Genomic DNA, 72089 nt, shown 5'->3' with positions numbered 1-72089 from the left:
GAAACACTTCAACTAGCACTTCTTTCCTTATCTTTTGCATTCAAAAAAAAAAACAAAAAAAAACCTTTGACACTTTTTCATTGTAACTTTGAACAAATGTTTTAAACTCATGGTATATTAAGTACAGTATGTAACCTAGTGAACCAGCATTAATGAATTCAATGTTAGAGATTTGAGCACTTATGTATGTCGCTCTGGATAAGAGCGTCTGCCAAATGCTGTAAATGTAAATGTAAATGTAAATGCAATTACAAGTAATTGCAAGTTTGTGTTGGTGCAATTAGTTGAACAAAAGTTCAACTCCTAAAGATGATCTTTTGAGTTCTTTTTTTTCTTTTTTTCTGAGACTTCTTTAAAACAGTACCATGAAACAAAATATGATTCATTTCAAACTGAACACAATGCGCAAAAGTTTCCTTTAGTTAGTCGTGCCTTGTCTTGTCTCTGAAGGCTGAAACTGTAAACACTACAAGGCCACCGATCGATTCAGAAGGGCACACAAAAATCTCTAAGTGCAATTTTCCATGTAAAGTTAAGCATTGTTTCAGTGGCTGAAATGTCTCAGATGGAATAATGTACCTAATTATATTCAGCACCAGTAACACCCTCAACAACCCCAAAGCTTTGTACGGTTCTCGTGGTTGATTTTTTTCCAGCCCTTTACATCCTTTCTCTTTTTTCCTCTGTCCTGCCATGCCTGGAGGAACAGTGAGATGTGAGCCTCAACGTGTCTGACTGATTACTGTAATTCATACACTTTAATTAGCTGCACAAACCATTAGACACAATTAGACTATTACAGAACACTCTGTGGCAGAAGCCAGCCAAAGCCTAAGGAGAATGTTTATCAGTTAACAGGACAAAAAGAAGGAGAAAAAAATAATAATACAATATAATGGGAAAGACAGAACGCCGAAGAAGGTTTGGAGGAGATTCGCTAAAGCGTGAAAATATAGGAGTCTCAATGAGACGCCACGGTATTCACATAGGTGTGTAATTTGAATGTCATGTGAAATGTAAACAATTGGATATTAGAATGAATGTCTTTCACTTCAGTCCACAGAAATGGAGCCTGTATTCAATAATGTCAGTACCTCTGTCTACTATTTCCACACTAGAGCATGACTCATTATACAACTAGTGAGAAAACGTTGTCAGATAGTCAGTTGGTCATTTTCATACTTGAAGCATATTTTCAACAAGACATCGGGACATCAAGAATATTTGAATAGATGAGTTAAGTTATGATTAACAACAGCAAAGATCCTGCCAAAGTACACTTCCACGTTTAGTCTTCCGGTGCTCCTCCAGCATCGGAAGACTAAACGTGGAACTTCATTGAGAAGTTGTTTCTCCATCTAGAAAGAAGATGAAGGATTTAAAAAGTATATTACGAGTTATATCAACAGCACAGAGGGTAAGAATTCTCAAATTAATGGCAGTGGTGGCTCAAGTGGTTAAGGCTCTGGGTTGTTGATTGGGGTTCAAGCCCCAGCACTGCCAAGCTGCCACTGTTAGGCCCTGGAACAAGGCAATTAACCCTCTCTGCTCCAGGGGTGCTGTTTCATAGCTGCCCCTGTGCTCCAACCCCAACCTCATCAGTTGGGATATGTGAAGAAAAGAGTTCCACTGTGCTCTAATGTATATGTGGCAAAAATAAATAAATAAAAAAAATCAATGCACCCCATTCCTTTCATTAACAAGCTAGCTAGCTTTGTTGTTGACGGTTTATGATTCGGTTTGGTTTTGCACTGCTGAAAGCCTTTAAACTACCTGAGTAGGGTTGGATAGTGATGGGATGCACTTTTTTGCCCTGCACAGGTCATAGTAACATTCAGTATACTGCAGTTCAACTATAGTTTTCTTTTATACCGCAGACCTGATTGGTCAGAAGCTGTGCTTTATTTTTGTATAACAGAACAGGTAGTTAATGCTCTAATGAAAATGGTGATATTTAGTTCATCCAGAACTGGGTTTGCTCTAGGGTCATGCTTACAGTCATTGTCATGTCATTCCGTCGTGTAGAAATACTTGCAATGTATACCTTCAAGGAGTCATGATTGTTTCTAAAGCCAGCTAATAATAGTGAGTATATACTGTATATGTTGTGTGTCCTTCACTGACGACAACAACAACCCTTTCCTTAGCACCAGGAAACTTAAAACTGGAAGAAATCTGACAAAATGAACCAATCATATTATTTGGCATACATTCGTCATCACCAAACTCTTCTAAGACTGGGGAAACAAAAAAAAAATCACACACAAATGTGAAAAAACCTTTAAAAAAATGATTAGCCAACACAAATATCTGTTTACCTTTAGCCAGAAGATAAACCATAATGTTTTAAATGTTTCTCAGACCAAAGCATCATGCTGTCCTCCTCAATCTCACTCTGTTTCTCAACAATGGCATTTTCCATGGCATTCTTCTCTTCAATTTCCAGCTTCCGGTCATGACTTCAAGTTGAACAACGTGCCGCATTGTGGACTTGGTGTTAGACCACTCTGGCTTTGCTTAAATGTGAGTGGAAGGGGTTGAAGCACAGGGCATTACACCAGCCCAGTGTCACTAATAAGCTCTGCCATGCAGGAGAGAGAAACCTTCTGTGTGCTCAGTGCAGCATTCAGGAATCTGAGCCTGAAGTGAACGCTCCAGTGCACTTATAAATTTTAAAAACCAATCCAGACCTTTAAAGGGCAGGACCTAGCCTTCTGTAAAGGGAAGATTTTTCCACGTTTGATTTTGTGTTGTCAGAGCCGTTCAGCTCGGGCATCAATTGGAAGTGGAAAAAGTCGCTTCATTTAGAAACTGCAGAATGGAGAGTGTTATGACAATGTGATCCGTCAACCTGGTCAAATTTCTTTGAAGCATTCATGGTCGTGATCCCATTTAATTCTTGATTTATTTTAGAATAACTAAGGGATTATTATTATTGTTGTTGTTGTTGTTGTTGTTGTTGTTAATAATAATTATAATAATAATAATAATATTTATTATTATTAGTAGTAGTAGTAGTAGTATTAGTATTAGTATTAGTATTATTATAACACATTTCGAAAATAAATACAGTAAATTCAAACACATTACAAATTTATTTCAAGACACACAACATTGTGTTATGAAAAAAATTGTACACTGTATAATATTGATAACAACAAACCTCTAATTTTAATTGTTTCTGTCATTTCAGCTTTGTTTTGTTTTTTATTTTAAACATGAGCCTCATACTGTTGCACAATTTTCTAAATATTTCAGCATGACAGTTTAGTCTCTGGGCAGCATTCTAGTTTTGGCTGGTGATTACAGACAATGCAATCTGCCACTTGAACATGTCAGTCCCCATCAGCATCAGGAAAGCTGAGCTGTTAGCCTGTCTGGACTGGAACTTTCCAGCCTGGTTTTACTGGCAATGAGAAACTATTGAGAATCTGTATGGTGCTTCTCTAAGGTTTTGCTAGGCTGCACTTGCTGAACAAGCAGGAGCTCTGGGAGCTTCATCACACACAGAGTGAACCATGTCAGACCCTTTTGGCCTCAACACATCTGGCCTCCATTCGCAGTTCTGTGCGTCTCCGTCAAGCCACTAGTGCACTTTATTTCTTGCCCTGAAGGAGGAGTTTAATAACAGAACTGAGAAGTTAAGGCCTGCAATATATTGCCCTTGATTATATGGACTTAAAGGTGATGACAAGTGAAAGAAATCGCAGATGCTCGCTTTCTCTCATACCAATGAGTATAAAAAGAAAAGCTTAGAACACTTTTTAAGTCATAAAAAAAATGTCATGTATATATTTTACAAAATCATTTTAAACCCCTTTATTAATCAAAATGAATTTTAACAAGTGATATATAAATAGATTATTGCATCCAGATTTACAATACCAGTATTTTTAATCCTTTCTATAAGTCCAGTATTTATAATGCATTATGAATGCATTCATAACATCTTATATAGCATATATTATACCATTGAATGTCTAAGATTTTTGTGTTTTAGCGCAATATTCATAATTATTTCATTTTAATTATATATTACACAAATATTATTTTTATTATATCTTTTTTTTCTAACACTGAAGAAATGACACTGTGCTACAGTGTAAAGTAGTAAGTTTACAGCTTTTATAACAGTGTCAATTTTTGTCCCCTCAAAATAACTGCCATTAATGTCTAAACCGCTGGCCACAAAAGTAAGTACACCCCTAAGTAAAATGTCCAAAATGGGCCCAATTAGCCATTTTCTCTCCCCGGTGTCATGTGACTCGTTAGTGATACAAGGTCTCAGGTGTGAATGGGGAGCAGGTGTGTAAAATTTGGTGTTATCGCTCTCACTCTCTCATACTGTACACTGGAAGTTCAACATGGCACCTCAAGGCAAATAACTCTCTGAGGATCTGACAAAAATGAATTGTTGCTCTACATAAAGGTGGCATAGGGTATAAGAAGATTGCCAAGACCCTGAAACTGAGCTGCAGCAGGGTGGCCAAGACCATACAGTGGTTTAACAGGACAGGTTCCAGTCAGAATGTGTGTTGAGATATTTTCATGGGACAGCAAATTTACACTGTTATACAAGCTGTACACTCATTAATTTATGTTGTAGCAATGTGTCATCTCTTCAGTGTTGCCACATGAAAAGATATAATAGAATATTTACAAAAATGTGAGCGATGTACTCACTATGAAATACCGTATATCTATATAGCTAGCAATATAAATAAACACTAGTTATAAATGCAGAATAACACTTTACAAAGCTCGAGCATATGCAATTCTAATATCAGGTTACATAATGCATTATAATATTTATTATTTATTTTTTTTATGAGTTCATAAGCATAATCTTGCTTATAACAGATAAAGAATGAGTGTGCTATAATTTCTTTTGATCCAGAATTATTGCAAACACAGTTATAACTATTAATAGCACATAAATAATGCATTATGATAAGCCTACAAATACAAATAACCCACAGTTAGAAAAACATGAATAACGCTTTATAAAGCATGTGCATTTGTCTACATGTCAGGTGAAAGTTATAGACACATTATATCTGTTCGCAAGCAAGTGCTTATGGTTTTGTAATGCCAGAGCCTTAGTGTTATAGTGCATTATAACATTATTGTCTAACAACATGCTTATAAACAGTTATAACGTGTTATAAATACCAATCTTCATTGGTAATTGGCAATCTTCAAAGCTTCATATAATCATCCTATACATGATAGGCTATGATATATGTATTGAACTATTCTAATGACATTTCTAATGTGAATGAACATCTAATGTACTGTAGTATATTGCCATAAATATGTAAAGAACATTAATAAATCTCAATAAAGCATAATTAGAAGAGTATACTGCATGTCTTCATAATGTAATGTTAAATAAGGTGTTAAAATATCTGTTCAGAAGAACACTGTGGACAATAAGAGCCATGTGTTATATACTGTACCTGCCTTATAATGCATCACAACATTGACATTTACATTGCATGCTTATGAGCAGATATTATGAATGTAAACTGAATGAAACTATATGCTTATGCTTTATCTAAATAATTACATATAAATGACTTATATATAAGTAACATTATTTCTAATAATAAGTTATATCATTACTCCTCATACTTGTTAATAATAAGGAATCATACATTAATTCATTCATTCATTTTCTACCGCTTATCCGAACTACAGTACCTCGGGTCTTCTCAGGCGTCATCGGGCATCAAGGCAGAATACACCCTGGATGGAGTGCCAACCCATCACAGGGCACACAGACACTCTTATTCACTCATGCAATCATACACTACGGACAATTTTCCAGAGATGCCAATCAACCTAAAATGCATGTCTTTGGACCGGGGGAGGAAACCGGAGTACCCGGAGGAAACCCCCGAGGCACGGGGAGAACATGCAAACTCCACACACACAAGGCGGAGGCGGGAATCGAACCCCCAACCGTGAAGGTGTGAGGCAAACGTGCTAACCACTAAGACACCGTGCCCCCTGGAATCTTACATATATAACATATAAAACACACTATAAAGACATCTCTCTTATTCTATGAATATCACTATAATCATCGTATCCTATAGCTTTTACTGATTGAACCGAGTCTTTATTGACAGTTTGCATGTCTAAGAAATAAATAAAACAATCAGTTATAATATGTTACATGATGCATTACAATATATGTACCGAACATCTTTACTACAGTACATGAACTGGTGGAGTATCCATGTGAGTTATAATGTCTTATAATGAGTTATAAAAGTACATGTATGCTTATGTACAGTAACTATAACATTGTACCGTATATGGACCTACACCAGGCATAATAAGGTGTTACAGTATGTATCTTATTTTGCAATGAATAAATGATGCATTTGCAGATATCCCAGCTATATCCTAGGCTTTAGTTTTTTTTTTTGTTTCACAAGCCTGTATTAATCGCTATTTGCACCTTGACCGTATTCCTGGTTCATCTTCAGTAGTTTGAGTGGGAGAAGTCTATAACGTAGAGTCGTTTCACTCTAACAGGCTGGCAGTTACAGATCTACCAAGATCCAAGTGGGCGCCTTGGCAGCAGAGCTCGTCAGAGCGACTCCTACAGATGAACATGACTCCACCTTACCCTGTTCTCACTTGGCTACATTGCAATTGTCTGCTTCACTAGAGCCTGTCGCCATGTGGGAAAGGTCTGCTTGTTGATGGACAGAAAGCCTTGAGCATCGGGCCGGTCCGTTATGCTGAAATCCACAGATCCGCCGCACACAGTTTATCTCGACTTATAACACCAGCCGCCGCTTACGGCCCAAGTTTGGCCTTTAATGCCCTAATCTTCACTCTCTGCTCTACTACTGCTACTTATGCCAAGGAAAGAAAAAGCCTGAAATACATGGGAGATGTTTCTGATGTGGCTCAGAGGAACAAAGTTTTTCGAGTTGGCGGTATTAATTCTCAGTGCAGGGGAGGTCATGACAATGGCTGGTTAAAACTCTGAATGTACTGAGTTCAAAAGCAGCTTTAAACATTAAATGGTTTTAGAGGGAAAGGAAAAAAAAAGCAAAACTTGCTCCATTTACTGACATTTTACTGCTACGATTTTACCAAAAGTACTGGCCAGTCATTGACATTTTAGGTTCAGAACAGACCATCATTTTACACTGTATAAAAAGGTCTATCGACTCATGGACTTGAGCGTTGCAGTTTGACAAAATATTCCTCTGTGGATATTCAAATTTAGGTCTGTAGATTTGCGAGTCAGGGTTGCCAGGGGAACGGGGCAATATTTTAGAGTTAAGTTAGTGGTTATGCAAAAAAAAAAAAAAAAAAAAAAAAAATTAAGAAATTGTTTTAAACCAAATAATCATACAAAGGACAGTGGAAGTACAAACAGACAAGACCATTTGGAAGAATGTGAAGAATGGCTGTAACAGTTGATGATAAAAAACATTTTTTGCAGATACTGCAAATTAGAAATGTATGCACACTACAGTGACCTTTCTTCCATGCAAAGAACTGAGTAAAAGAAAATAAATAAATTTTCCTTTTTTTTTTCTTCCAAAGGCCAGTCTTTTTGGACTAGTTTCAGGTGTGTGTATGTATGTGTGTGTGTGTGTGTGTGTGTGTGTGTGTGTGTGTGTGTGTGTGTGTGTGTGTGTGTGTATTATATATATATATATATAGTTGGGCCAAATATATTTCTGACACCTGACAAAGCACGATGTGAACTTGTTATTTTTATCCCCTTCACTTTACCAACACCCCGTCTTCTGCCCCGAAGCAGATAAACAAAGCCAAAACTTTTACTAACTCACGGAAAGTAGTTTAGCTCTGGGCACTGTCTCACATTGCTCTGAGCAATCAGGTTAAGCTGGTAAACACACCGGCATACCACTCGTACTGCTCAATGAGGTGCTCACTGAGGTCTGACTTTCTTAGCTGATGCACAGGAAGGAGTTCGGATTGTATGCGTTATGGCTTCTAAAACACACTTTTAACAGAAAAAAAAAAACTGATAATAATAAACAACAAAAAAAATGTTTTAAAAATGGCTTGAAAAATCCACCCGAATAATTTCCACATTTATTTAGTTATTTGAAATTTTAAATGTTGGTCTATTAATAATTTGGCTCTTATCGACTAATGACCGATGACCAGCAGCACTTTAATCTTTTATCTTGTCAGGTTAAAATCTGTACACTCTTCTCAAACAGTTCAGCTTATAAAGCTTTAGTTTCCTGCTAAAACTGTGCAATTGTCTTGTAGATGGTTTACTAGATGAGACGAGTCTCAGGACAATACATTAGTATACAGCAGCTAGTATACGTTGCATTCTGAAACCTTGCCTTCAACATTTGGCCTCTACACTACATCTACAATGGTTTTTTTTCATTAATATGACAATGAACATTTCTAGGAAAGCTTGCTTTTTTGTTTCTGATCTTATTTATATTTGAGAAATCCTTTTCTCCAACTAAACAACATTGAAACTGACCAGTCAATGTCCTCACGTGATGCCAATGAGGCAGAAATATGTTAACAAATGCAAAAGAACTGCTAAAAGAACTGCTAAACACAAAATTTCCCTATAAACATATGCAATGCCCTTCATGGTCATTTTGTCTTTTCTTACAAGGTCATTAATCGTATATAAACCCCCTAAACCTCATTTTTTTCATGAAGTGAGGAATTGATGGAAAGTGAACTGAGGAATTAAGGAAACTCAAGGCAAAACAAAAAACAAAAAACACAAGGTCCTCTTGGCAACCTCGGCATTTGCAGTTTTATGGAGGACAGGTTCATGATCTCAGAAATGTCCTGTTTACTAGACGCTGCCTCTGCGGTCAAGCGAAGGACAGATGCTACTGGAGAGGGGGATAATTGGTCATGAGCTGTCTGAAATGTGTAATTAGATGAGATGAGATACTCCCAGATTCTTTCTGCTTTCATTCTTGTTCCTTTCCAGCAGCTGATCTGAGCTTCTTAGCATCAGCTTTGATCTTCAGTGAAGTTCTCTGAGCACCTTTCAGATGAGATCAATTTGCTGTTACACACATCACTCTTAACGCTTTCTCTCCCCTGGCGATTTACTCTTGATTGGAACAAGTTTTCTTGCATGCAAATGACTGCAACTGGTGCTTAATTTGTAAATCATGAAGTCCCTGAACACCAAAGAAGTAATGATCCAGAGAATCAGTAAAAGAGGTAATATGTTGCAAAACGTATGGACGACTGCAGTGCGTCGAGCACCTCGCAAAATATAGGACGGTTCCATGCTGCTATATATAGCTAGAGCCTATAGCTTCAGGACGGTGCTGATGGTACAGTGAGTGATGGCAGACGTAACGTGTTGCTAGCAGGAGGCGCTTGCGAAAACTGTGGGAGGCCAGAACATTACATGGTAATTATTCAAAACAAACAAGAGAGGTGCAATACGCTTTACAGTGTGCTACGCTCTACAAAACAATATATTAAACATCACAGCTTTGTCCAAAATAATAGAACTTACAAAACTACATTATTGACCTTGAACAGCACAACCAACTGACTGACTGGTCTGATTAATGAAGTGATGGCTGGTTCAAAGGAAAAAGGTTGATAAAGGAAACCGGAGGTTTAAAGTTGAGTGGAATGAGATAAATGCATTCATTCCTGTTCCTCGAGTTTAAAACCGTTGGCTCTAAAATGTCACTAAGCAGAAGCGGTTATGTGAAGTACGAGAAAATCCACCTTGGATGGTTAAGCATTAAAAGAAATTTTAAGCGATTATTCACTCACGATTTTATCCAGATCCATTGTAAACAAAGAATTGTTTTTAACTGTATCTTTTGCACATTTCAGCTGAATACGTGTCTTATATTGATAGATACTGTATAAATAACTTATAACACTGTTTACAGTAACAATGCCTCATTAGATTAGACACTTCAAATGGATTGACTACAGTAGAAGGTATAAATTTTGCATTCTAAAAATAAAATACAGCTAGAAAAACACATCTTATTCACCGAATTCCTATAGACTGATTGTCTACAATAGACTGTCTAAATACAGCATCAGTATATATAGTATAATATACTATAGATTGGTTTAGAGAAGGGGGGCACGGTGGCTAAGTGGTTAGCACGTTCGCCTCACACCTCCAGGGTTGGGGGTTCGATTCCCACCTCCGCCTTGTGTGTGTGGAGTTTGCATGTTCTCCCCGTGCCTCGGGGGTTTCCTCCGGGTACTCCGGTTTCCTCCCCCGGTCCAATGGCATGCATGGTAGGTTGATTGGCATCTCTGGAAAATTGTCCGTAGTGTTGTAATTGCGTGAGTGAATGAGAGTGTGTTTGTGCCCTGCGATGGGTTGGCACTCTGTCCAGGGTATATCCTGCCTCAATGCCCCATCATGCCCGTGAACCGAGGTAGTTTGGATAAGCGGTAGAAAATGAATGAATGAATGAATGAATGAATGAATGAATGAATGAATGAATGAATGAATGTACACGTAATCTGAATGCTGATCCACTGAATTGTGACAATATCACACAGAATGATTAGAAATACAAATAATTAATGAGTGTAGCTTCCTTTCTGTTATACAATCCAACTTAAGTTCATTAGGTACAACTGGCTGGTCAGTTAACATAAAACAGGCACTAAATAATAATTTGCTGAAACCCATCCCCTACAGTACCTAAGCCTGGCTTGCAGCCAGACAGGGCATCCCCTTACCTTTCAAACACTAGTGAGAGAGAGAGTACTGAGGACATTAGGCTGATTACTGCTCATTACATAAGAAGCCAAGGATGTGCGAGAGAACCAGAGCCGAAGCGATGGCATTAATACAGCAGGGTTTTGTGGAGGGGTGCTCAGGGGGAGACCTCGAGGAGCTAACGACTTTCTGCTGCGACACTTACAGTAGGTGTCTTTCACAGTCCTTGTAAAAGGGCATTTGCAGTTCTCCTCTTATCCATTGGAAAAGTAAAGTTAATGCATGTCAGAAACATGATTTTTTATAGAGCTCGGAAAGTGCGTCGATGATGGAGCTGATGGGCTTTTGTTCCAGTTAACAAGCTCATTCTTTGGCTACGTCTATCAAAGAGCCGTGCCAGACGTCGTCGTTAACTGCTCTGACCACCCGTGTGTTCACTAACAATGCAATCAGACAGCTCTGTCTAGTCTCTCGTGTGTTCCCTGAACACATGGATACTACTGTAGCATGCTTCTTTACCCATCTGTTCTTTTACGTAGAATCTCACACAAACTCCTGTGAGGGATTTTATGAGATCTTATATGGCTGAAGTTGTAAGAAGTGCTATGACTATAGAGCTATAACCCAGCCATTAACCCTAAACTACATAAATTATCAGAATTTTTTTGGATGATGACCTAATCACCTGAGATGCAGGATATCAAACCAAAAATCCCAACTATTGGTATCATTGGTGTCACTGATCATGACTTTATTTATGTCACACAAGATTCAGTGGGATGTAATGGCTTTGATACACTGCAGTGTTATGCACCTGACACAGAGTGATTCATTAAAGCATTATTAATTAAATATGTAAATGTATGGTATGGTACACCTTTTATTTATTTATTTATTTATTTATTTATTTATTTATTTATTTATTTATTTATTTATTTATTTTAATCACTTTTAATCTTTAAATAAGAAACCTTTAAAATCAGTCTGTGAATCGTACACTCATGTATAGGTTTGTATTTCATAATAATAATAATAATAATAATAATAATAATAATAATAATAATAATAATAATAATAATATGAAAAAGAAGAAGAAGAAGAAGAAGAAGAAGAAGAAGAAGAAGAAGAAGAAGAAGAGATATTTTTTAAATAAATAACACTATAAAAAATAAGGGAATGGTCAGAAAATTTTGGGACCTTAAAATGAGATCGCTGCAGTCTTAAGCACTATTCAGACGGGACTAGTTTAACGTGGGGACGTGGGGGTGAAGTAATTATTACCAGAGCTTCTGGGTGATTTTAATCCCGTCCGAATGTGCCATCTCGGTAATCATTCCGGACAATGTCAGTAAAGATTAGGCGACTTTTACCTTCTGTAAAAAGGTCCGGAAAAATTACCTGAGGTAATACTAATCCCGTCCGAATAGACCCGCTGTAAATATGTACGATAAAATTCCGTCATTTCCTGTTTAAAAGTAGTTTTTGGCGCGTTTTGCAAGCATGGAGGCGGTGGAAACAGGAAGCAACGTCATACGCACATGACGACAAGGAGGTTACTGTGGTGCGTAAAGCGAGTTACCCCTCCCCCTTCTGCTAGTTTTACTGAGATGTCTTGTCCCGTGCGAATTGGCCAATTAATATTACAGACGTCCTGAGGTAAAATTGCATTACTCCACGTCCCCACGTAAAACTAGTCCCATCCGAATAGTGCTTTAAACTCCATCCATTGTTGATTGCGGATACAAATTACAACACATATAATAAAGCAATAAAGAGGCCACACCACAACTCCACTTCTCTCTAGCTTTTCTCAGCATATATGTCCTGCCAGGGAACAATCCAATCTTTGACTAGTCAGCCTTTATTTATGTCCAGAATTTGTTGTGCTTCAACAAAGGGGTAAAACTATCTGAAGAGGCAGATAGGGAGAAAAGCAAACATATTAAATCAATTCAGAGAGGTGGTGTAATGAACTGTTGTTTCAAAAGCCTATTAAAATCTATTCTCATTACCAAAAACGCAAGAAAAAAAAGATACAGGTGAGAGGTCATTTGATTACAAGTCTTTTTGATGCAAGGAAGTGCCCTGAACAAGGGACCAGCTGTCAATCAAGAGTATGTTTGCTTTGGTTCCTGGTCAGTTCATCAGCTACAGCCCTGACCTTATGCCAATTGTAAGATGAGATCTGTTTTTGAAGAGACAGCCGGTCTATTGAGATGCAGAAAGCATATACAGCCTTTGTAAAAAATAGAGAATTATTAAGTGGCAACACCACCGCAACCACATATAATTGATCTGTCGGACTTGATATGGGTATCATTACCCAAAAAAAAAAAAAAAAAAGAAAAGCTACAGACTTGGTTCAATGGTCTTAAAATAATGTTTATACAGCGTTATGGATCAACTGAGTCCAAACTCATGAAATGGCAGAAGTTATATGCTCAGCTGGGAGCTATGTTAAGAGAAAATGACATTCTTGGTAATAATTCCATGGTGCACTTGCAGAATATTTTGCTGGCTACATCATGTCCCTTGATGTTTTGTACATAGAGGAGACGGTTGCGGAATCCTAATATGCTGTTTCAAGACAAACAACTCTGCTAATGAACGTTAATTATTCATATCTCCAAATTGCAGTACAAGTCTGTAAGTGCCTCTCCACTAAATCATTGACACCCCAGAATACAAAACCTACTTTGCCTTTGTGATTGCTTACAAGGAGGAAGGAACTATTTTTCCCAAAGCGAGTCGAGAGCCAGTGGCTCCATTCTGCTTGACCAGCCATCTGTAATGTAACGTACGGTGACTGATTGCCCCCGTGAAGCTGCGCTAAAGGAGTCAGCCCTTTCAGATTTTCTATTTGTTACCGTTGACGCAAAAAGCTCAGCGGAGTAACAAAAAATCCGCCAATGCACTGATTGACATTTCCTAAAGTGGTATTTGAACATACATGAGCTTTCAATGTTATATAGGGCTTTCACTACATTGTCTCTCCTGCTGACATTCCCTTGTATCCTGCAGGGCTGGTAACACTATTCTGCTGCCATTCTTTGTTAAGGTATAATGCTAGGATGCTGGGAAAAACGGAAGTGCTGACTATAAATACGGATCATGAAAGTGGAAATTGTTTTCTCTGCAATTCGCCCTGGCCAACCCACCAGTCTACGTTTGTCAGTTATAGCATTTCACAGACAGAACATCATGTAGATTAGCAGTCATGGACAACTCAATATTCCTTTCGACTTTCAGTGGGATGGAAATTGCTTTTGCTGTACATTAGTGAATTATTGTAGTGCTACAAGTTGTATTTGTTTATTCATCCTAATAGCCATGTTCAACCTAAAGTTGGTGTGGACTTATTATTATTATTATTATTATTATTATTATTATTATTATTATTATTATTATTATTATTATTTATTTATTTATTTATTTATTTATTTATTTTTCCTCATAATAACATGCTGTTAAATTCTGGCTCTGGCAGTTCCTCAACCTCAGCTGCTTCACTTGAGTTTAGATTAACTGGTCAGAATTTTAGTCAACTCAAATCCCTAGCAAACCAAACTTCCTGCATGAAATCTACACACTTTTTTTTAAAGGGCATAGCAATCTGTGTCATTAACCTCATGAATACCTTTTTAACAGAAAACATACGGAGCATGTATAAAGAATTCATTATGACTGTTCCAACAGGGTCTGGAAGCCGGTGAAGCACTGAGCAAATAATATTTAGAAAATTTCTTTTTCAATTATGTTTTGGCCTTTTGAAGTACATTTGAAATCAATCCTAGCCTTCAAAGTAAAGCACATAGATTAAACATGTCTAGAAATTAAGCCAAGGATCCAGAGTTCAGATTACACTTTTATCTAAAAAAATATTTGATTGATATTTGATGCTTATGTTTTATAGAACTTATTCAGTACCCACCTTTTACATCTTGGGGGCTTTTTACACCTGGTCACTTCATGCTTTTTCTGTGATCGGATAACTAACCGGTCGTAAAAAGACCGGGTCTAAATGCCCTCCGAAACATTTTCGAGACGGATATAAATCCGATCGTTCAAACAACTTCAGGAGGTGGTCTGGGAAGCATGGTGGTCTGGGACGCATGGTTGTCCAAATCTGGTTGTTCAAGCCACATACGTCAGCGCTATACTCCTCCCAAACGGAAGTACAGTACAGTACGTCACTCGCAAGTGACTCATGAGTTGTGCATCACACCAGAAACGGAAATGAGGTAAAATATATTTGCATTTTGGGCAGGAATAGAAAGATCGGATTAATATCCGATTCGCCAAGATGCATTTATGTGGCCTAATGTAAATGGAACAAATTTTAACAAATCCGATAGCTATCGGATAAGAGAAAACACATGAAGTGACCAGGTGTAAAAAGGCCCTAGAACTGATCTCAAAGGCATGCTTATTTCACATTTATCACAGTAGAACATGTGATAGTCCAATATTATCAGTAAGCTACTGTAGACATAATTTCTTATATCCCAGGGCAACATTTTTGGCCTTGCTTGACTGAACCATTGAAAAACTCCATGTGGAATACGACCATATTGTAGCTATAAAGGCAAGGGGGTAGTTTTATTTTTTATTATTATTATTCCCCTTCACTCTTAATTGCCTACACTTTGAGATTGTTTGATTTGATGAACTAGGTTATGACTGAAGTTCTTACCTAAAGTGTGCCAGATTAATCAGTCACCAAGAGAGATGTGGGGGAGAGAGAGAGAGAGAGAGAGAGAGAGAGAGAGAGAGAGAGAGAGAGAGAGAGAGAGAGAGAGAGAGAGAGAGAGAGAAGCAGTGTACCAGATTGGAATTTGAGGAGACAAATAGCATCTGAATGATGCCATGCATTATTATGTCATCTCCATAGTCATCTAATGGCTGTATCACATTAATAAAAAGCAGAACATTATACAGTAACAGATGGTGAGAGTACATCAGTGGCTCAGGAGCTATTTATTAAATGAGTTATTAATTATTTTCAACATGATGAGCTTTTGCGGCTCCTTCTGGCCCGGGTTAAGTCAAGAGCGTGCCATTTGCTCTTCACACACACCGACTGAACACACGTCCATGCTAGCCACGACTAGCATCTCTGCTCTCTTTGAAAAATAAAAAAAAAAGGTTCAAACATACAGAACAATGTGGCCTGGTTAATATGAGAATAGGGTTTTATTAGCTTATTAGCTTTATTTACACACTGAAAATGAAATGAATGACATTCATGTATAAATATAATTTAGAGCAAACCTTATTTATTGCTCATATACACATTATCAGTCTTTATTATGAATGTAATGCAATGCCACACAATCTGTATATGAATCTGTATATGTTTTATGTACCACTGCAACCCTGACTAGTTAATGACTAAGGATGAATACATCCTTCATGTTAATCAAAGCTTGTTTGTGACCACTTGCTCACGCTTGCATGAAAGTATAAACCTCCATCTGGTACAACATTTTTGTTGCATCCAGCGAAACCCCGGTCTCGATGCACACCTCTAGTCTCAATCTGCTAAGCTTATAAAACACACACACACACACACACACACACACACACACACACACACACACACACACACACACACACACACACACACACACACATCATATTCATATCTGTTTAGAATATATGATGTATTTATTAAGAATAGTGCAGGTTTTTATGACTAATACTGTGATCGTGAATGTGCTTTCATTAGGAGTTAAAATCTGTAAATCCTGTTAAACAGCTGAGCCTTCTGCTTCAGGTCGCAAGGCAATCATTTTTTTCTTTCTTTCTCACTGGGGAGCAGGTGTATGCTAAGGAAAGAAGACCCACCACAAACATACGTCCTAACCTAACCTCTAACCTTTCACCCTACACCCTGCTCCTCTTCCTTCCAGCTGGAAATGCATGTTTCCTCACCTGCTGCAAAGCAGCCCACCACCTGCCAGCATTTTTGCCTATCTGTACAGCAGGTGGCTGGGGACAGAGGAGTCAAGAATCCACATCTCATTCCCTCTCTCCCTCCCTCTCTCCGTCTTTCTATTCCTCCGACCCTCCCTCCCTCCTCCAGCCTGGCTTCACGCTCCAGCACTCGCACTGCAAACTCTATCTCATGCAAACACCTTGTGCACTATCACCGTTCTCATTTGGTGATTTATAAGGGCCAGGCATTCTCGCCTTTCAAACACCTCTGCTTGAGCACAGAGCGCACTGGCTGTGGGACAAAATGAATCCGGCCTCCATTTTTTATTGGGTGAAAACGAGAGGGAGCAACGTGCACCTTAATTGAACACAAACGCAGGAGTCTTTATTGTTTGAGTACAAGAAAAAAGAAGCAGCAGGAAATAGTGCCAAAACACCCAACTAATGTTTTTTAATACCCCAGCTACACCGGCCAAGTCCGGTTGCTTCACAAATAATATTTCGTCTTCCTTTAATACATTTATTTTATTTATTATTGCTGGGTAAGCAAAACCCCAGAGAGGACGCCATACTTACTGCTGCATCCCTTTAAAGATGAGTATCCTGACACTGTCTCTATGCCTTAATGTGGGTGTTTTATCACAGCATGTAAATAATAAATTGGTTAAAAATTGTGCTGCCAGGCCACTTTAAAGTAATTATACGGCATAAATAATGTCTATGCGGGATAAAAGGATAGATGAATAAATATAAAATCGCAAAACATCCTCACAAATGGTTTGCAGGCATCATCCTGTCATCCTCATCGAGATATATGTAATGGATTCATCGCAGATGGAAGAGCAGGGTTTGATGTATTTATTGCATTTGATGGGAAATGGCTGAAACATGCCAGTATTGACAAAAATTGTGGGCTGCACGAATGGAAAGAATGGCAAGGAATAAGTGGCATCAGTAAAGATGTCACATTTACTAAAGCTGCTTTTATAGCCTATGACTTTAGTGCTTTCATCGTTAAGGGGTTGAAAAATCGAAATTGTGCACAGGAAAGGCATACCTGTTACAATCAACTACTAAATCAGTCAGGAAGGTCTCGAAGGTTCATTCTATGAGCTTTTTATTTGCGATTTCTGTACGATTACACAAATAGTTTATCCATCAAATAATAATAAAAAAAGATCCTTCTTTTTTTTCCTCCATAGGATCCAAGAGTCATAATATGAGTCTGGAAAGATTGACAAGTGTTTTGAACTCTGGAAGCTCCACCCTTTTCCCCAACCCTCAGAGTATGGCAATTGCATATATACAGTATGTACAAATTGGTTTGTAAGATATTCAACTGATCTGTGAAAGAACTATATGTGAATAATATATATCATAAATATAATACTATATGTAAAATATGTTATGTTTTTCTATGCAGACTCTAGACCTGAACTCCGTTTGAACCCCTCTAGAGAGATCTGGATACTGGAGATCATTACCTGGCTGACCCACTGTTGAAATGGCACGAGTGAAAAAGAAAAAAAGAGATAGAGATAAATTTCTTGTCGAGATGCCACTTCCCAGTGTCTCTTTCTGCCCTCCTTTTCTATTCCCAGTCTTCTCACCTGGGCTGTACAAGGTTTCGCTTTCATGTAAATGCTGCCTGTGAAATATTCATGAATGGCCAGTGCTTCCCTCTCAGCTTGGCTGACCGAGCATGCTAAGCTTAATAAATAAATACAATTAGCTCTTCTACTCAGCAAGACACAAGGCGATTCAGTGGATCTAATTTGATAGTATGGCTCCAAGCACACCTCTCAGGGACAACAAGAAACTTTCTCTCAGCTAATGTAAGCCTCCAGCCTAATGGCTGCTTGGGGGAGAACAGAACATTCTTCTGTTTCTTCACACCATGCACTCATGCTTTGCAAAACCTGCCCTCTCAAGACAGCCAACATGTCTGCTATTCAAGCCTCAGGCTTTTGCAGTCATTTGCTTTCTTTGTGTAAAAAAATGCAGCATCTGTTCATGGATATATCATTTGTCTCTTGGAGGTTACATGAACCAATTTACGTAAAAAAAATCATTTTCTCTGGCCTGGTTTGAAGAATGCAGAAGAAGCTTCATCCAGCAAGGACGTCTGTCTAGTGCATCACTACTGGCAGGCATAGAGCCAAACTTTTCCTCAGACATGACAGTTCTGCCTCCAGTAAGTAGAGACCTTCTGTTGTCCTCATATCAGCAGGGAAGAGGTATACAGCATGCACCCATGAAGACATGAAAATGCTTTAAAGGCAGAGCAGGGCCAAAAGTGATGCAACCCATAGCTTGCTATGCTGTGTTTGAACTCAAGAAAACTGAACACACACAGACCAGGAAATAACAACAGGGGTGTTCAGTCACTACTTGGAAGGAATCCGCCAACTTGATATGCAACAAATGTGTAGGTGCTTTAACAAGCACTCAGCAAGTGGAGCCTGTTGGTTTATGGATGCATCTGAAAACAAGCATTTGCAACAAGTCAGACATATGTCAAGAGTTTTTTAGTCTGTCCGAGCACCTGTTTGCTAGTGATGGAAGCAGAAGTTTTTTTAAGAACTGTTTTCAAATGGGATAATAGAACAAATTATGAAGAAAAAAGGGGAGTGAGAGACAGGTCATGACTGAACTGAAGGTGGTGCCTGCCATAACAAAGAAAAAAAGAGATGTAGATGGTTAGCTAATGGGCAAGAGAGAAAAAGTGAGTGAGAGGAAGTAAAGGGCAAGGAAGACCACAGAGGATGGGCAGCGCAGGCAGAGAATAGTGAAAAATAAAAAAGGGGCTGGAGGGAAGGACGGCATTAAAGTATGGAAGAAGGTCATACAAACAGGGAAGGAGACGGATAATGGCAAACAGGACTGAAAGGCCCACTGAGGCTAAGCTCACTCGATGGAACACGGTTCTTCCGTCAAGCCCTCCTCCTCATCCACACACACACACATGCCCCATCTTCTGCTTCACAGGTAATTAAATGGATTTCCTGTCTTGTACTCAGCTAGCGAACATGACCCAGCACTCTCTGAGTGTATGTCGGAAAGCACTCTAGGACAGCTTTTCGAACCATCGGCTTGCCGGCTCTTGAGCATGGTTCTAAGCAAACAAGACCCCTGGTGGGACTTGGTAGACAGCAGGGTCTATAGAGATCCAATCCTTTAAATTATGCTGCTGAATTGCAAGAATGCTACCTATCCATCCTTTGTAGGAGACAGAAAGGAATCTTTTCATCTGCATATACGTACCAAAGGGTTTCCCAGGGGGTTGCGGTCACTAGTACCCAAGGGGAGTCTTTATTTTCAAGCAGGTTCATCTTACTTAGTCTATTACAAATTAATATTGGAATATCACCCTCTGGATTTGGATTGTGGATGGTATTACTTTGAAATATTCTAACAAGCCACATCAGGAATCAAATCTTTCTCGACATCATCGAATAACTCGGAAAAAAAACGTGGAAAAGAAAATGAACACGTGAAGAGACCAGAATTTGCCTGGAAAAGTTTTCTACAGATTAAAGAAACTCCTTGTTGATGTAAAGGATCAGAGGTCAGCCAGACTGGTTGATGCTTAAACGGAAGGCTACAGTAACTTTACAATTGAGGTGAGCAGAAAAGCATCTCAAGATATACAACATGGCAAAATTTGAGGCAGAAGACCAAGAGCAGGAAGCTGAGGCTACAGTAAGAGCAGGTGCCTTTCCAGTGTCCCTGATAATGTAAAGAAATGCCCAAATGTTACACTTATTCCAAAATCTGGGATTAAATTCAGGAACTGAAAGATTCAACCTTGTCTTAGAAAAATAAATGTTTTTTTTTTTTTTGTATATTGTGACAAGCTCCATTCTGGCATTTCTAGTACCCATTTTTATTACAGATAAGCACAACCTTTTAAGACTTCACTCCACAAGAGTTGAACCGTGTCATCTTCTCTCTCTCTCTCTTTCTCTCTCTCTCTCTCTCTCTCTCTCTCTCTCTCTCTCTCTCTCTCTCTCTCTCTCTCTCTCTCTCTCTTTTCTCTATTAGAAAATTCGCTTGGAAAATTCTCGGCAGAACATAACAAGCCCATCAGACAGGAGCGTCTGCAATTACAATGCCAGAGGTGCTGCATGCAATTTCGCTGCGCTAACAAGCTTACCATCAACCCGCAATCTCAATCACTGCTCAGGTTCCTGTATTCATTAAGGGCCAGCGCCGGTCGCGACTGCCTATGTGAAAGGAAGTGCTAAGTACCGACTGATTGGAGTGTACAGAGGGAGGGCTGGCTTCAGCAGATTGTGGGTAAACAGACGTGGGAGGTGGCCATTCGCATAATTCCGACCGATCGAACAAAAGCACATGCAAATGTGGACCTTGACCTGAATCAAATCCTTGACCCATTCACTAATTGCAAATTACAGACCTCAGCACCCCAATCAGTGGCCTTTTAACGCAAGATTCCAGACTCATTCTTCAACACACACACACTGGGAAATAATAAGGAGGGGAGCGGTTTTGCCATCAAGTGCAGGGATTTGTTATTCACGATCGGTTTTGATTAGAGCGCATTTGACCCTGGATAGAGCTCTTTGAATCATCTAAGAAGGGGCAGCACTTTTGTACTTTTTGATACAACTGCGGTCAGGGATTGTGGCCGTGCTGAAAATTGGGGGATTTACACGGACATGGTTTGATGTCAGGGCATTCAAGACTGTCATCTCTCTATAGAGCGCCTGCCATTGCTACTCTCCCAGCAACCCCCAGTGTTCTATTACAGCATTAAAAGCAGGCAGAACAGCATGGTCCTCACAGCCATAAATATTACATGACAGGCAGGGAAGCATCAGTTTGTAAATGCAAATCAGCTCGACGTTGCTTGTGTCTCCAACATTGTTTTGTCAAGTGCCCCAGGGCCTCAATGTGGAAAATGAGCCTGCATTCAGATATAATTTTTTCCCTCCCTCTTTTTCATACCCCCGCTGTTTCCCTCCTCAGCCTTCGTGCATGTTTTAAACATATTCCCACTTCCCTTTCCACCTGGATTACTTCTTTATTTATTTATTTTTTTAATAGAAGTTCCACGGACAGCTCCTTTTTGTGCCATTGCGATATAAACGCTTCCATATTGATTGACAGTCTTGATGCAGTGCATACATCAGCCTTATATACATAAAGCAGTCATGCATGAAGTACACCACCTAGCAAACACACACACACACACACACACACACACACACACACACACACACACACACTCCATAAGAATACTCAAGCACCGGAGCTGTGAAGGAGTCGATATTGTAACTTTAACCTATATAGCGCTTTTGGCCCTTCTGCAGCTTGAGCTAACGAATTATCCTCTCAAGGAAATCCTGTTTGGGAGGATAATCCTTTCCTCATCATGTGGACAGACACTTTCGGTAATGAAATGGCCCAAGGGTGTCCCTGTCACCTGCTTCTTTGCCCACATAGACACACACATACCCAGACACATCCGGCGACATCACCTCCTCTCTGTACTGTATTCCAGATCAATGATCAATATTTTACACACAGAATCTGCGCTCATCATGGTGGGTAAACAGAGGCTTGTCTCAGGGTCACAAGGTAGCACACCTGCTTGCCGAAGTGGGAAAACAGCCTTCATGCAGCATGAGAACTGATGGCCTCGGCAGCAGCGTGACATTTGGGCAGCAATCAATTTCCAAAGACTGGATCGACATAGAAAGGAAGAGACAGGGACGCATTCCAGCTGCATTTCAAGTAGTTCAGCTCAGAATAGATCATCCGGCTGCTGTTCTAGATAGATTTTGCCGTGACAATGTTCAGCATAATTAATAAAATAAAGCATAAGGTTTTCTTTAAAAGCTTAACATTGTAACTGTTGTCTAGAATAAGAGTCTTGAAACTGTCTGTAATATAAAACACCTGGTGTTGTACCTTTATACAAAAATAATCCCTATTATAGTTGGATGTAACTCAATGTGAAGAGTTACTGTTACACCCCAAAGTTATATTTTTATATAATACCACGTGTTTATATACATATAAATGTCTCTAATACCACAGCAACTTTAATTTTTGTTTTCTCAAAGTCAAAAGAAAAAATATAACCTGCCTACTGTTGTTTTGTCTTGTTGGAGAATGTTTAGTCTCCCAAATGCATCCTTTACTTCAGAAACTACATTTAATATAATTCCACAACATTACATGTAATGATAAATGGTTAAAAACAACATGGTGGGATTTGTTAAAGGTCTCTGTGGCATAAGAGGATTAAAAATCTGTTATAGAAACATTACATCACTGATTATTTTTCTAGAACAGCACTTCCTGTGTTATTGTGTGTTCTTTACAAGGGCTTCTGCTAATGTGTCAGCATTAAATCCATTATTTCTTTAAATCTCTTATTAACGAAATGAATGTTGTTTAGCACTTGAACACACGCACGCCTGTAAAGGTCTGAGATTAACCCTCAGCCTTTCCCGTCCCACTTTGTTAATTCATCATGTCAGATTATTCGTCCCCTTGCCGAAGCGACCTTAAAGTGCCTTGTTGTGTCGTAATGCTGATGGCTGTTAAATGCGCACCGCTGAACTTAGGCCGTCCTCGGGCCATGGACCTGAGTGGAACTGATGACACACTGCTGGGTAAATTTCTGAGCACGGCCATCGCAAGGACATTTCTACACCGACGATGATTACTACTGTACAGGCTTAAATATGATGTTCTTAATGCCGCTCTAAACAACCTTGCTCTGCTCTGCATGCTGCTATTTTTTTTACAAGCCAAATATGATGATGATATGATGACAAATAGTAACGAAAATTCCTAAATTTAGCACTTGTTAAGAAAGTATTCACTACTAATTGGTACACAGTGCTTCAGGTGGCTGCGAGCGGGTCGTTGATGCTGCAAAACAAATGACAACATTGTTGAATACTCGCCCGTCCTCCAGGTGAGGCGAAGTGCACAGAATGCTAATTTCCCGAACATTCTCGACTGTTTTGTCTTAATTGGTGTCATCAGTAAAATGGCTGACAAATTGACAAAGTGGTTACACTGGAAAGCTGTGTCCTCAGTTTCTCAATTAACTCACTAAGCAGTGATTAGTGACCAAAAGCGTGCATTCCCGATCACTTACAGGTTAATGCTCTGGAGTCATTTGAAATTGAAAATATAGAACGCAAAAAGGATTAATGTGATGTACAGAATGAGTAATGCATGATGTGATATTAGAGGAAAATAAATCTTCACTGGTATGGGATGATATGGCAATTTTTTAATTATTTACAGTATGCTACTGCTACATACCCTCTTTTTGTCCTTCTCATTTGAAGAGAGATTCTGGTCTATATAAATAAACAAAAAAGGAAATGTGTGTGTGTTTTATGTCTCAGTGACACTTTTTCATTATTATTATTATTATTATTATTATTATTATTGTTATTATTATTATTATTATTATTATTATTATTATTATTATTATTATTTTATTAAAAAATATGTTTCTATATTTTTTTATGAAAAAGTTTAAACCTGATTTTCTCAACAACACAAACATGTACATACAAATTCCTTGGAAATTATTGTGGCACAAATTGTGCTCGATTTTGTGTAATGAGAAATTTACCCCTTAATTTACTGCAAGTAACTTAAACAAGAACAAATGTTAGGAACTGTCAAAACATCCAAAAAAAAACAAAAAAACACCATATCAGACTCCTAAGCAAAAATAAAAAGCCTGAATTATTTATCATGCTTCCACAAACACAGTTTATTACTTTTTTATTTTGTTGATTATTTTTAACTAAATTATAAAGTAAAATTATATTTGAATTTTTTTGTTCATTTTTCTGGGGGCACAGTGGCTTAGTGGTTAGCACGTTCGCCTCACACCTCCAGGGTTGGGGGTTCATTCCCGCCTCCACCTTGTGTGTGGAGTTTGCATGTTCTCCCCGTGCCCCGGGAGTTTCCTCCGTGTACTCCGGTTTCCATCCCTGGTCCAAAGACATGCATGTAGGTTGATTGGCATAAAAATCTGTTATCCTGCCTCAATGCCCGATGATAGAAAATGAATGAATAAATGAATGAATGAATGTTGTTTTTATCACATGAAATGTATTCTGCCATTACAAATTCTGATTAAAGGACCTTATTTTGACTGGCAACAATACTGCGTCAGTGAGTCTAAAAGTACAGTAGACTCTGATAACATGTCCAGCAAAGATTTCTGGAATGTTGGTACAAATCCAGCATCCAAAACAAAGTACACTGATTAAATATTTTTGTTCGTTAAAAACGACAGCTACTGATTTCAGTTGTAAGCAGCAGCATCCTTCCTACGTTATTCTGAAACAGAGTTAGCATCTGCTACAGACAAATTCCACTTCCTCTTATACAAATATGAATATGAATACAGATTTTAAGCTTTGAAGCACTGAACCCAGATAGTGGCACTGGATTACATGTCTATATCATAAAAACTATAACATATTAGAACGAGGGTATTAATATAATCCGCTACAGCTACTGTTACAGAAAATGACTGATTTGAGAATATACACATCTACATGGTCTTTATTGCAGCTGGAATTGTTCATAGTATGATCCTAAGCAGCTCTGTATTTCATTCTGATCATGCATTATTCCCTATGAGCTCAATTAAACTGCTTGTTAGCGCTGCACTGATGCCACGAGAGGGAGAGTTACTTATTTATGTCAGTGGAAGATTATAGCCTGAACATGACAAAACCCAAACTAACAAAAACTACAAGAGCCTGAGTCCAATCTGTCGTTAGCCACTGTATTTTCTCTGGGGTGCGAATGGGCACATTGAGAATAGCTCAAGTTTTCTTTTGGGGCCTGTTGAGGAGGCCAGAATGATTTATACAAAGGCTAATAACCGTCTCATCAGCTGTGAATATGTTATATGATGTGAATATGTCTGATATATGAAGCAACAGAACAGGATAGAGGTAATTAAAAAACAGAAACGGAGTTGTTATGTCATTAAACATGTTTTGGATTCGTTTGTCGCTCCTTGTCTGTTAATTCCAGAAGAAAAAACAGATCCAACACAAAGGCTGGCATCACAAAATAAAATTTGGAGCACGTCACATCAGGCCAAGTTAACAATAATGCAATGATGCTACAGTAGTCAGTTTTCAGTACCCTTTATGCTAGCGTCATGAATCAGCACCTCCAAGTTCTCAGCCGGAAAAGGGTAGCTTGCCCCCTTCAGGTTGGTGGAGAGCTCTAAGTATCTTGGGGTCTTCTTCACGAGTGAGGGAAGGATGGAGCTCTCTATTTACCAGTCGATCTACGTTCCTACCCTCACCTATGGTCATGATCTTTGGGTCATGACCGAAAGGACAAGAGCCCAGATATTGGAGGTTGAAATGAGTTTCCTCCATAGGGTGGCTGGGTGCTCCTTAGAGATAGGGTGAGGAGCTCGGTCACTCGGGAGGAGCTCAGAGTAGAGCCACTGCTCCTACACATCGAGAGGAGTCAGCTGAGGTGGCTCGAGCATCTGTTCCGGATGCCTCCTGGACGCCTCCCTGGGAAGGTGTTCCGGGCATGTCCAACCGGGAGGAGACCACGGGGAAGACCTAGGACACGCTGGAGGGACTAGAAGAGCTAGAGGAAGTGTATGGGGAGAGGGAAGTCTGGGCGTCCCTGCTTAGACTGCTGCCCCCACAACCCGGTTCCGGATAAGCGGTAGAAAATGGAATGGAAAAATGGAATGGAATCATGAATTGTATTAGATCTGGTGCACTAATTTGATTGATTGGGCAGCAGTCCAAGAGAGTGTTTGTTTGTAAATGTATTCGTCTCACTCTTCTCAGAAATACTACAAATACAGCAGTAGCAATAAGGAAACGTCAATATAAACGAAACGATGGAAAAAAGCTAATGGAGAGTTTATTTCTCTTTACATCATTCTCTTTATGTCTGTTAATGGCTAGATCATGTTCAGTGATGATAAAAAGTAATAATATTCTAACCAAAGGAATTCAGGAATTTCTTTTTTCTTTCAAAAGAAAGAAAGAAAGAAAGATCACAGTGTACCAGGAGAGACATACACACAAAGCTTTAATGCTGTTGTATTTTTGGTCTATCATGAGAATACGTCTCTTTCTACGGCTTTGGTTTTCCAATTACCAAACCTTAACAGTGGGATTTCACACGGAATGACATTCGCAAAGCAGAAAAAAAAAATACACAGATAGTTTAATCAAACTGTGATAAAGCTCTGCATTCTCACTACACCTTCACCTTCCTAGCAAGTAGCATAAGATAAAATTTCAGCATGGAATAATATAATATAAAATATGAATCGAATCTCTGCGGAGCAATGCAGAGGTTCGATGACATTTCCAAACAATGCAGTATTTGTTCTTTTTTTTTTCTTTTTTTTTTTCAGAAAGATAACACAAACCTCAGCAGAAGAGAATGGTATCCTTTTGTCCTGGAGGTTGTTAGACAAACTGTGCATTTCATATCCAATCCTCTGGTTGAGACTGTAGAAGCTGTGATAAAAGACAAAAGTTTATTTTGCAAGATTTGAATTGCGTCAGTGTGATATTTGCGTTTGAACCTGTGTTTGCAAACATCAACGAGGAACTTCAGACGTTCCTCAAACCCGTCCAGACGTATAGACATATGTCTGAAAAACCTGTTTGTTTTTTATATAAATTCCTGTTCACACAAAGAGCGTTTGTAGAAAATATCTCTGTCCAGACAAAAACACTCAAAAAAACAAACAAACAAACAAAAAAAAGATTTGAAAATGCCAGCATTCGCTCTGTGATAAAAATAAATAAATAAATAAATAAAATAAACTAGATAAGTAAATAATAAAATTGACTTTAAATAAGGTAAAAATTCAATAATAATTAATAATAAATAAAACCCAACATCATACCATATTCAGGTGCAATATAAATTTATATTAAAATACGAACACTTTTTTAAATAAGAAAGTATCAGACTTATATATAAAGGTCTAACACATTTATAACTATTATGACATTGAGTAGATGACAATTTCGTTTCCCCCATCCACATAAAAAGCAATGCTGTCTATAAAGGTCATATCTATAATAAACAATAAATACAGTCATATCATGTTATGAAATTAAACATGCAGTCGTCATTACTTCTTTAACAGCATTACATTTAATAGATTTCTTCATTCTTCATTATTACTTGATACCACAATGCATATGTAGTGTTTGTAAAACATCACCAAGCCCTACTTTGCGTAGTGTGTCATGAGAACATACTGTTATTGAGATTTGAGATGGACTCCGTTATGTGTTACATACTGTACTGTATAATGCATTTGTCTATCAAATTCAAAAAAGCTTTATAAACAGTATTACAAATTCTCTAGGCTAAGTGGTTAACGTGTTTTCTTTGGATCTCAAGGGTTTTTGTGTTCGCTTCATGTTTCGGAAGTTTCGTTCATCTCTTAATGGCTTCTCTAAATTATCTGTAGCATGTTAATGGGTGTGTGAGTGTATGTGATTGTGTCCTGTGATGGGTTTGTGTCCCATCTAGGGTGCTCCAGGGAACTCGGGCCCCAAATCCTGTGGGATAGAATACAGGCTCCGCCTTCACTAAAAGTGCTACCATATTTGTCATATGGGAGAATTTTTCCAAACGCTTTACTTCCAATTGCATAAAACAATATTTTTGTCTGGACAGAAGGCTAAAATACAGAGAAAGAAAATAAACTATGGTTTCCAATGTATTCATATACGTATGGATGGGTTTCAAATGGACTCATGCAATATTAACAAAGGAGAACTGCTAAACTGCTTAGCAATTTCCAACTTCTTACGCAAGGGACAGATACAGTAAAAAAATACGAAAAAATAAATGATTTTCTCTGGCTGACTTTTCAGAAATGTGAAAATCAATCCTTAAAAAAACTAATACAAAGAAACCTAAGGCAAGGTGAATGGAGGAAGACTTTACAAACCAGACATACACACCAGGAAGTTGCTGTGTGCTTGTTAATAGGGGACAATGACACTGAGGACAGTCATTGATTATCTTAGAGTTGCTCTCAACGTCACCTAATCTGATTTGCTCTACCAGTCGAAAATGAGTGGAGAATGGAAAAGCAGAAACTGGTAAATTGGACAAGTCTGACCAGAGGGGTCCAGTGACCTCAAGATGAGCTGGGCAGCCAGGAGGCAGCAAGTTTCTGGATCTGCTTCTAATGATCATTAATGCCAAGTTTTGGTCCTCAAGCCCTCCTCACAAAGTGATGGCAGGAACGATAGAGAGGGTGATAAAGGGTGATGCTTTTTTAAATCTGCATTTACTTTTCTATAACCATAGGGATTTTAGGAAATAAAGTTAAGAAGCCAGCATTTTAAAAGGTCAACCGGTACAATTAGTGTTATTTTTTTTTTCACAAAACCCACATTTTAGTATGCTAGAAGCACATTTATAAAAGCAAGGCATGGCTCTGTCAGTGTCAAGCATAATGATGACTTACACTGGCAGCGTTCAATAGTCTGAAGGATTTGTCAAGCTTTTCAATGTTTGAACTTGAACTGCAAGTCCTAAAGCAAAGTGTAGATCGGTTGGAGCGGGGACAATATGTGCTATACACTAAGGAGAATTTGCAGGTTTGCAGATCTTAGCTAGAGAAATGATGTAAGATGAGGGAAAAATGATGTTGCCCAAATTTTTATGGCTATGTTCTGTTTGCAGTAGCATATATTCAATTAGGCCCTGTTAGGAGTGTCATTGTTTTGCAAGAATTTATATTCTAATCTTATTGCATTATAGATTTTACCCTGACTTTATAATAATGTTTATAATATGTAATGCACATCCTGATTATGCATGAACTGGTAAATATGTAAATATATTTGATATAAGCATGCAAATTGGGTTGTTTAAGTACATTTTTATTTTTATAATTATTGGAATAATGAATAATCCTGCGCTAATACCTGAATTAACACTTACTTAAACATGAATTAATGATGAGTCAAGGCATCAGGAACTAATGAAGCGCTAATAACTACAATGTAAGAATTCATCCCTGAAAAACGACCTCCTTAAATAGTTGCGAGTACAGGTTTGTTAGTTAATGTATTCATTAATTAGTTGGTTATTTTTTTCTTTATATGTAATCTAAAATTATAAATATATAGCTAAAATATAAAAACTTGACTGCTTCAATAAAATATATCTTATTGAATATATATAGAGAGACAAAACCTGTTAAAAAGCAGCTTAATAAAAAGATACAGCTCACGATCTTGTTCCGAACTCCTGTTTGTCGTTGTTACTTTTTAAATTCTGAATTCTGCACTAAAAGTGTAGCTAAAATGTATAATATTTATAACATTTATAATAAACATAAAGCAATTTCCTGACATTTATGTAGCTGCTGAAAGCCAGATTTATTTTTTTAATACAAATAAAAGCAAAATTCTGTCTGTTAAAGAAAATTAAGAACTAGGAAGAATAAAACTAATTTTGCGCAGTTTTATTTTATTTTTTTTAATCAACCAATAATAAGTCATTGTACACAGTGTGCTGGGAATCGCAGCTCTCAGTAGCTAGAGTGGCTCCTGATTGTGTAACCTCCCCATTGATTTCGGTGCACATCAATGATTTAACTAATTAGTTTTATCTGCTAATATTTATGCACAGGAAAATTATTCATTAATGAAATGTCAGGATTGAAGGTGTTGATTTTTTCTTCCCTTTCCTTTCAGATATCATCTTGACGAGATAACAGATATTTTGGCAGATATTCTTTAAAAAGTCAGACAGAAAGTTTGCCAAGAACAAACTGCATACGGGCCTTATAATTAACAGACCAGTCCAAGAACCTGATGCACACTTTCTCGGGGCGCTGGAGAACGTCTCCAGAGCTTCTCATCTGCTGAAACAATCCTTTCATCTACAGAAAAAAGGAACAAGACACTCGGTTTTTACAGGTGAGGTCAGGGATTTTTAAGTCTGGACACTTGTGTAATATTTGATGTAGATGAAGGTTTCATTTCTCAGCACAGTCCTACGGCTGTCAATCAAATGTCAGCTCAAAGGAAAACCTCTTGTTTCTGTCACACACATTTCACTGTGAAAAGAAAGGATGATCAAATAAAGCTGGACAAAGAAGCATCTTTAAATGCAGAAGAATATGAGGATTCAGAATGGTCCATTTCTTATATTAGCATTTTTGTTTAGATAATACACAGAGTTGCCAGAACTGGTGAAACAAAACCATCCATCCATCAACATATCCATCCATCCACCCAACAATCCATCCACCCATCCATAAACCATCCCATCCATCCATCCTAGCACCCATCCATCCATACTTCTACACATCCACCCACCCACCCATTCTCCAATCCATGCATCCATCCATCCATCCATCCATCCATCCACCCGCCCACAAATTCACCCATCTACCCACACACTCACCCACCTATCTATCCATCCATAAACAGATCCATCCATCCATCTATCCATCCATCCATCCATCCATCCATCCATCCACCCACAAAACCACCCATCCACCCACACATGCATCCATTCTTTTACCCACCCTCTTATTCATCCATTCCCCAATCCACCCATAAACACACTCACCCACCTATGCATCCATCCAACCATTTCCCCATCCATTTATAAACCCATCCATCCACCCACACATCCATCCACCCTCTCACCCACCCATTTATCCATCCAACCCTCCATCTATCTCTCCACCCATCCATCCATCTATCCATCCATCCATTTTCTGTACTATTTATCCTGTTTAAAAGTTCCCAAACTGTACCATTAAAATTCATAGATAGATAGATAGATAGATAGATAGATAGATAGATAGATAGATAGATAGATAGATAGATAGATAGATTAATTGATTAATTGATTAATTGATTAATTGATTGATAGATAGATGCATTTAATGTTTTATTTTAAATCGGTTAGACATTTATGTTTGTATAGATTTTTTTAGATCTCTTCTGAAAACTTTCTGTTAGTCAACTGTTACAGCACCAACACCAGAGACTCCGTCCACAAAATAATGCTCAATAAAAATGTCTCCTTTTCATATGTTTGAATTCAATCCCTGATTTGTTTGATTTGTAACTGTTTTCAGAAGATCTGTACTAAATAAATGAATAAATAAAAAATTATTTTAAACTAACCATAAACACTTCCAAATCTGTGCTGTGAATTCAGCATGATGGTCTTTAGTTTTTTCCCCCTTGAAAATGATTAACAAAATAAAAAGCCTTATTATTAAACATATTATTAAAAACCTAAAGCTAGGATTAGCAAAATGTGCGTGTGTGTGCGTGGTTATGCTCTGCTTGATTACGAGCTGAGTCTGCAAATCCGTCTGCTCCTTAAAGCAAGCTCTGAGCAAATAAGAATATATGAAAGGATTTAAATCTACAGAGAGAGAGAGAGAGAGAGAGAGAGAGAGAGAGAGAGAGAGAGAGAGAGAGAGAGAGAGAGAATGAAGCAGCTCTAAAGTTGTGAGCTTTGCAGAAGTGACAGACAAGCGTAGCAATGGCTCGATCGTTCTTTAATCACCACTCTATTTGACTGATTATGGCTGATTAAACATGACATATATATGAGACGTTCTTCTGCGCGGCGATTTGACGCGCAATTGTTCACAATAAAGTGAGAGAGAGAGAGAGAGAGTGAGAGTGAGAGAGAGAGAGAGAGAGAGTGAGAGAGAGAGAACAAAAAAGAAGAAAGAAACTATGAGAAAAATAAGAAGACACAACTTCTCTTCTCACTGAAAGCATGAGAGCGGCCATTTATAGCGGAACAGCGATGCACTGTGTTCTCGTCCATCACTAAGGTCGTGTGCGACTCCACAGCTCTGTGTGTAGCCTTGAGGGAGAAAGTCCGACAAGGACAGAACTGATGCTGCTGCTGACATATCGTTGGGCGAGATACATCTTGTACAGAATTACTAAAATGGTGTTTCATTGCTGAGAGATCCAGTGTGTGAAAGGAGGCCTTCGCATGGTGATAGGATCGCAGATAGATGTCCTGGTTATAATGAGGTGGTTAAATCTGATATATACTGATCTGTTATAGCGCTATACACTAACAGCAGGAAAAGGAGCAGCTTCTCTGCTGGTGATAATCCTTGCCAGATAATATATTTCATTAGTATATAATTCGCTGATGGGGTAAAAGCTTCCCTGCTGTAATGTTCAAACCTTATAGCACATTAGATAAAATGTATACCAATATATTACCGTACGCATGTATTTTTTATTTCAATTTTTTACTTATCAGATTTTGAAACAAGTAAGGTAATTATAGCTTAACTAGAGAGAATTGGCTAATGTAGGTATTGCAAAGGAGTCTTGGCTATTACACACTTGCCACCCTGGTTGCTCATATTGAAGGAAGATGCTGTAGCTGTAGTGCTTCCTCTAGATATTTTCATAGAAACAGCTTGTAATCTACTTCGCTTTGATTGCCATCATCATCGTTTGTGAAATACATCCAGATTGCTGTCATCTATTCATTAGTGCAGCAACATAAACTAGGCTTAAAAAAATAATTTAGATAAAAGTATCAGTGTTGATGCATTGCTTAAATTACACAAATAATATTCATTTGAATCTTTTTCACTATGGCTTGACGAGCACGTAAGCTACATTCTGACCCCTACCGAGACTTTTAAGACGCCAAATTGTGTTGTCTCAGCTTGAGAGAATCGCGTTAAGGTCTCTGACAGCATGGGATTATGATGGCCATCAACAGCATACTCGAGGGCATGGGGTTACTTTCAGACACCAACGATGGGGAAAAAGATCGAAAAGTGAAGTTCCGGGCATTTGGCCCGCAAATTTCACATTGGAGGAGGAACATCAAAAGTCAGCCGAGTGTGCAGAAAGGTGGACAGGAAATCATGTTGAAGTGCCTTATAATCTTTGAGGGTAAACCAAATACAAGACTTTATTGGAAAATTAGAAAACGTGAAATCTTGCGATGGAATACTATCTGCTTCATTAAAGGCAGGGTCTCCGAGTCTGGCCGTATAACAAACAAAAAAGTAGGACATGTTAATATAGGATCAGCTTTCCAGCGCTGGAGAGAACTGAAGGAGCAGGAAGTTGGCCACATATTCACAGATTGGAGTTTCCCGAGTCAATAACTCCTGAGCTAAACGCTGTTACTACACAAATAACACCTCTTTTCTATCGTAGTAATGTAGAGACACAGCTACAACCGTATTTTGTGTAGTAACAGCGTTTAACTCTAAATTCAACTTTACTTAAGACACTGAGACACTTTTTTCCTTCTCGATAGGTGAGTAACGTTGGTTTTGCTTTGTTACACAGAACTAATATATGCCGTCTTTTGCATGATTATGCTTGTGTATCATTTTTGCTTGTTTGTTTATCTGCAATCGTATTGTTCTTCCCTTCAGCTATGATAAAGACACATTTCTTTTCATTATTTGCCTGGGTTACGTATGTATGTGTGGGCGGAGCTATCAATACAGGGGTGGGGCCCATTTGGGTTAGAGGTGTGTTTGTTTTGGTGATTTCAAATGTCAACATTGGCTTTCAAAAATCAGAGACCCTGCCTTTAACAACTGTGTTAGGAAATAGGAAATGCTCACAGACCAAAATGTTGTGTTTAGCCATTTTTTTGGCTTAAGTTAAAGCAGCCATATGTAAAATCATGATGGTCTGGGAAAAGGTATTGGATGGTAAACCAAATATTGCCCAAAAATAAATTTTTTTCTCCTTATAACATGATAATACTACATTAAAATGCACAAGTATATTTTTCTAAATTAAAAAGTAGACAGTCTGCCTAAAGAATGCTAAAACCTTGCTATTTTCACTTTGTAGGTTAACATAATTGACATTCCAATAACTTTCCTAGTCATTAAGACACGTGGAAAAAAGAGAGACGTATTTCAGTTCAGAAATTCAATTCAACCATGTGAAGATTTTCCATAAACATAGCAGAATTTCTATTTAAGACAGAAACCAGTCCAAAATGTAAGATGGTCATTATCCTGCTTGAGATCTGGTTCTGGCAGCCAGACCCGGTTGAGCTCATCACCATCACCAACCCACGGCATGTGGTATGTGGGCATATTGGAATAAAAGTAGAAAGTGTGGGATGCCACTGATTTGGATTTGGAGCTTACAAAAATAGTGATTCAAATTCAAACATGAATGAAAAATATAGATCAGATAAAACAGCACCATATCGGCTTATGTAGCATTACGGAATCCAAGATGACTTTGTCTCATTAGGAATTTAAGGGAAAACAAAAAGCTTATGTTGTTATCTTTTGATTGATTTTATACTAATTTTAGGGACAATCTGAACTCTGGACCTAAACATAGACTTACTGTATGTTACAAAAGTAGATCAGGGTTTTAAATAAAGCTGTTTAGCCACATATGACTAATGTACTGTATTACTCATAAAAATGGCCATACTGTAACAATATAGTGGACAATGTCTGGACTGGTTTCATTTCTGGTGAGAGTCTTCTGCAGCACAGCAGTGGTATGTATAGCTTTCTATCGATCCACTTATCATGTCCCCTACTCGATGACTTATTTGGTCTGAGGGGATGTGATAGTCGCATGTAGATCTAACGAAAAATTCTGTTGCGGTTCTGCTCTGCAGAATTCTCATAAGGTGAAGTTAAGAGGCCAGAGAAAGCCATGGACAAAGAGCAAGCAGTGTGGTGCAGCGGGGCAAAAGGTGGTATGGGGCCAACAGAGTCCAAATAAAGCATTAATACATTCCTTATTGATCGTCACATTGAAATAAAGTCAGCGTATTGGCAGGACTGAAATCCTACTTTGAAGCAACTCCATAATGAAGCCGGTCAATGCTAAGCTGTCGGCAATCAATCCGGCATAACAGTTAATTACAGCTTGTGCCCTTTTTTGAGAAGGGAAGGAGAAAAGCAGATGGTTGTCGAGCTGGTGAGACCAACAGGGAATAGAGTGTCACGGACAATCATGTAAAGGTGTCACTAGTCACCAGATGAAATATGTCCAATGTCATAAGGTAGAATTGAAATAATGTATAATAACATTATGGCTTAGTGCTTAGGATACATAACACACCCAATGTTTAGTTTCGTGTCACTTGTCATGAAGTGCTTATGTATATATCCTTCTGAACACTGAAGGTAGAAAATGGTTCTTTCATATAATGAAATGAAGAATGAAGGAATCCAGATTGCATGAAGGTACATTAAACAGCATCATTGCTCAAATAGATGGGATTTATTGCTCAAACAAATCAGGTCCTATTCAGAAATGGCCACTCATTAACTGATGTAATGTTTGAATGTCATTATCTATTCATGAAGCGCACACCTTTAGCTAGAGGCAAAAGAGCAAACTGCCCATTTCGTACCTCAAGCTTGCTGCAGCTAATGGTGTGCTAATAGCGTTTATAGTGCTAGAAATGGTTAGGCTCTCACTTTGGTTACATATCATTAATTTATGCAGTGTATTTAGCTTTGTTTACCAAGGCTGCTTTGAAAGTCCCCTCCCCCCCAAAAAGAGAGATGTGCTCTGACAGGTCAAGTCCCTGCGTTCAGCTTTCAGCTGGGTTTAGTTCAAGCAAACTAACTCCATGCATCTAATGTATTAAGCCTTCAGCCTGCAAACTTGTTCATCTCCCTCTCCTGCGATGTCACGCTAATGGATTTAGCAAAGATCACGCAGACATTTATTACCATGTGTAATTGAACGCGATGATTATCGTTGTTGTGTAATGTGATTTTAATGCGGTGCGATGGTTATGTATAAGGCCTAATGACTTGCCTCCAAGGGTTACGGCGGGCCGAAAAAAAGAAAGGAGAAAAAAAAAAACTGAAAAAGATTCAGATTTAGATTTCCTCCTACTTTAACTTGACATATAAATAAAGCGGTTTAATTAAAACTTTCCTTCGGCAGCTTGATTTTGCAAATAATCGCCCGTTTTATGAGTTTTACTTCAGCGCTATGGAGAGCATTTGATAGAAATGAACAGGCTTTACACAAGTGTGTTTAAAAAAGTGCTATTGAGGCTAAGGAAGAATGGAGATTTATAATGTTCAAAATATTATTTTTTTAATCGGTATGTTCTCCATCTGCTCCACTCCTTGAAAAAGCGATGTAGTTAAAGCTGAACTCGTCCGTTGACCGTGAGCAAAGGGCGAGGAACGATAAAGCATGATACTTGTTTCCTGCTCATTTCCTAGCGAATATTGGGTGACAAATGCTTGGCTTTGCATAACATGTCCATTAAGGCTACGTTTTACAAGCTAAAGCCGAACCAAATGGGTCTAAAGTGGCATCTGTTTGACTATTACCTGTTATTATAGTTCAGCGTTATCGACCTTTTATTTTAGTATGCAGCAGGATGTGGAGAGAAGCCAGACTTCCTAAATGGCTCCTTGAATGGCAGCCCACTGGAGAAGAGCTGAAGAAATGAAAGTATGTTCACAGCCTGACACCCGGAATGACAGAAAAACGTGTGTGTTATGTCAGAAACTAACATAGAAATCTAACCATGCAGTTTGCACATGTTCACACAGAATCTCAACTTCTTGAATAGGTTTTTAATGGAGGAAAAAACTTGGGAAATGGGTGGAGAAACTGGAAATGTGTCTGATCAGTCAGTTTTTCATGCTTTTATTATTTTATCTATATTAGTTGCATGACAAGAGCCATGTGTGTTGCTCAGTGCAATATACACATTAATGCTAAGGAATTGTTTTTGTTTTTTTTTTCTTATCATATTACATTTAAGAGCAAAACAAATTCAAGTTTTGTTTTTTTTTACTACATACGTTTAACAACATCACTCTAGATACTACAGCTATCTGATTTGCATAATTTTATCGTCTAACCCCCCAAAAACCTAATTAAGCATGTGCGTAACCTGACTACATATTGAAGTAGTTTTCCTGCATAAATATCAATGAAGCTTTTAGATTTAATCCACCAACTCTAAATACGTGCCATCGGTACTCTTTTTTTAATTATGACATATAATAACAGGAAACAACTTGCATATTTGTACTGTATACTTCAGGTTAACTAGGATTCTTTTCTCGTGCAGATCTGGCAACCCTGTCCATAGCACATGCATCATGAACACATTGATCCATTTACTTACATAGATAAAGATTTTTTAAAATGTAATAAATAAGCTGTGTAAGAATAAATGAATGTAGTGAGTTAAATTACACATTTCCACACTCTACACAAACACACACACACACACACACACACCCCCCCCAAACAAGCCTGTTCATTGAACCAATTAGTAATCAAATGGCGTTTTCACTATACAGTATCTTTATGTAGCTGAAGAACTTTGCCAAACATTACTGCAATGTGTGTGCCATGTATAGCATTTAATAGGCGTTTCCAGGTGCAGGTTGGTTAAGCTACAGACTTCAGAAAGTGAACGTTGTGTTCTGCGATGATATACAGTATGTACACCTGGCTGTAGCCTTCCTGACAACCGTCCTGACAGGTTTTCTATTCAGTGGATGCACAAAGTATTTTCTTTGTACTTTCACCCACAGTACAGGAAAGGCAGGAAGAAATGAAAGAGAGAGAGAGAGAGAGAGAGAGAGAGAGAGAGAGAGAGAGAGAGAGAGAGTGCTTTGCTTAACCTTATTAGTTTTGCATTTGGGCTCCGTGCCCAGAATAACAGTATGGATTTTTGCCTAACTTCCTTATAATTGGATGAGTTAAATTTCTCCATTCATTACACAAGCACGTGACCCCATGACCCTGGCAGCTCCAGTGTTTTATTAGCATTCTCATCCCCTGTTAATGCAGACACCTCTCCCAGAAGACCTTGCACACCATTTCCACAGGAGACTTCAACCCGATCTTTACTGTTCCTGTCTTCTTCTTTGTCTTCTTTGTCCCCTTTCATTATTTCCTGCCCAATCCAGTGGGTAAAAATGCAGCACAATCCACACTGATCTATAAGCCGGTTGCCCTCCTTAAACTACATCAAGTCAAATTAACATAAATTCTGCTGTTTAGTTTTTATATTAGCTACCAGAAAAATTTGGGGTATAAAAAGTCATGAAAATTTAATAATGAAATTGTGCGTATCGGAATTCTAAACCTTTGGCAGATCAGTATTTATTAGCACTTGATTATTAGTAGTATTTATTACCTTTGACAGCAAATAAAAAAAAAAAACAAGTTTTATGTCAGTCAGCATTTTCTATCCCCCATTTTTTTTTTTTTTTGCTTTGGGAAAGTGAACAGTAATGAGACATATATAGCTATTGTATTGATTGGCTGATTAACATGAACAATTAAACCATTGTTTATTTAAGTTTAAGTGTAAGTTTATTTAACAACGAGGTACATTGAAGAAAAAAAGATAAACACTGTTGAAAAGAAAAAAGGGAACATTTTTGTTCAGTTTGAATCATGTTGTCACAACCAGGGAAGGAAGGAGACAGACCCGTACGCAGGATAGCTTCAAATGAAAGGGGTTTAATAAATAATAAAGACAACACAGTAAAAGACGATAGCAAAAACAATACACGTGACAACAACAACAACAATAACAGCACATGGCCAAAAGTCCGAGCTGATCTCTGACACGTGTGTGAATCAGACGGTAAACTGTTTAGATGCTACAGTTAGGATGAACAACAGCTGATAAATGTTTTAAATGTAAACGCAATTTAAGAAGTGTAAGAATCTGATAATAGAAAGATTGTTCGCATGGTTTGTATCTGAGGAATGTTTAAAGTTTAGGATATCAAAGTCTGCTTAGTACTTTTATAGTCCTTCATATCATTTCATCTCATTTATAGTAGTAGCGTTTCTCAGGATTGCAGGGTATTGCAAATGAAACCCTTTGTGCCATATTCTTTTAAACCTCCCCTACTGCATTTTAATGACACAATCCCAATGTCTTATTCGCAGTAGCTTGGCCCTGGACTGTTCCGTGAACAGATGATCTAATGTGGCCTGTGGGTCTAGACTAGGGGATATAAAAGCAATAATACACACACTAGGCGTGCAATACAACAATCTGTTGACTATTCATAAAAGATGCATGTGGCTAACTCTTACAAAGTGCCTCAGCACAGATCCCCCAGTGCTAGCCTTTGTGTATGCAGATAAGAGTAGCTGAGACAGGTGTGTCCTCATAATCTCTCTAATCTCTTTCGCCACATTACCACCAATGCTGTGTTTAAAAAAGCCTATGTGCTGTTTATTCTTAATGCACAGCTGTGTTATTTCTCTTATCAGGACACTGTGAGATTATATGATGTGATTAAACTGTTGTACACTGTTGGTTTATGGTGCTAATAAACAGCTTAAAGAGGGTGGATAACTCATTTGGAGTCAACAACGAAATGGGATTTATCTGCGATGTTGCTGGACGATGCAAGTGTAGGCTGAAATGATCCCAATAAAAATATATCGTTGATAAAATATATTATGAATATATTTCATGTTAGCAGCTTACAACATATCTCTCTCTTTTTTTTAACATAGCTAAACAATAGAGGATTAAGGGACAGGAGGTGGCAGCTTGGTGGACCTCGGCTTGACAACCTTCAGATTGATATTCAAACAATTCAGCACCAAATTAGACGACGACAACAACAACAACAACAACAACAACAAAAATGAATGAAACATCAAAACGGAAGAGTACATTCAGAAAAGCGACTGCTGATGAAAAACACAACAGCAGCGAATCCAAAAAGACAATAAGAACAAGTCGATTTGGAAAAAATAAAGAAAAACTAAGAGCACAACAATACGTTTAGAAATAGCACTATAAGAACTATGTCATTTCAGAAGTATGTCTTCTTGGTTTGTTAATGTGTTTCACTCGTGATGGTAAGATTTTACATGCTTGTAAATTTGTTTCCTTGAATTTTTATTAGATGCAAAACACATGCTTTAACTCTACGAATCTTAAGTAGAAAGCTAAAGACACATCTAAACAAACCATAAATGAGGCAAAGTTGCGAATTTGGAGTTGCAGCTTACAAATTTTAACAGCCATCATCATCCATCATCATCCATCAAAGCGTCAATGTTTGAGTATAAATAAACTTTGGATAGTTTTTTGAACCATCCCAAATTACACAGAATTACCAATCATTCCAACATTAACTACAGGACACTTTTAGCGGCCTTTTAGCTTTTAGGAATTTTAAAGCGATCTTTTCACTGCGGTAAATTACTGAATGGCTTTTTTGTGTGCTGAAAAGGGAAACGACGCTTTAAACGAGTGCTTCCTTCTTTCAACATTTCAGACGCGAAAAATGACGGGGCTGTAATTATGCTCCTTTACAATGGCTGATAATTGACAGCAGAGGTTTGGAGGGGAAGAGGGAAAAAAAACGAGCGACAGTTGCCTGGGATTCAAAATGAACGATCTTGTGGCAAAGAAAAATGACAGTAAAATTTTAAAGTAGCATTTCTTGTCCTCAATTTCCCCCTATAAAACTCCAATCTAAGGTGGTAAACTAAGATGCTACGGTTTAATTGCTTATATAAATGATCGTTGCAAAGCTATAATCCTGATCACAAATAAATCACAGTATGTATACATCACTGACCTTTCCAATCTACTTTCACCATTATAGCCAAATGAATGCTTTAATGTCAAAAAACGTTAAGGTTACTGGCTAAAGAGACGAATGGAAAGGATTGAAAAACTTAACCATGTTGGTATTTTCACTGTTTTATGCAATAGACCTAGAAACCAAATGTAGCACTAAAGAACATTTGAGATAAAATGCATAATAGATGTAAACAGCAATTTATTTGCACTTCCTTAATTTGGAGTTAGCTTCAGGTAGGGAATAAAACACGACAGGATGTGACGTCACCAGCCACTAGTTGATGTTTTTATATTTATATACTGTATACAAAAGATGTATAAGATCCCATGTTCTATTTAAACATAAACCATCAGCTAATAATAATTGCACACAAATGTAAATATACCTGTATATAACTGCTGTTCTTAAATAACTTCCTGGACAATCCATGGTTATAAAAAGTTAAATTTAGACCATTTTATAGAAACATTTTGCATATTCAATCCTGAGACATCTCCAGTTAGACTCTGTGATACTAAGGAGATCTGAAGTCCATGATCCTTACACCAATGCAACATTTAACTGACTGTATATTGCAATCACACCCCCAGTGTCACCCATATGAGGATGGGTTCCCCCTTGAGTCCGGTTCCTCTCAAGGTTTCTTCCTTTACCAATTTAAGGGAGTTTTTCCTTGCCACTGCTGCCTGAGTCACCTCAGACTTGCTCATAGGGGAATAAATACATACACATTGTGAATTATTTATATCTAATAATAATCGAGAATTTTTTATTCTGTCAATTGTTTTACTTTTATTATTCGTTATTTCCTTTATCATTAATTATGTTTACCTTCTGCTCTGTGTTTATGTTCTGTAAAGCTGCTTTGAGACAATGTCTATTGTAAAAAGCACTATACAAATAAACTTGAATTGAATTGAATTGAATTCAAGTCAAACTCCCCCAAATTGACCGTAAATTAGCGTTCCTGTTTTTTTTTTTGTTTGTTTTTTTTCCTTTGGTGTGATACATCAAACTTTTATTCAAGTGTCTTAATGTATGATCATTTGTGCTTAGCTAGTTCGAAAAGTAACTCTAAAATATGCTAATCATCCTTGATACTATGTAATGTTTGGTAGTGTGATCGTTATGAAAGCGTAAGGTACGTTGTCACCTTTCAAAAAAATTGCTGTCATAGAAGTCGATTTAGCTAAACGGCTGTCTCTGGTTTTCAGCAATGTTTCAAAGAAACGTGACACCAGTAGTGTAATCATATCACTTCAGAACAATTTGATCATTATCATAGTGTAGACAAAGAAATGCACTTTTCCCAAAAGGGTATGATTTTAGATTATACCCCATCCTATGGAGTGTTCTTGCCATATTTGCATTGGGGCCCTTATGGGGCCATTTGACAAGATAATTCTAGCTGTAGAGAAGCACTAGGCCCTGTCAGGATGTAGGAACACGGATTACAGTGATTTCCTTAAGCAGTATGCACTTTGCTTCGCTGCAGATGAGCACAGCTGCTGTTCGTGGTATGAAGATGGGAAACAAAAGCTTGAGGGACGAAGAGGAAGAACACTGGGAGATAGAGCACAAAAGAAGGGCTGAGTCCATGTTCCAACAGTTCCTCACATCACAGAAATCGCCGAAAACAGCGACCCATACAGCCCACTCTGTAATCCACCTCCGCACACACAGCTCGTGGTTTCAGCCTGAATGCATCATTACAGTCAATAAACCGAGACGCCTCCGTCGCACAAACTACAGGATGCCATGTACATGAGTGATAAAGAAAGCCAAGTTGTTTTCTTTTATTGCTATACTAGTCTAATCTACAGAGGAAAGAAATGGAGCATTTTTCTGCAAAGATTCACTGCATTTCTTGTTCCGTTTTATATCCTGGTATTTCTTGTTTTATTGCTTATTTTTTATTGTTTACAAAATTTGTAAAAAAAAAAAAAAAAAGTCAGGACTTGAAAAATTTAGGTGCACAAGTGGGTTCAGTCGACTATCGATAACTTATCAGTATTCATTATTGTTTGGTGAGGGAAACTCATTGGTGGACAATCTTTTGGTTCCATAATATAAACAATACCAAAAGTAAAACATATTACTCATCAATGGTGACATTTATCATTTTTTTAACCCTTTCCTTTCAATATCGTGAACATCTGTCACTGGCCACATGGTAGACTGTATGAACAGCTATATAACAATGCTAATTTTAAAGCTTTATGATTGCTAAAGCATGCTATATACAGTAACTCCTAATCTGGCCTAGAAACAAGTTGATTGCAATGCTATTATTTTTGTGGTAGAATGTTTACCATCTAGAAAACGTTCAGCATTAGTAACAGTAGATCTGCTGATTCGAATCATATAAGTAAAATTCCTCTTTAAATAAAAAAACTTTTATTTAGCCGACATAATAAAAAAGCTAGTTAAAACAAAGTAGAAATTATTCTTACATTCCAGTTGAATGTAAGAAAAAAAGGTGAGAAATTAAAATGTTATACCTTTGAATAATTTTTAATAGCCTATTCAGGGAAATTTTTAATTATAGCACTTTCATTCACCTCAAAGCTCCAGGATCCCCAAGTCAGTCATGAGCTTTTTTCTGCATGAAAATGACCTACCCTGATTCTCCCTGTGAGGTTTTCTCCCATTTCCTAATAGCAATCTGGTAGATGGACTGATGAATCTATGTTGAATCTAGGTGTGAATGTGTGTGCATGGTGCCCTGGGATGAACTGGTATCCCATCCAGGGTGCATTCCTGCCTTAAACATGGTGTGAATAAAATAAACCCTGTTCAGCTTGAACATCCCATAGAAACTCACCGACTATTAGCATGTTCTTGAGGTTCATTTGCAACTAAGAAATTGGAAAGCATTAAAAATCCAGAGCTTGAGAATTTTTCAGGAAAAAAATGCCTTATCGTCGGCCTCTCTTTAGTCGTTTGTTGTCTGTCAGTGATTGATCAGTATGTAAACATACTTTAGAGCAAGACGTCAAAACAGGGTGACCACAATAGACCATGTGCCGCTTCGTAAATGATGACGATGACTTCCATCGTTCCTGAGTCCAGACACAGTCTCTCAGGTATTTAACCTTTCAACGTTCCATAGAGGTCAAATACAGTATGACTTGTTTCATCTCATCAGGACACAAACCTGCTCAAAAGTACATTCAATTACCTGTATGTTGATGGCAGAGCAGGAGGTCAATCCTTACTGCAGGCATTAAGCTGGAGGTGTGTGGGTGAAGCTCTGACAGTTGGTGATAGAAACTTTTGAAAGAACAGATGCAAAACATAGCCATTTTTTGTCACAACAGCCAGTTTTTAATGCTGAAAAAAAAAATTATGCAGAATTTCATTTATGTAAAAACCAAATCCCAGAAGCATTGTCCTAAAGGTGCAAACTCTCTCACATCAGAAATTATGCCGTGGCACTTAATGCATTTTATATCAGTCATAATCTTGGCGTTTCGCGCTAATTAGTACATGCTGCCATGCACATTTCTCTCTATCATTTGCTTTCATTCAGGGGGTAGTGTGTAATTATCATAATTCTTGTCCCACATTAGAGAATGTTTACTTCCGATAGTCGAGGGGAAAGAAACCTACTTGGCAGGCTGAAATTCCCTACAGCATCCTGATAATACCTGGCCATGTGTAAAACTGAATCAATTCCAGGAAAAAAACAACAGCATTTTCTTGTTAATTAATTTAAGGAAAGACCTCTGATTAGTGCCATTGTGAAGACATTTAATTTCGATTAACTCCTAGCCACCCAGGGTTTTAGGGCAATTTGTGGGAAATGTGATGACCCTTGGTTGGATACATGTATCAACTCAATTAGAGTGCACTTTAAGATCTGTGGTCTCTAAAGACCTGGCATATTGCTGCAGACATTCAACCAAGAGAAACCACAAGTAATCTGTAGTTCAATTTTCAAATCTCTATAGCCTTGACTTTTCTTTTTTCCTGTCTTTGTTGAGAGCTGAAGGCTCCTTAAAGGCACAGGAGACACATGGTGTATTGTGAATCAGTACAAACATCTAGATGATAAAGTACAGAGATCAAAGTTCATCAGATAATCAAGTGTATTTGTTCGGATGTAAGGAGTACGAAAAACAAGACGTTTTCAACTTAGTATGTTCTAATCATCAGCATTTTACATAGTAAAATGAGCCTGAAATGATCCTATCCTTATCAATAATCTTTTTTGTGTGCATCTTAGAGAAAGTCCTTGAAACACCCATGGTTGAGAAAATAAGTCCCAGCTGGGTCCAATTAGAGGATGACCAGGGGTGCTATTTCTGTTGCTTGTCTCTCATTATATCATAGGGACTCATCACACTTTCTTTCTTTTTTTTTTCTTTTTTTTTTTTTCAAGAAACACTAGTACAATATGTAGTACGTTTCAGCACTACCTGCTCACGCAGAGGACCCAACACATACACCACAGCATCACATACTACTCTATTTTCTGTTTTCTTACTCCACACTGCATGCATAAAAGCTATTCAAGTGATGTTCTACCCAAAAACCTTTGGGCCATTATTATATATTTAGAGGAAACTTTAAGACCCTATACTCATCTTCCTTTTCTTTTAACATGTTCTCTTCCCCACCACCAAGCCTTTCTTTTTCAGATCTGCCTGCTGGTAGTGCTGCTTCTGCCTTGAGCTTTTACTCTGCCTTCTGACCTACAAGCCAGAAGAACCAACACCTTCAACCCTGGCTGATCTGATATTCTCTGGGTTGGAAGAATAGGTCTTTGCAGTGTGGAATGAAAATGGAGGAAATCATATCTGCCTACAAATCTCGATATGTATCAAGTGCTGTTTTGTAAGTATGGTAAAGAGGTTTTTTTTTTATTCTAAAATCAACCAAAACATTTCTGGCTCGTGTAGATTTTGCTCTATTTGCTCATCTTCTTCTTTCATCTCCTGTAGTCTCTTTCTCTGCTGAATTCATGAAGGGCATAGTCAGAAAGTTGCTGACATCCAGGCATCTGTTGATTATCTATAGCTGAGGCAGTCAAACCCAAACAAACAATGTTGGACCCACATTTAAAACATTCTTTCCCATCAGTGAGCCAAAACTGACTATGCTGATTACCACATACCAAATAATGACCTGCTCACTCATTCCAATATTATTCACACATCAGATAACATTCAGCAACCTCACATAACTGGTGAGCACATTGATTAGTTTAATTTTCCATGGAACATGGTCTTCTGCAAACTCTTCCGTCAATGCCGGAAGCATAGCATTGTCCAAAATGCCGTGGTATGCTGAAGCATTAATATTTCCCTTCACTGAAAGTAAGGGCTGATGCCCTAGAAAACAGCCCCATATCATTACCTCTCTTCTACCAAGCTTTATAGTTGCCACAATGTAGTCAAACCCATACCAACCCATCAGACTGCCAAACAGAGAAGCTTGATTGGTCTCAACAAAAAACACGTTTTCAAAGCTCCAGTACCATACAGTACTTGAATTCACTGAGCTCTTTAGAACCCAGACTGCATGGCTATGGTTATGCATGGTTATACACCTGTGGCATCGGGTCTGATTGAAACATCTGAATTCAATAATTTAGAGATGTGTGCCAATACTTTTGTCCATATGGTGTATCAGACTGCCTTTCTGACATCTCCTCCCAGATGACCTCCATCACCTGAAGATCAAACTTGTCAAAATTTAACTGATATGCCTACCAGTGGAAACCTGCCTTCTGTTGGACCTGTCAATCACTATCACCACCATCAATGTCCGCTCAACACACACACACACACACACACACACACACACACGGCGAAGAATCTTGTGTAATTTTGGTGGGATTTTACAGCATTTTTCACCAAATTACATCAACCACTAGATCCTGCAGATTTCTTCTCCGCAAACTTCATGAAGACGAAACATTTTTGACCAAAGAATCTGATCCGTTCCTTTTAAACACTCCAGTTATTTCTAGATTTTACTAATGCGACAGTCTTCCCGCTGCCTTTCCTTCTTATACCGTTATCTCATCTAAGAACATTCATAATTATGTGGAATTGTCTCACCTGTCCACCATCATGTTGTGAAAAGCTTTCAAATGTCTTACAATTTGCTGTTGTAGCAAGGGGTCAAAAATTTTGCTTTTCTATTGTATCAAAAACTCTTACAGTGAAAACCAAACCTTATTATGTTTAAAACCATGGTTTGTACACAACTATCAACTAACAATATACACAACTGTCATACAGAGTGCACACAGAGTCATTATATTCCATATATAACATGCAGATTTAAGCACTATTCGGACAGGATTAGTTCTATGTGGGGACGTGGAGTAATGCAATTTTACCTCAGGACGTCTGTAATATTAATTGGCCAATTCGCACGGGACAAGACATCTCAGTAAAACTAGCAGAAGTGGGAGGGGTAACTCGCTTTACGCACCACAGTAACCTCCTTGTTGTCATGTGCGTATGACACTGCTTCCTGTTATCATGTGCGCAAACAGACAACTTGGCGCCTCCATGCTTGAAAAACGCGCCAAAAACAGGAAATGACGGAATTTTACCGTACATATTTACAGCGGGTCTTTTCGGACGGGATTAGCATTACCTGAGGTAATTTTTCTGGACCTTTTTACAGAAGGTAAAAGTCGCCGTAATCTTTACGGACATAAGTCCTATTCGGACTGGATTAGTTCTACGTGGGGACGTGGGTGTAAAGTAATTATTACCAGAGCTTCTCTGTGATTTTAGTCCCGTCCGAATGCGCCATTTCGGTAATCATTACGGACAATGTCAGTAAAGATTACGGCGACTTTTACCTTCTGTAAAAAGGTCAGGAAAAATTACGTCAGGTAATACCTCAGGTACCTGCAGCCAGAGAGGGCCGAGCGACGTCCACAGCCGAGCTGGAGGGCCGAGCGACGTCCACAGCCGAGCTGGAGGGCCGAGCGACGTCCACAGCCGAGCTGGAGGGCCGAGCGACGTCCACAGCCGAGCTGGAGGGCCGAGCGACGTCCACAGCCGAGCTGGAGGGCCGAGCGACGGCCACAGCCGAGCTGGAGGGCCGAGCGACGACCACAGCCGAGCAGGAGGGCCGAGCGCAGCCCCGACGCACCGCGGCCAGACCCACCACTCAGGAACCAGGAAAAGGGGGGGGGCGGGAGGGATAAATAAATAAAAATAAAAATCCGATAAGACAAAAAAAAGAATTAATTGGCCGGTCCAAGCGCAGCTATCCTGCTGGGTCCTGGTCTGGCGGAATCCTTCTGTCAGGGTGCGCGAGGTAAGAAACGGACCCAACTGCAGGATAGCTAAAATAAACGGGGATTTATTAACAAAACAAAACACGAAACAGGACAAAGACAAACCAGACATGGAGACAATATTCCGCGCTGCACAAGGCAACATGGCTCAACTAAATAGTACTAGTAATCATGACACATGAGGGACAGGTGTGCAGAGGTTGGGAGGAAAAGGCAAGGGCGGGGCAGACACGTGAAAACAGAACATAAACAAAAGGCACATGGCCAAAAGTCTGGGCTGAGTCCTGACATATTGTCCGTAATGATTACCGAGATGGCACATTCGGACGGGACTAAAATCACAGAGAAGCTCTGGTAATAATTACTTTACCCCCACATCCCCACGTAGAACTAATCCCGCCCGAATAGTGCTTTAGGGTATCAATTTAACCCCATTACTTGGTTATAATATCTTATGATGGAACTGTGATACTGGAAATCAGAGGTAGAAAGTTATGGCTTTCAAACATAAGTCATTTCTTACAAAAGGGATTAACAAATTGTTAAACATCAGCACCGATGAATTCAAAGTAATGAAAGTAATTCTAAATGTTTATTCCTGACAGTTGTCATGAAAGGCTTCTTATGTCCATTGTTTCCAAAGTATTGGGCCACTCTGGGTCAAGTTTTGGTTTAATGTGACACTGTTGGTCATCAGTATTGTGATTGAGGTCTGTCGAATAGGTTCTACAGACTATAGAAGAAAATACGAAGTAAAAATCTGACTTTAAATGAAATCAGCTATGACAAAAATGTTAAATCTAAATTCTAGTCTAGATTATACCCCATCAATTAGCTAACCAGCAGCTGTGATGTGAGCTGGAAACTAATAAAAACGAGCTAGATTTGTCACTGGGCTCTATTTTGAATTGAAGTAACTAAAGTAGACTAAAAAGGCTGGAAATCTAGGAACGAACAAAAAATAAGTTATAAACAGTCGCTATAATATCTATATTGCTCCAGTAGACACCTATAAACTAGTAGAATTTGAAAAAATCCATTTTTATTGAGCATATGGAATTTGCGATATTGAATATTATAAAGATTTATAAAGATGTCTCGCTTTCTTCTATTTCAGCAGATCTTTGATGGCCCATCCCAGAATAACTCGGTGTTCTTGCATTGCACAACAGGAAAAAAAAATGCATAAAACATTTATGCCCACCCCTCACACAGGGTTAAGAATACAGATAAATAAATGGTACGTTTGCCCACAGGACTTATTTGTCACATAAAATTGAATGCGAGCACATCCACTGTGCACCCTGAATAATGCATGAATGGACCAACATTTCCCAAATGGATGAAATACAGCACACCACTGATGAAATCCCAATAAATTAGAGAGCACAAGGCCACCGTGTTTCCGTCTCACACATTATTACGATCCATGCGGTCCTTAGATATTCTATGATACTATAAAATTCTCCATGTTGCATGAATTACAGGGTACACAGTGGTCGGAAGTGCTCATTAGGAAAGATAATGAGGAATATTTGTACATTTTAAATTTCAGATGCAAGGGCTAATGATGGATTATATAGTTGAGCTGATCCCATCAGGATCGTTTTAATATGCACAGCAGTTCTATATTACTGACTAAAAACTCAACGGTATTCGAAGAAGCGTTCGGGTTTTGTGATCTTTGAAAAGCACATTATTCCCAGATATCCTATTATACATGCTCGCTGTATGCAGTCTGTAGGATCATGAGTGTTCAATATCGTGTACATTTCACAAGAGCTCCATCCATCTCTCCCACGGAATAAGGTCAAATACCACCTAACATATATTAATGCAAACAACCCTCAAGACCTTTGATTGATTGTCTCTTTCCATAACTGGAATACACAGTATGAACTGATCCACAACATGTACAGAACATCTCTAAATATTGTAGATTTTTTTTTTCCTGGATTTCAAAGAAGTGCAGATTTACTTTTTGTGAGTGCATTTCAAAAGAAAAAAAAATGGATGCTATTTTTACCATTCTTGAAATATCAAGCTTTTTTTTCCCTTCTTCCTTCCAGTCCTCCAACCCCCCCCCCCACCCCCCCCACCCCCCCGTCCATAGTTCTCTTTCTCTTTGAGCTGACTTGTTGTATTTGATTGGTTTTATTCCAGCAGCTTTCTGCCTATATGTCTTTGGTCAGAGAAGACGGCAGCATTTTGGATCACTTCTTTATTCAAACGCAGCCAAAGGGGACAGGAAGGCAGGTCTGTCATCTCCAATGTATTAAAGTGCAAAAGAGTGCCACATCTACAATATATGAACTGCAGATCAACGGAAATGAAAAACGGCACATAGGGCTTTAACCCATTAACTCCTGTAAGGTATCCAGAGTCTGACCCAGGCACAGTGGAGCTATTGGATTTTGTGAAGCAGACAGACTTTTAAGACTCCTCTATACGCATCCCAAGGGAAAAGAAGAGGATATTAATTGGTCAGTGAGAAGATTACTCTAAATTGGTCAGCTCAGGTGCATTCAGTTTGAGCAGATTTAAAGGCAGGATGCTTGTGAGGTTCCTGCCATTGACCTGCCGCAGCAGTGACGAATGACCTATTGTATAGCGAATCGATCAGAGTACAATGCAAGACAGCACTGCACGTGTGATTTGTGATTGGTCATGTAGGTCAGCCCCGAATTTTAAATGGACCTTCCTGACCTCTTTTTTTTTTTTTTTACTCCTCTCGTCCCTACACCCCACCCCTACGCTCCACTCTAATTTTTTCTAGTCTTTCCATCACCAGTCACAAAATAAAACCCTTTAAAACCCTGGATGGACTGATTAGTAGACTAGTCGTAGGTAAAGCAGAGAAATCTGTTATTAATGCAGATAAATGGTGATGAAACAAGATGCGTCAAAACACTCGCGACTTTTACGGCATTTGGCAGATTCCCTTATCCAGAACAACTTACATTTAATCTTATTTTATACAACAAAGCAATAAAGGGCCTTTTTTAGGGGCCCAGCAGTGGCAGCTTGGTGGACCACAACCTACTAATGGAAAAAAAGAAAGAAAGTAAACGGTGCCAAATAATGTGCAAAATAATAAATCTGTGTATTGTAACACTTTTACTTATATTTTAGTGCGCTTTAAATATATAACAAAAATAACTTCAGGGGAATTCTATTGGGATTCACAAAGCAAAGTAATATAAAAGTCATAAAGTTCCATTTAAGTATTTGACAAATGTAAAAATTGACTTTCCCCGGTGTAATCTTACAAAATGCCTGAATTGGTTTGATACACTAAAATATTTTCAAGCTAACAAGGTACATTTAGCATTTATAGCCTGCTTTATTATTTATATCTCTAACTATCTTTTCCACTTTTCCAATTGGCTATCCAGTACTTACTGTAAATAAAAAATGTAGACTTCGAGTGTCTGATTTGTTAATTTTTCTGTAAGGTAAAAAGCCTTTACAGTCATTCTATACATGCACATTTAAAACAAGGCCAATAGAGAGAGATTAATAACCAACAAGATCCAGCAGGTTCAACGGGTCTACAACCCCCAAATACAGTATATAGTGCATGAAGGTGGGTCAAGGGCAAGGAAGCGATGGATAAACAGTTTCCTATACAGTACATCGCCAAGTGTGAGGGATCTGTTTTGACATGCAGTCACCTCCTGCTTGGATTTGAGAGCCATGTGGATGATGGGACTTCAGGTAAAGAATGGAGAATAGCTGTAAAAACGGTAGGAGAAGGGAACAACCAAGGCCATGAATTCGATCATTCTTTTTTTTATTCCTTTCTTTCGTTCACTCTTTGCCATCTGATCCATCCACAGTGAGATGTGGTCAGAATAATTCAAAATCAATGGCTTTCACCACAGCATGCTAAAACCAAGTGGATGCACCTTCCTGTCAGCTCTTATCCGTGCCCAATCACATGCTATCAAGGGCTTTTTAAATCCCTGATTGCATTTAACTCAGATGAGCACTGACTTAGATCAATAGCCACCCACCTACAACCCCTCATGTGCACTCAGGCTCACACACACGTTGCAGTATTGGTCTGGAGATTATAACCACATAGAAACAAAGGTGACGAAACTTCTTTTCAAAAGGCAAAAGACCGGCTCGTCGCGAAATGAGTGGGTGTCTATCAGATGAACAAAAGGCAGCAGGGAGACTTGAGCAAACCATGGGGCAGCCTAGGCGAGGAGCAGGGCCTTTAATTAAAAGGATTATATGGTGGTGCAGCACACCAGAGAGAGGCTGTCCCCGGCCTGAGATTGAGTACAGTAATGAAACTCATCACAGCCATCTGAGCAAGGCCAGGAGAGAGAAAAGGCTGAAAAGAACACAGGGAGAAGAAAAGAGTAAGGAATAAGAATGAGGAAATGTGTTATATTGTAGGTAGCAAGGCTGAAACAGAATATAACATGGAGCTGTGTGAGCAAAGTGCTCCAGCAGGTGTAAAAAAAAAAGGAGAAAAGTTTATAATGGGCCTGAGATTTAATTTGGTAACTTGGGTCCAAAAGATATGCAAATATTAAGGGAAAGTTTTTCCTATTCAGAATTGTGCTAAGCAAGTTCGATTCCCGCCTCCGCCTTGTGTGTGTGGAGTTTGCATGTTCTCCCTGTGCCTCGGGGGTTTCCTCCGGGTACTTCGGTTTCCTCCCCCGGTCCAAAGACATGCATGGTAGGTTGATTGGCATCTCTGGAAAATTGTCCGTAGTGTGTGATTGCGTGAGTGAATGAGAGTGTGTGTGCCCTGTGATGGGTTGGCACTCCGTCCAGGGTGTATCCTGCCTCGATGCCCGATGATACCTGAGATAGGCACAGGCTTCCCGTGACCCGAGAAGTTCGGATAAGCTGTAGAAAATGAATGAATGAATGAATGAATGAATGAATATACCACACCTTTAAATTAAGATTTCTTAGACTGCTGCCCCCGCGACCCGGCCCTGGATAAGCGGTAGAAAATGGATGGATGGATGGATGAATATATCGCCCCATGTAAATAGTGTCCAGATTTAGTTTCCTCTCACTGTTGATAACTTTTAGCTAGTAATGGCTGCAACATAGTATTTCAAAGCAATAGGCTCTTGAACAGATATTCAAACCTTTAAATAGACAGACTGCTTTTTTTTTTTTTTTTTTTTTTTAGTAAATAATAACAGCTGTTAAAGTCTGATGGCTGTATTTTAAGTGTACTTTACTTTATTCAGTAGTTGACTTTAATTGTGGCTTTTAGGTATAATAGCCACCATTTTTCTATAGGTTACCCTATGAAAAGAGGGTATTTTTATTTCTACTCTATACTCCGCTTGTGGTTAATAAAGAAGCTTGTCCTAGACCTGAGAGTTCTCTCCGGTTCTCTCGTCAATGCGGTATTATTTAAACTTAAAATAAAAACTCTTAGTGTGAACAAGTCAAAAGTGTCTAATGCCTTTTAAACAAAACTCAAAAAGTAAGTGTGAGGACAAGGGTAACACACCCTGTCAAACTAACTTTACATATCATTCCATGCAAATAAAATATTAACATTTTTAAAGCCATGGATTAATGATTGATTAGAATAAGACAAGTAAAATATTAATGACCAGTGACCTTGGCTCTTTGGGTGCTAACTGTTATCCAGGCCTCTGATTATACAGTGGCTTCTCTCATAAGCTCTATAATTTATCTTAGGAAGTATTTTTTCCCTCCATCTCACTCCTCCAAGGTCAAAGCATTTTAAAGCTTACAGACTGGCCATGTGTGTTGCCGGACAGTCAAGCTGGGATTATACACCCGCTGGCTTATCCTGACTATTCTTTCACTGTATTACATTTCCAAACACTAATGCTTATTGTCCAGTAATTATATATAAAAAAACAACAACAGTTGATTATACTAATTTAATTGGAATAAGTAGTCCAGAGAAGAATGAATTTGCAGTGCATTTTTTCTGAACAGATCTATATCTTTACTGGGTCAGTAGAACAAAACTGTGTTCATTACTTGATAACATAGGAAGATGAAATGAAATCTGGCTTCACGATGAGCCAATAGATGTGAGCAAGCTAAATTATTACTCCTGCTGAGTTGGATTTCGACAATGACAATAGCAAGTAGAAGGATCTACATAGAGATGCCACTGGGATAGATTTCATGGCAGAACAAGACATGATCAAGCATCTAACAATTAGACCAAAAATGGTCTGTTCTAAAATTACATATGCAATGGTGGGATGATTCTCCTCTCTGCAACTAAAGCATTACAACTCGATAACAGACCATTGAATATCGAACACAGTATCCACAGGGTCTCACTGGAGTTTTATTATAACAGTGGCACCTAGTGGGTCACTGACCACTGTTTGTGCACTTTGGAAAGCACTATAAAAGAAGTTCTGGTGTCTAGATAGCTTAGACTATTCCGCAAAGGAAGCAGTACCAAAAAGTTTGAGTGCTGGTTCGGAGCCAGAGCCTAATTTAGAACCAGTTCTTTCTTTTTCGACACCCAAAGCCCCGGCTCCGAACCAGGAAAAGTGGTTCTCAAAACGTTGCTGGTCTAGACTTAAGAACTGCTTGCGTCAGGGGCTGTGCGCGGTTTACTGTTAGCGCATTTGATAATGTACCTAAAGTTTACTAATGTTTAATACACCTTTACATTACCGCAATATAATCACTTATCAGCACACATGATAGTAGGTAGTTACATGCTAAGGCTAATCTTTTTCTGTGTTAATGATAAAATAATGTTATGTACTTTCTATCTTTTATACAAATTACATGGAGCTACACGTACACATTGGATTCGCGGCGTTTGGATGCCACTGTAGGTTCACAAAGCCATGAGCATTAACAGTAAAGTAACATCCGCCATTGTTGATGTTGTGTTTGTGTTTGCCGCTGCTGCGCTAACGTTGCTGCGCTGGGAAAAGCGATATGTATACAGTGATGTCAGACTCGGCTCTGTGATGGCTCTCTAGCCAGCATCAGCGCTAGCTCTGAACCAGCACTCGCTTCTTTTTGGTGGAAAAGGGGAATTTTTTGACTCCCCAGCCATGCATTGTTGTTGCACCATCAGGAACTTTCAAGTTCTGTCAATAAGGCACTTTTCTGAAGGATCACGGTGAAATACTGCCCTTCACATATCCCAGCTTGTTAGGAAGTTAGGATCAGAGCTTAGGGTCAGCCATGATACAGTGCCCTTGAAAGAGAGAGGGTTAAGGGCTTTGCTCAAGAACCTAACAGTGACAGCTTGATTCTCAGACATTCTGATCAGTAACCCAGAGCAGGAACCGTTGAGCCACCACCACAACCTTCAAGTGACTCTGTTCCTCATTAAGAAGTATTATAAATACTTTGGACTCTCAGTCCTAAGTATGGTATTTGCACTGTGTCTCTCTTAGTGTTTGGCAAGGTGCACTGGTAGTATGTGTTACAAACCCTAATGGTGACCCAAGCAGTCTGGAAGAAAAGGAAATAGAAATATAAGCAACTGCAGTTTTACGAGTAGATGAGTAGAGGCCTGTGAATGACATTTGGGTTGATAAGAATGGCCTTGGGCCTGTACACATGAGGGAACATTCACAAAGTCACAACTTTGCTATTAGTACTTAGAAAGCACTTCAATGATTACTATAAAGAACCCACCTTTACAATCCTTTAACAAGACCCAGTTGAGGAACCACATTTACAAACATAACCTTCCCTTCTTCTATTTCATTTAGACAAAATCAATGCCTGCTTTAAAAAAATAAAAAAAGCTCTATTTCCTTTCAAAAAGTAATTCATAGTTAATTACTTTTTAATTACTGATTTGCATATGAGAAATATACATAAGAAAAAACATTTCTATTGACCATGTTTGTACACATTCGAAAAAAAATTCTTAGTGCTTCGTCTCCAATGTCATTTTTAGAATATTTCAAGGTGGCGATATATCAAGGGATTTCTGGCAAAAATCCATACATTTTTGAAAACATCCCAGAACCCTGCCTGAAACCTTCTGAATCTCATAATTGAAGACCGCTCCAGTATCTCGGCATGCTGTAGACCTTTACTCTTCTCAATCTCTCCAAATAACACAGTTTCAGGTGCTGAGACATCAGTCAGCAAACTCTCTGAAACTTCCCCACAGTCACGCGTAGCCTTTAGAGACGGCCTCTCAAGCTAAGGAGCCACTGTGCTTGAGGAGGTATGAAATGAATTATATTTTTTTATCCCTTTCTCTCTCTCTCTCTCTCTCTCTCTCTCTCTCTCTCTCTCTCTCTCTCTCTCTCTCTCTCTCTCTCATTTGCCCACAGTCTCTGAGTGAAGCTCGTCAGCCGAAGATATGTCTCGCACCATTACGGAGCTAATCCATCCATGACAGCATTCAATTTACTCTGGGGAGTTTTCGTATCCTCTAAGAAGAAGGTGGCGTCCTATCTGGATTGAAACATTCTTTGAGTTCTAACACTTACCGTTTTCTGGGACCGCACCCCTGACAAGAACTTCATCAGAGTTCTGAGCGGCGTCCCAAGGCGAAATGAGAAAGTGGAGAAGGGCTTCTTCATGACCTCAGTCTTCTTTGTTAATTTACTTCATGTTCAAAGTAAAAACTCAAATCAAACCGAGTAAAACTAGGCTGTAGAGAAAAAAAACCTGAATGTTAAGAATGATGGGAAAGGGCCATTTATTATGTCATTGTAAAGCAGAACAAAAAATTAAACCCCTTAAAAATTAAAAATGATACATGAAACAATCTCAGAGTCTTAAATGGAACGATGTATGATTTGTAATGCTTGGCTAATTGGTGGTGTATAATTATAAAACATTGTAAAAGGCTCAGATCATGAATGATTTCAAATTTTTTAATGATTGATGCAAAGTGTGTTTGGATTTTTTACAATTTCACACACAAACTAAGAACTTGTGCAAATGCATTTTTTTCTGTTTGTTTCATAGTCAAACAAAAACAGAACTTTGGATGCTTGAAAATAAAGATTCATACATTTTAGAACTACACGCATGATGACAACATACACAATTTAAAATACTTTAAATGTGCTTTTTTTATGCTAGCTCACCAGGTCGTTAGTTTGTTGTCTAGCTCATTCATTCATTCATTCATTTTCTACCACTTATCCGAACTTCTCGGGTCACGGGGAGCCTGTTCCTATCTCAGGCGTCATCGGGCATCGAGGCAGGATACACCCTGGACGGAGTGCCAACCCATCGCAGTGCACACACACACTCTCATTCACTCACACACTACGGACAATTTTGTTCGGGGCATGGGGAGAACATGCAAACTCCACACACAAGGCGGAGGCAGGAATCAAACCCCCAACCCTGGAGGTGTGAGGCGAACGTGCTAACCACTAAGCCACCGTGCCCCCCCATTCTAGCACTTTTTCAATTTAATCTCCCTTTGTGTTATAATTATTCAGAGGTGCCAGAACGATATGCATGGTACAGTGTTTACTACTCTGGTACAAAGCTCACTACAAACAGAGATTTTACAAATAAAGATACCTCTCTCTTTTGTTTACTGAACAGCCATTGAAGCCATGTTGGTGTTTTTCTACATTTAGCTCTTAATACATGTGCATGAGACGTTTAACATAAACGCTCACGTTCCAACGGACTGTTCTGTGGGATGGGAATTTAAACAGAGTAAAAACTATGTTTGGAAAAAAAAACATTTTTTTATAAATATGGACAAACCACAGTCCACCTTACCATCATAACTTTGTAAACATATTACATTGATTTGTAGCAGGTTTCCAAGTGACTTTGACATACAAGCTGTTTTATCAATGAAAAGAAAGGATGTCATAAGTCCACTTCAAATCTTATAATAAAAGTCAAGTCTTGTAGACAACAATGTGACAGCAATGATGGATTATATTGATGCAAGTAAAAAAAAAAATCGAACACCATTCCTGTGATGAAGGAGCTCTGCAAAGCATATATGCTGGAGGAAACAGTCTTGCAACATTGTAAACATGTACTAACCTATTTGTTGTGTTGTGTTGGAGTTGTGGTGAAAATGAACCATTAACACTATTGCATTTACGCAATTCAATGTTTTGAAGTTCTCAAGCAATTTACAGTAGTTAATTCCACTGATCAGTTAAAACAATAAACATACAATCGAATTTCCCTGAAAAGAAAGATGTGTTAACTGACCATGTGGGTACAACAACATGTACAGTACTTTGGACGTACATGTACTTTCAACATGTTTCTCAATGTCAATGGCTCACAATTACATCTAATCACCTGATAGAGCTTATGAACTGTCCACACTTCCTCCTTAATTGGATAATAAAAGTATGATTAGGATATTACTACTGAAGATTCAGATTAAAGAAAGAGTTTATATAGTACGGGTACTGTATTTTTGGCATATTCTGCTTTCTTTATAACACACTTTATTGTTAAACTTTAGCTGAATGGTGGCTTGTGAAAACCTTCCACATTGTTTTGATCCAGCTTAAAAACTACAGTACAAATTTTACGGAACTGAAATATTCTCCTTTGCATGGATCTTAATAACAGCTTTAGCTGGAAAATGGTGGAATAAAAATTACATTTTAAAGATGATCTAAACTGAAACCTGTCCTGCATACTTATTTATCTACAGGCAAATCTATACAGGAAGAAACTTTAAGGAATAATATAAAACAAGGTTGTTCAAAGTAGGTGAAAAAACATTTCCAAGTTCATTTGGTAGTATAATTTTACATAAAATAGAGATTCCAATGTAAACTATTGGCAAAAAAAATGCCAGTTTTGGTAATTCATTGGCTTTTTCCAGATGTTCTACATCATTGACGTCTGATGTGCTTTCAAAGGCTGGGATAAAATTCTTAAAAACTGAGCAAAACATGGTAAATATATAGGCACTGTCAAACAAAATAGCAAAAATGAATAAAACAAGCTAAAAGCAAAACAACAACAACAACAAAAAGTACAAAGTGGAATCAACACAATGAGATACACTCATAAAACCTTACAGACAATGTACATGATTAAGCTGCTTAAATAGACAGAGTGACTGAAGACAAACAGGAAACAGGTTTTATTAGATTATGACGATACAGTTTACTTTTTGTTTTTCCTGAAGTGATCTATTTTAGTATGGAAATCTCTTGTTCCATTGTCTGAGCATTATCAGCTCTGTATTGACATCGCAATCACTCAGCAATCATGTACAACAGGACATATTTACTACTGATCATTGATTTTACCATTGTTGTTGGGCTCCGTTACATCTCCAATGTGATGTGAGGGGATCAGTCACACTACAAACAACAGAGAAAATACTATTAGCATCAGGCTAACAGCATACTGTCACATACAGTACATACATCAGCTTTTAAAATAGCACTTGATCCAGCACATCCTAGATTCATGAATCCACAAGATACTATAATGTCAGAAAATTCTAACTTGTCCACAGGATATAAGCTATTTCAATTATGGTACCATTTTTTATGGCCTGTATTTACTTTTCATCTGTACTAACGTAGCTATTTGCTGCTACTAGACTAATACTGTTTGCTGCTACTGCTACTTACTGCTACATTTTTACACGTTGTACATTTTATTTATGTAATAATATAATTAAATATATAAATAACTAATAGTTATAACATACAACAAGTTTACATATAAAAAAAAACGAAAATACATTTAGATTAGTCAAAAAACGCAGACAATTATCTAATTTGCACGTTTATGTGAGGATTGGGTGTTTTTTTTTGTTTTGTTTTGTTTTGTTTTTACTATCTACTATCTAGCACATATTTCATTTTCAAATTCATTCATTCATTCATTCATTCATTCATTCATTCATTCATTTTCTACCGCTTACCCGAACTACCTCAGGTCACGGGGAGCCTTTGCCTATCTCAGGCATCATCGGGCATCAAGGCAGGATACACCCTGGACGGAGTGCCAACCCATCGCAGGGCACACACACACACTCATTCACTCACACACTCACACACTACGGACAATTTTCCAGAGATGCCAATCAACCTACCATGCATGTCTTTGGACCGGGGGAGGAAACCGGAGTACCCGGAGGAAACCCCCTAGGCATGGTTGAGAACATGCAAACTCCACACACACAAGACGGAGCGAGAAAAATAACCCCCAACCCTGAAGGTGTGAGGCAAACGTGCTAACCACTAAGCCACCGTGCACCCCATTTTTAAAATGAATAAAATAAAAGCAATTTTATTGTAATTCAGTGCCTTAACAAGAAAATGCACTCCTCTATTAAGCATTAAGGGTCAGATTTTAACATCAGCGTCAAATGCTCTTTGAGTCTCTGGCACAGTTTGTTAAAGTGGATTCATAAATAAGAGATGAAAAACAGTTCCTATCGAAATCTACACTATCGCTTAAGACTTAAAAAGGAGGTAAATATGTGAATTTGGATCGAGACACCCACATACTTAGAAGGATGCAAATATTGTGATGAGCACGAACAGTGTGGAGATTAACAGTATTATTCAGTATGTGTAGGAGAGGGATATATTTTCCCCCCACCGTTCTGTTTGCTCTAAGAGCAAGGTCAATAGTGAATTGGGCCTAGATTATTCCTCCATGTCCCTGAATTCTAAACAACAACTCCCTCTGGACATGTTTGAAAGAGGAATTCTAGGCTATCTTCCACACAATAACATTTTCACACAAATCAGAGTTAAGCAACAAACAGAACGGGCCTGTATGCTGGATAAAATATGTGGGTGGATGGACTAGGACAATAAAAAATATGCATACTGTCTCTAAAGGAATAAATAAGGTTCCCAACATTACCCCTTGAGGATTGAAGCTGATTTTCTAGTAGACTCTGAACTCCTTAATCAGGTGAAAAGGTGAGAACTAAACTCTCAAGATATCTGGTTAAACACGCAAGTTTGCCTAAATAACAATAGAGCCTTGCAATGTTCTTGCTTCTCATGCAAGATCCTTACTCAAATAATTGTATAACAAATCAATCATATAATCCTCGTTACTTTTTAGTGTCCCTCTGGACCTGGATTAACATATAAATTAGATTAAAATCTGGTGACATAGGGACCATGACTTTTGTTTTTGAAAAATGAACGTGAGATGATAGATCAGAATTTCAGGTTTCATTTCCTGATCTCAGGGTCCCAGGCAGGGCAATAGATCAGCCCAGATCAGGACGTCAGCCATTATAATGGCAGAATCCTTACAAACACATTTATGTGTACACATACAGAGTTAACATTTGCATTATAGGTTATAGAAAGTGTAGTTTAACTTTGGCTGTAAACCGAACACTGCTACAGGATATCCGGAATGTTCCACGAGTTACTTAGTCAACAAGAATTGGCATAATTTTTTTCTGAAGATCACGGGGAGAAGAAAGGTAAGTCCATATTAATGTCGAGGCCTCTATATGTAAAAGCACCACACTTTAAACTCTCTCACTCACTCATTTTCTACCGCTTATCTCAGGCATCATCAGGCATCAAGGCAGGATACACCCTGGATGGAGTGCCAACCCATCACAGGGCACACACACACACTCTCATACACTACGGACAATTTTCCAGAAATGCCAATCAACCTAACATTCATGTCTTTGGACCGGGGGAGGAAACCGGAGTACCCAGAGGGCACTCCGGTTTCCCCCGAGGCACGGGGAGAACATGCAAACTCCACACACACAGGGAGAATCGAACCCCCAACCCTGGAGGTGTGAGGTGAACGTCCTAACCACTAGGCCACCGTGCCTCCCTACACTTGAAACTACAACTTAGAATATATAACGAACATAGATCTTATTTCACAGGTATTCATTTTTAACTCACTACTTGTATGCTAAATACTGTACAATCAATAAATAGATGAATCAACTCTGTTAGTTTTAAAACTGTTACTTAGAGTTTAAGAGCAAAATGCAGCCAGTATATAAAGCTTTTGAAAATGAGTGCTTGAGATGAGACGTTTTTTTTTTTTTGTTTTGTTTTTTTAAATGAACGTTTTCTTCAATTCAACATTAAAAACTTTTAAGCAAAAGTATAAATCCGAAATGGTACTCCAAAGGACTTCTTGTTTGTCTTTTTGAGGAAATTCTTCATGGATTCCTATAAAGACTGTTTTGCTTTCACAAAAGGTTCAAAGTAGAACAACTTTAGAAAGCTAAAACCCATGAACATCCAAAGACCTCTTCAAGAACCTTTTCATTTCATTGTTTCAAGCTAATCTCAAAGCGCAAAAGCACTGCACGAAGCATAGAAATCTATAGCGTTATAGACCAGTCGCAATATGTTTGTCTTTCAGAAGTGTGCTGAACGGGATTGATATTTAGTTATAATAAGTATAAAAATATGCACAACGTTGCATTTCAAGCCATTAAAGACAAAGTGTATGGTGTGTCACATCAAAACATCAGTCGGTTCACAGTGGTCACATGCCCAGGCAAGTTTACTTGTATAGCACATTTCATACACAGAGGTCATTCAAAGTGCTTTGCATAGAAATCAGAAAACAATTTATAAGAGAGAATATGGGGGCACGGTGGCTTAGTGGTTAGCACATTTGCCTCACACCTCCAGGGTCGGTGTTCGATTCCCGCGTCCGCCTTGTGTGTGCGGAGTTTGCATGTTCTCCCCGTACCTCTGGGGTTTCCTCCGGGTTCTCCAGTTTCCTCCCCCGGTCCAAAGACATGCATGGTAGGTTGATTGGCATCTCTGCAAAAAATTGTCCCAAGTGTGTGTGTGTGTGTGTGTGCCCTGTGATGGGTTGGCACTCCGTCCAGGGTGTATCCTGCCCTGATGCCCGATGACGCCTGAGATAGGCACAGGCTCCCCGTGACCCGAGGTAGTTCAGATAAGCCGTAGAAGATGAGTGAGTATATATATATGAAAAATAAGAAACACACAAGAAAATCATAACAAAAACAAAGAACAATTAAAGAAAATAAATGTGATTTTAATAAAAACAGAATAAAAGAATAAAACAGGAGTAAAAGTGATTTGGGAGTAAAAAGTGCAGTCAGTGTGAAGCAGCACAGAGTTAAACAGATGTGTTTTTAGACTGAAATAGAGCTGAAATGTAGCGTGACACGTAAGCTGGAGTCAGAATAGATCAGGTACCTAAAGGTGTCAAATATATAAAGAAACACAACAAACCGCCGTAGTTGTCTCACCTCTTCACAGAACAACTTCACATTTTTTATGAGTATTGTGGATATTTGTCCCTTTAATCGTTCCCACTTCAGCCTGTTTTTAGCACTGGCAAGATGGAGGTGGCCCTCTAGCTCTCTCTGTAGCATCGCCGTCAGTAGCCGACTGTTATAAATACAGCATTCTAATGGTAACTTTATGATGTTGCCTGTGTGAGTCTACAACCCTCCTGGGGCCACTTGCCTCCAGCCATTCGCTCGCTCCCCTCCTCTTCTTGCCTCACACACCTCTCTGTCTCTCTCTCTCTCTCTCTCTCTCTCTCTCTCTCTCTCTCTCTCTCTCTCTCTCTCTCTCTCTCTCTCTCTCCCTCTTTTTCCCCCTTTCACTCTCTTGCTCTCTTTCCATCCCTTGAATTTACAGCCTGGCTGAAGAAAGACAGGAGCAGTAAATTTTCCTCTTGTACTGAATAATTCATGGTAAGGCCTATAACACGTAAATAACTGATGAGGCCTCTGGTTTAGGAGATAAAAGCTAGAAAAGTGTGGGGCTAATTGACCATGATGCCTGTCTAATAGAAAAATATTTGATTGTGTGTGTTTTTTTTTTTTTTTTTTTTTTTTTTTTTTATGTATTAGTGGGATACAGATACTGTAGGTGGCTTAGAAAAATAGTGAGCTATGGATTCAGAGTATATCATAAAGTTCTAATGAGTCCTTATTTTTATTTCAGTTCACAAAAACATGAACGTGATGACCGCTTGATTCTCACCTGTGCTTCATGGATGTTTCCGTCTCATAATTGTTTTGTCTCACAACCTATATTGCACTGCTGAGATGATAAATGGAGAAAAAAACAAGGCCATTAATATAGTGTAAAGAAACCAGGACAGGGTGAGAATAGTACATGGGATTCATAGGGAAGTTTATTGTTTCAATTAGGTTATACACTATATATATATATATATATATATATATATATATATATATATATATATATATATATATATATATATATATATACTGTATATAATGTACTGTGTGATTTTAATAAAGCTTGTCAGAAAAATATCTGGGTTCAGGTGGAATGTAGTTGCATTTATTCATTCATTCATTCACGGTGAGTCGATATGTTTTGTATGCACATTTGTGATGATGTGAGATGAACGCAAATGGACCGAGGTTTTACTAAGACCAGCGCCACCACAGATACCATCCTGAAAAAAGACAGAAATTTGGAGCAAGAACAAATGCAGATACAACTGCAGATTGTGCTTTTCTCTTTCTCTTTCTATTTTTCTTTCTAACCTTCTCATTTTGCCCTTTCTCTCCCTGCCTGTCTCTGCCCTGTAGCATGGCCTAATCATCTCGACCTGAAGCACGTCTATTTGACCTCAAGAAATGGACGACTTAGAAAAAGAGTGGCGGATCTGGCCCATAGCCAGACTCCCTTGTAAGGGCAACGAGGGTGAAATGGCAAGACTGAGAGAGAGAAATAGAGAGAGAGAGAGAGAGAGAGAGAGAGAGAGAGAGAGAGAGAGAGAGAGAGAGAGAGAGAGAAAGATCTGCAACATTAATAGATGCTTATCTGACTCTCATCGTCACCCTGAGAAACACCATGAGCAACATGTCCACTAAGATAAATAAAGAGGGGGGGGGGGGGGGCTGTGCACAGGGCCTTCAGATCGATCCGGGTTTCAGGAGCTCTGCTCTGACCTTTCTCACTGATAAGATGGCTATGAAGGTTAGATGTGGCCAGGATGAAAGACCCACTGTCTCTCTCTCTCTCTCTCTCTCTCTCTCTCTCTCTCTCTTTCCTCTACCCTTCTTCATCTCAGGACTCGAAGAACCCCGAGCCTTTCTGTGATGAGATGACGAGTGTCAGCTTGACCTTTTTTGCAATGCATCGCTGGTCAAAAGTCAGAATATTTCCCATCTCCATCTCTGCTCATAAGCCTTTGCACGGCCGTTCGCTTACTTCAGTCGTGCCACTCGTGGGAAATGTTTAAGACTAACATAAAAATTGTGTTTACTAAACCGTGATACAGCATTTTTGTAACATCCTTGTGAGAAATTAGTGAGAAATTGATCAGAGACTTAGGTTTACACCCAGACACCAAACAACACTAAAACCTTGAAAGATAACAAAAGGAACTAAATGAATAAATAACTAAATAAATAAACAGGAACTTTTTTTTTTCTCATCAAGCTAGTTTGGGTCTTATCTTGAGTAACAGCGGCTCTATATACGTCAGCTCAGAGGCTTTTCTCTTTTCACTTTTCTTTTTTGCAGCCTTTCTAAAAGCACTCGTCTGTTTTCCCCTGCAATGGATGGGAGCAATAGTGCAATAGCTCCTTCAGGCTCTCTATATAAATACTGTTTAGTGGTAGAGAAGATTCAGGAAACTGCTCCATCCTGCCAATGGAGAATTGGAGGAAAAAGCTCCACTGTGTCACTAAAGCGCCACTGAGGGTAACGATATTCTACAAGTGCGGTTATGTTGCCACTTCTTCTGTAATACTATATGAAAAATAAAGCCTGTCTAAGAGCACATAGACTGTGAGAAAGAGAAAGCGAGGGTTAGGAAATAAAGTCTTGAAATGGGGTTGACATAAGCCTACATAAATATTTATAAAAGCTAATTCCGGAAAGGAATTAGGCCAGTTGTCATAAAGACTGCAACCCTTGAGTATGAACATTCTTTATAACTGATGCTTTAGTGCCTGTTGTATATGGAGTGAAGCACTTTCTTATAAATGTTTATATACACTAATGTCAGTCTTATGTACATTATACCATTATATATACAGTAGTCTTGCACAGTTTAGACACTTTTTTCCCCAAATCTCAGTAAAGGCATTATGTCAGCTGTCATAAAGCCTATACTGTACGTAAGGGCGTAAGAGTTCATAGACCTGACATATGCCAATACAATACTTACAATTCCATACATAAAGCCTTTTATGAAAACACTTCTAATTCCATAAAGGCATGACATGAGCTGTCAACAAGGCAGTACATAAAGGTTGTGTTCATAGGTCTGCCATAAGCCTACATAAACATTCATAGAGACGCTTCTAATTCCATAAAGGCTTTATGTCAGCTGTTACGAAGGCCATGCTACTGTAAATGTCAACGTTTATAGGACTGACATAAGCATTCGCAGTTCCATTTGTATGCCAACTCACAAAGACTTTTATCAGACCTCTGAATGAATGCTCTTAAGTGTTTATGACAGAGAATGTAATGCCATTAAGGATTTATAAAGGTCTTTGTTTATTTAAGCTTATGTCAGCTCTGTGTACATTGCCATGCACATTCAAGACATATTAAGTTTTTAACACACTAAAAAAAATTTTTTTTTTCAATAAAATTTTACCCAGAACCAAAATTCCCATTAAACAACCCACTAACATCTAAAATACACCTCTCTGGAGATCCAGGCCCAGATTAAATCATTGCAGACTTTCATCGTGGGAGAGTGTGTGGGATATTTTGGCATTGTCCTGGATCCCCGGTAACACGAGCCGAGTTTCATCACGAGACACTGTGCAGGAGCTGCAGCGAGCCCGTGTGGAGGACGAGTGCAAACAGAACGTGGAGTGTAATTGGAAAAGACACCAGGTGGATAGAAAGATGGATCAGCCCCCTGTTTGGGGTTGGTCCCTCGAGTTTTTACTCTATTAACACTGTCACTTTTATCATCTGTGCTGCACCTGGCGTGAGTTAATCACACTCTACAGGCTCTACTTACTTAATTACCCTACACAGGTAGCCTGCATACAAGTGTGAATCTGCTGTTTTGCATGACCAAAGAGACACAGACCAGAGAACGGATACTATGATACAGTATATCATGTATAAAGGCAGCATATAAAGGAAGGTGACATTTCTTCAGTAGTCATTTTATCTAACTAGTCATTAGCACACGCTTTCACCTTCAGAAAGTATACAGTGCATGCAAGGGTATTCATAGCGCAAAGACGACTACATCACATCACGGTTGAAGTCTGGAATCTGGGCTTCTATTTACAGTATCTGCTCATTTGAATGCATTATTGTTTCTATAGTAACAGCTCATTCACATGGACTTATACAGTGTACACTGGGTATGTGTCACATCTAATCGAATCCTAATAATATATACATTCAAAAACCTGTTGTTTTTTAACAGTAAAAAAGCATCTCATTTTAAATTTGGTTGCTTAATGGTCAGAATGTTTGTCTTGGTCTGGATGCTCTGGATTCCTCACACAGTCCAAAGACATGCACTGTAGAATATGAATAAAGGGAGTGTTCATAGGGCTTTGTCATGACTCAGCCCGGACTTTGGCCACATGCACTTGTTTGTTTATGTTCTTCGTCACATGTCTGCCCTGCCCTCGTCTGTTCCTCCCTGTTTCCACACACCCGTTCCTAATTGTATCTGATTGTCTTTTGTATTTAAGTGTGCCGTGTTGCCGATGGCAGCGCGGAATCTACTGTTGTCCTGTCCTGTCTTTAGTCCGTGTCATATTTAGTGTTTCTTTTGTTATTAAACCCTGTTTTGTTTTGCTATCCTGCGTTTGGGTCCGCTTCCTTACCCCGCGTCATGACAGGCTGGCATACACCTACATAAACATATCATTTTATTCCTTATAATTCCTTATAATTCCATAAAGGCATTACGGGAGCTGTCATAGATTCTGAAGGCAGTGTTCATAGGCTTGACATGAGCCAACATAAACACTGAAAACAATAACAATTACATAAGGGTAATATGTCAGCTCTTGTTGAAATGATACTTAAAGGCTTAATAGACAAACTTTTCAGACATGCATGGTAGTCTGTGTGTGTGTGTGTGTGTGTGTGTGTGTGTGTGTGTGTGTGTGTGTGTGTGTGTGTGTGTGTGTGTGTGTGTGTGTGTGTGTGATTCTGCCCTGTGATAAGTTGATACTCCGTCCAGGGTCCCCCACCTTCTGCCCCTAGTTCACTGGGATAGCTTTCGGACTCCCTTTGATCCTGTGTAGGATAAGACGTTTAGAAAATGGATGGATGTATGGATGAATTGATAGATGGGTGGATGTATCAATGTATGTACGTATGTACGTATGTATGTATGTATGTACGTATGTATGTATGTATGTATGTATGTATGTATGTATGTATGTATGTATGTATGAATGTATCGATGGCTGGATGGATGGAAATATGGATGGATAGATAGATGGATGGTTGTATCAATGTATGTATGTATGTATGTATGTATGTATGTATCGATGGATGGATGGATGGATGGATGGAAATATGGATGAATTGATAGATGGGTGGATGTATCAATGTATGTATGTATGTATGTATGTATGTATGTATCGATGTATGGATGCATGGATGGAAATATGGATGGATAGATAGATGGATGGATATATGGATTGATAGATATACGGTATAGACACGCTGCATCCACAAAGCCAACAGCATTGTTGATGACCCCACACACCCCTCACACACACTCTTCACCCTCCTGCCGTCTGGAAAAAGGTACCGAAGCATTCGGGCCCTCACGACCAGACTGCGTTACAGTTTCTTCCCACAAGCCATCAGACTTCTCAATGTCTGATACAGTACTCTATACTGAGCCCAACATACACACACATCATCTGTAGGGACTGCATAGACCCTCACAAAACACACACACTGTTTTGTACACTTTTCTGCTGTTTTTGCACATCCTGTCCAACATTTCAGCTGTTTTTGCACATATTGTACAATATCTCAGCCATTACGCACATACTATAGAATAGTCATTTGCTGTTTTTTGCACAACTCTATATATTATCCAAAGGACCTACTGCTAAGAAACTGTGTTCATTCTAATGTTACTGCACGAAATATTGTTTGAACATTCATTATTTACACACAGTATACACACACAGTATACACACACAGTATACACACACAGTATACACACAGTATACACACACAGTATACACACACAGTATACACACAGTATACACACTGGTCAGTCGGCGCTGTTTCTGTTACTGTTTATTGTCTTTTGTGTATTGCATTTTTTGTACTTATTGTATTGTCTTGTAACTTTATGTCTGCACTGTTTTTTGTCCTGCACTGTCTTTTGTCCTGCACTGTCTTGTTTGTCTTGTCCTGCACTGTTTGCACCAGGTTGCACAGTTGCACTTTATGTGGCTAAGACTACTTACATGCCCTTAGCCCTGTCTTTGTTTTATGTAGCACCATGATCCTGGAGAAACTTTGTCTTATTTCACTGTGTACTGGAACAGCTATATATGGTTGAAATGGCAATAAAAGCTTCTTGGCTTGACTTGAGATAGATGGATATATGGATGGATAGATAGATGGATATATTAGTGGATAGATAGATGAATAAATGTATATATGGATGGATATATGAATACATAGATAGATGGATGGATATACAGTATGGATGTATAGATCGATGTATATGATAGATAGATAGATAGATCAATATATGGATGGTTAGATAGATGGATATAAGGATAGATAGAGAGATGGATGGATATATGGATAGATAGTTGCATGGATAGATGGATGAATGGATCTTCAATCTTCTTCTTCTTTCAGCTTCAGTGAATCACCTAACTCTATCCTCGGCATCATTTACTCTCACAATGAATGGATCTTCGATATCAGTGCCAAATGAGCTCCATCATGGTGAGGGAATGATTGTGTAGCTGATAAGTGATTCTCACTAGGTAACTCCAAATGGATAAAACTACGTTGTAGCGTTCTTTAATTAATAAGCGATATTTATTTGAGGAATAAACCCTTTGGGGTGTGGTTTCAAGAGGCGGGAACCGTAACTCGTTTCCTGTCAGGCCGCATCACAACACCGTGTCCGCATCGTTGATTATTTTCCTATAAAAGCATGGGCTCAAATCTTTTATTCCTTTTGTACAAACCATAGCTTGTTTTGGGAGTCGGAGAAGCATCTTAAACACAACGAAACAACGTCTCTTCCTAAAGATAATAAAAGGATATTATCTACGGATTGTAACGCATCATCACTGAGCATGAGCTGCGATTTTAAAAGTGAAAAGCAGCTTCTGAAAAGGTGTTATCAGTTCAGCTGATGGTAAGCTAGAGGAACGGATTTTTATCACTGTTTGCACAGTCGGTACGGCAAAGATCATTCCAAATTCGGTATGGCTGGATTGATCCTGAGTCTCATTTATTATCCTTCCTGACACACAGTCCTGCAAAGAGTCCTTGGCACGTCAAAAGATCTGTCATTTCTATGGCTTTTCCATGTGTACATGCCTCCATCAAGACTAGGCTGATGAGAGACAGGTTTAAAGAGAAGACAGGAGTGTACGAGTGGAGAAGAAACACTCGTAGAGATAGACTGTTGAGGAATGAAAGTCCTGTAAAAAGACTCACACGGCATCAAGAAGAGAGCAGACTAAAGGAAAGGAGTGAGAAATTGCCAGACAGGAGGGCTATGAGTCAACATGAGCTTCTTTGGTACCCGATGTCGGGGCGGGAGTAAGGGGGCGGGGGTATGTGAAGAGGACAGAGAGTGAGAGACAGAAAGACAAAGAGAGAAGGAGGTGTGTGAGAAGGAAAGTGAGCGAGGTGAGGGAGAAAAAAAAAGACAGGAGGAGAAGAGAAAGGAAATCGATATTTCAGCAGCGTGACCACTCAAGCCTCTGCCAATGACAGCAAACATCATGAAAAGATATGGGAACAGGGACGGGGAAAGAAATGAAAAAGATAAGAGAACTGTAAAGTGAATGACATCTGAAGCCATTTCCGACGGGGTCTGCCATTAGGTGGCGATTTTAAAACTTTATAGTTACACCGTGAGTTAAATTTCCATTAGTTGGGAAGGAAATTTAAGTTCTCTGTCTTGAGGGACTTCTGCGGCATGACGTAAAGTGCTCCCTAACAGCATGATGGATGGGATCTATGCAGCTCATAAAAGGAGGCAACCTAGGTCAGTGGTGCTGGTGATAGAGAGGACCTGATGGAGAAAAATCTGATTTCTGTACACCTCTTTTGATCTGTGTTTTATATATTATCTGCTTCATAAAGCGTGCAGATATACTGAACTTTCCTGCTTTGGATCTCAGCACAAGTTAGTTTTAGAACTTGCACACATCAGTATTCAGCCCTTGGACTTTATGGATTTAAGCACTGTTGTGAAGTTACTAAAGGCTTACAGTGTCTAAGTTTGGGGAGATTCTAAACTTTTTCACATTTATCTTTCTCGCTATTCATTTTTCTTTCTTGCTATTGACTCGAATGTGTGGAACGTTCTGTTACTCAAAACCTACACGGTGCCATTTGTGGTGAATTTTAAACCGATAAATATGACACTATTAACTAATTAATTAATTGTACCACAAAGTCCATCAA

Source organism: Tachysurus fulvidraco, chromosome 21 (genome assembly GCF_022655615.1).
Source record: "Tachysurus fulvidraco isolate hzauxx_2018 chromosome 21, HZAU_PFXX_2.0, whole genome shotgun sequence".
Classification (NCBI taxonomy): domain Eukaryota; kingdom Metazoa; phylum Chordata; class Actinopteri; order Siluriformes; family Bagridae; genus Tachysurus; species Tachysurus fulvidraco.
This window is presented reverse-complemented; position numbering follows the sequence as displayed.